The sequence below is a fragment of the Sus scrofa genome, chromosome 2 (assembly GCF_000003025.6).
Source record: "Sus scrofa isolate TJ Tabasco breed Duroc chromosome 2, Sscrofa11.1, whole genome shotgun sequence".
NCBI classification, from domain to species: Eukaryota; Metazoa; Chordata; class Mammalia; order Artiodactyla; family Suidae; genus Sus; species Sus scrofa.
This window is the reverse complement of record NC_010444.4, coordinates 41359361-41429197: the sequence shown is the minus strand read 5'-3', so window position 1 is coordinate 41429197 and position 69837 is coordinate 41359361. Positions and strand designations below refer to the sequence as shown.

Below are 69837 nucleotides of genomic sequence, written 5' to 3'. Positions count from 1 at the left end.
TGCCCAAGGGCTGGCTCTCCATTTATAGCCCCAGGCAGTCAGGCCAAGAGAAGACTGGAAAGGTTGGAGCTAGAAGGGAGCGTCCCTCCCCACCTGCTGCCAGGAACCCCTCACTGCGAAGGCTGGAGAACCAAGGCCTGGGAGGAGGTGTGCCCTTGCCAAATCACACAGCCCACCGCCCTGCTCAGCCTTGAGAGGGAGGGAGAGGTGCAGGGGAGATGCCCCCTCCATGAGTCCCTCAGCCCCTTGCACTGGCCTCTCCCAGGACAAGTCCAGCACTCGCGAGCCAAGGGGCACCCTCGACTAGACTCTCATTACAAGAGTTTAGACTCCTGCTTCCAAGCTTGATGTTCTTTCCTGCCCCCATCCTACCCCCACCCCCGATCCCCAAGCTACCACTAGGACTAAAAGGTCCCAGGTCCCAGGGTAGACACACTTCTCTCTAATCTTTCGGCAGCAGATCAGGATGGTGGTGTTGGCCAATCTCTCCCCAAAGATGTTTGGCATGACCAGGAGAGTGATCCCAGCAAGCATAGGGCCCAAGCCTGGAGAGATCTGTAAAGAATGCCAAGTCTAGTGACATCAGTAGAGAGCTTGCAGCAAATAGAATCCCACTTTGAAGTCTCATGTACAAGAGCCATTGTACCACTAGAGCCTGTATGCATTTTAAAACCCTGCTTCCTAATTGCCAAAGAAGATGAAGCTTCAAATCAAGTTGAAAACTGTCATAGCAGTTTAGATTTCTAAGCCACAAGTGGTAAAATATTAAATGGTAAGTTTGAATATATAACAATTATTTGTTAGAAATGCACCTTGATGACAATCCTGAGGTGGTTTTTATGAATGCAGAACAGAAAAAGCCAAGGTATAATCACTTAAGTCTCGGAGTCCAAGTTATTTCTGCATTTCCTTTGCTTGCTCAGTTTGAGAAGAATCCAGATCTGCATGGATAAGTGGTTTGAAGAGTTTACCTAGAAATCTTCAGAGTCCTCTGCAATTAAAGAGTTTGATTGATTGATTCATCCAAAAAATATTGATTGAATACCTGCCATGTGCCAGGCATTCTGCTGAGGTTTGAACAAGTGGGAAGAAATATTTGTTTCAAACTAAATTACTAGCGTAACAACTATTCACATTCCTCACTGTGAGAGTAAGTCAAAGGAAAAGACTCAAGTTTATAATAACCACCAAATCTTTCTATAGTATTCTATGACAATATTGCAACAGGCCATGTGTAATCACACAACATAAGAGATCATGCTCTGGGCAGATGGACCTAAGTTTTGCCCAGGAAGAGCAAAGTGTGATCCAGCAAGCATGTCTGATCATATATGTGACTGTCCATCTTAGAAGAAACATAGCCATCCTCATTAATAGCACTTTTCAAGAAGTTCAAATATATTCATCAAGATTCAAAGGCCATGAGGCCACCCATTCATTCATTTGACATTTATCAAGTTCCTACTATGTGACAGCTGCTGTGATGGTTTCCGGAAATGCCATGGTGAACAAAGCACCCCGGACTTCTTGGGGCTACGTCAATCAATGAACAAACTAATAAAGGAGATAATTAAAGAGTGGCTGTGCTAAGAAGGAAATAAGCAGGGTGATGTGACCGGGCTACCGCAGAGACGATAGTCAGACACATCCCAAGGAGGTAAGATGTGAGCTAAGACCTGATGTATGAAAAGCAGTCAATCTTGGGAAGAGCCTGGCAGACAACAGCAAGTACCAGGCACCGAGGCAGGACCATACTGTGAGGAAGTGTTGGAAGACAGGAAAGAAGGACAGGCTAGCATGGCATGATCAAAGTTCCAAATAAAATTGCAGGGATGGGCTGAGGCCAGCTCATGTTCAGCCTGATAGATCAGGGTGAAGAGAAGAGAGTTTTTTCCTAAATGCAATGAGAAGCTCTTAGGGAGTTTGAAACAGAATGGGAATATAATCCCACTTACCTGTTTAAAGGATTACTCAGTCTGCTGTGTAGAGAACGGATTCTCCTGGGGCAAGAGTGGAAGGAGGAGAGGTACTGGGAGGCTCTGGTGGGCACTCAGACCAGCATTGTGGCAGTGCAGTCCAGGATGGTGACAGTGGGGATGGAGAGACTTGCAGGGCATCTTAGAGGTCCTCATGCCCAGACCTCCCCTTTGAAACTATCGGCCTCATAAATCCCCTGCCTACTCGACCTCTCCATCTGGATGTTGAAAATGCATTTCAAATGTTGTGCCAGCCTGGACTCCATTCCCCCAGGAGTCATGCTTGATTCCTCTTTGCCTCTTGGTCACATCCAATCACAAATAAATCTTGTGCATTCCATCTTCAAAACACATCAGGAATCCAGCCATTTTTCACCCTCTCCGTTGCTGCCACCCAGGTCAAAGCCACCATCACCACTCACTTGGATTATTTCAATAGCCTCCTAATGGGTCTCCCTGTGGTGTTCTTGCTCTCCATAACCACCATGCTCCTGTTAAAATGTAGGTCAGATGGTGACACTCTTCTCTTCTACTCAAGCCCTCTGGTGGCTTTCCACCTCAGAATACAAATCCTTTGTCCTCTCTCTTATCCCATCTCTCACTACTCTTCCATTTGCTTATTCTGCTCCAGACATACCTGCCTCATTGCTGTACTTTAAAGCTGACAAGCAGTCCTGCCCCGGGACCTTTGCACATGCACTTCCCTCTATCTATCTCCAGACATCTGCATCTGCCCTTCCTTCATTCTGGTCTCTGCTCAAATGGAATCAGGCTAGAGAGGTCTTCTCTGACCACTCCTTCTAATGACATAATCTTCATCACTCTGTTCCCTTGCCTTTTCTTTATTTTTCTTATAACCTCCTAACGTCATATATTTCTTGCTTATTTATTATCTGTCGCCCTACCCTACAATGTTAAGCACCACGAGAGCAGAGTCTCAGTTTTGTTCATTGCTGCCTCCCCAACACCTAAGAATCTGGCACATAGCGGACACTCCATGGTGTGTGTTGAATGAGTAAATGAATGTGGTGTTACGGAGCGAGGAATGATGAGCGCTTCTTAAAGGGGACCTTCAGGGCTACTCCAAGTGGCAGAGAAGTGAAGAAGACAGGGCTCCAAAAGAGACAGGAAGGAATGACTCCCCCACGGCCCAGAGGGACAATTAGGACAGCTTCCAAAATGGAGTGGGAAGGGGACAAAGATCATTTTTGCCTATATCTGAGGACTCCAGAAGGAGAGACTCCGGTAAGAGCCTCTGGTCCGAGGGAGATCTCTAGCCAGAGTGCTAAGAGGAAGGTGTGGACTGCAGATTCAGGAAGAGGCCAAGCCATGCTCTGGGGACAGGGGTACCCCAGGGCTTGCGAGGGAGCCGGAGTCCAATGCGGTGGCTCCTCCTCCTTCTATTCCCAGTCTCTGGGCGGGCCTGCTGGGAAGATATGCAGCTGAGGCTTTCACAGGAGCCCAGCTCTGAGACTACATGGGCCCCTGTTAGGGTTCAGTGCCCCAGCCAACAGCTGAGAAGGCCACAGGGAGCCCACCTTCCAGCTGTCCAGCTGGTGGTGCCAAAGACAGAAGCAAGCCCTCTTGTTAGTATATAGCCTTGCACCTCGAACTGAGGGCTTCCCCAACTCTGGGCTTCCCCAGATTCTCACCACCAGCACCATCACTTCAGGACATCATTGTTATGATCCCCAAAGTTACAAAGCGGGGGAAACTGAGGTTCAGAAGGACACGTGACTTCCGCACAATCACACAGGAAACCATAGGGTCTAGATTATTGATCTGCAAATTCCATTCTCAAAGACTCCACCGAGAAGTGGAGTTCTCAAGAGTCTAGGCCATGGAGGCATTTGCACAATTGAACTTCCCCGGCACAGCACTGCACTTGAGGTGGAGGCAAGCCCCAGAGCAGACTGACTTTTCTTCCCAGCTGAAGAGACATCTCAGCCTAGACCGGCACTGGACATCCCACTGCGGAAAGGCGTGGGTCGAATTGGGTGGGAGTTCCCTTCCTTTCCTCCAGGTTGGGACAGGACCTGAGTTTGGACAGAATGACACGAAGATTTTGATCATTCACTTCTGCATAGATATGGCCAGGCGTCCAGAGAAGATGGGCTGGGCCTGCCACCCTCCGAATGACTCCCCAGGCAGGAACTGGCCTAGTGACAAGACCGCCACATTCAGTCTCAGGTTCCCCCACATAGACTCTCTGAATCTACCTCGTGTTGCTCTGCTCGGTTCTTTGCCTCTGACTCTCTAGGTTTCTGCTCTCTGAATGGCTCAGGCTCTTGGGTTATCTTTCTCTCACTGTCTCAGCTCTGAGTGTGTCTCTGCCTCGTTGCCATGTGTGTCTCTCTCACCAAATCTCTCCCGATCGGATTTCTACCTCTATCCTGCTCCTGGGTGCCCCACAAATCAGCGGGCTGAGGGGCCGCCAAATCAGCTCAGAGGTGAGCGCGAGCGGCCAGGGTTTCCCGCGGACACAAGAGGAGTCCGGTGCGGAGAGTTTGGAAAGATGTACCAGGGAGCCAAGTGCAACCGTTCGGGCTGCCAGCCTTTGCCTTCCTCCCTGCCTCGAGAGGGGCGGGAGCCGGGTGTCAACGGGTAGGGGGCTGGCCAGTCTCTGGCCCCCGCCGCCACCCTGGGGATCCCAAGCTCCTCCCCGCTCTGTTCCTATTGGCCTCGGGAGCCCCCGCCCCTAGCCGCCAGCTTGGGCTCGGGGGCCCTTAGGCTACTACGGGATAAATAGACCCGGGAGCCTGGCTCAAAGGGTAGGGGTGGGGAAGCCCCAGGACGCTGCCGCTGCTCTCCTCCCCGTCAGTCAGGAGGGACAGGATAGAGCAGGGTGGTGGACAGCTGGGTGTGCATTCAGACCCCAAGTACTTTGCTATCGCACTGCCGGGGCTCCGGAGCCGCAGAAAGTTTCTGGCAACCCTTGCCGCTGGGGTTGGGCAAAACCAGGACTGCACCGCCCCCCGCTGGGATATGGAGCTGCTGTCGCCACCGCTCCGCGACGTAGATTTGACGGGCCCCGACGGCTCTCTCTGCAACTTTGCAACAGCGGACGACTTCTATGATGACCCGTGTTTCGACTCCCCGGACCTGCGCTTCTTCGAGGACCTGGACCCGCGCCTCGTGCACGTGGGCGCGCTCCTAAAGCCCGAGGAACACTCGCACTTCCCTGCCGCAGCGCACCCGGCCCCGGGAGCTCGTGAGGACGAGCATGTGCGCGCGCCCAGCGGGCACCACCAGGCGGGCCGCTGTCTACTGTGGGCCTGCAAGGCGTGCAAACGCAAGACCACTAACGCCGACCGCCGCAAGGCCGCCACCATGCGCGAGCGGCGCCGCTTGAGCAAAGTCAACGAGGCCTTCGAGACTCTCAAGCGCTGCACGTCTAGCAACCCGAATCAGCGGCTGCCCAAGGTGGAAATCCTGCGCAACGCCATCCGCTATATCGAAGGCCTGCAGGCGCTGCTTCGCGACCAGGACGCCGCGCCCCCTGGCGCTGCAGCGGCCTTTTACGCGCCTGGCCCGCTGCCCCCGGGCCGAGGCGGAGAGCACTACAGCGGTGACTCAGACGCATCCAGCCCGCGCTCCAACTGTTCCGACGGCATGGTAAGGCCAGGACTCTGGGCCAGAGAAGTGAGGGCAGTTCTCGGTATATCGCCAGTGTGTTTCCGAGGGAGGGCAAGGAGTTGGCCCCCAGCTGGGAGGGTTGGGTGGGGAACGTTTCCGAGAGTGAACCCCCTGTGCCCCGGGCAGTTGTCACTGGGTTGGCCTAGTGCTTTGGGGACGCACGGGACGGATGCGATCCATCCGATTGAGGGCATTATCAGAACACTGCAGCGCCAACACGAAGATCTGCTTTTTCACCATTTCTCCCTATTGTCAAAATGCAGATTTGTGCTACGTGACTGTCTACCCTCTATTTGGCTCGGCAAGCTCCAGAGAGCTCCTGCCTACTCTTCCTTCCCAACCCGGACAGATCTGGGCCCGGAACTCTTGTGGCTGACACTTGGGGAGTTGGGGAAGGGGCGGCCACAGGGAGTGATGCTCCAGCCCTGCGCGGTTCCCAAGACTAACCTGGTCGCCCTTGCTGTTTGCAGATGGATTATAGCGGCCCCCCGAGCGGTGCCCGGCGGCGGAACTGCTACGACGGCACCTATTACAGCGAGGCGCCCAGCGGTGCGTATTCTCAACCCCTTCCCACATTCCCTTTTGAGCTGCCCTGGCTTCTCTTATCTAGGACCTCCTCGTCCCCATCCTGGGAGATGATACAGGGAATGAAACACTAAGCCTGTAGTTCCTTTTCTCCGTGAAATTTTGCGGCATCCTCGCGAATTCTGGCTGGCCCCCAGTTTCCCGTCTGCCCCAAAGCACTGAGACCAGAGGTGGGAGCCTAGTCCGCCACTCCACCCTTGCATACTAACCTACCCCTTCCCCGCGCAGAACCCCGGCCCGGGAAGAATGCTGCGGTGTCGAGCCTCGACTGTCTGTCCAGCATCGTGGAGCGCATCTCCACCGAGAGCCCCGCCGCGCCCGCGCTTCTGCTGGCGGACACGCCGCGGGAGTCGTCTCCGGGCCCGCAAGAGGCGGCCGCCGGGAGCGAGGTCGAGCGCGGCACCCCCACCCCTTCCCCGGACGCCGCCCCGCAGTGCCCCGCGAGCGCGAACCCCAACCCTATCTACCAGGTGCTCTGAGGGGGTGGGCGGCCACAACGGAGGGCGCGCTGCTGCTTATGGGCCGGAGGGATGGTGCCCCTAGGGTCCCTCGCGCCCAGAAGTTTGAGCTTCAATGCCAACTCCTCTCCTAAACAGCGCTTTAAAAGCGACCCTCCAGAAGTAGGAGTGGCGGGAGAAATGATTTTTGTTTCCGCCTCTCGCACCCCAGGGCAAGGACATGGTCCTTTTTGGTTGTTGTTGTTTTCCACGCAGCACCCTTCCCTGAGACCCGCTGCGATGGCCGTTTGATGTTACTCGGTGGGCCAGAGCTGACCCCTGACCGCCCAGGCGGGCCCTCTCCTCGCTCCCTCCCTCATGGTGGGGAGCGGGGCGGGGAGGGGGGGGAACACAAGCAGATCTAAGCCGCGCCCCTGGACGCCCGGAAGCTTAAAGGCGCCTGGCCTTTCCTTTCCTGAGTCCTCCGGGTGTCACCTCTTTACCGCTGTCAGCGGAATACGTTCCTGTCCCAAGTGTAACAGGTGTAACGGTAACCACTCCTACCCCCTCCCCCGGTTCAGGACCACTTTTTGTAATACTTTTGTAATCTATTCCTGTAAATAAGAGTTGCTTTGCCAGAGCAGGGGCCCCTAGGGCTGTATTTATCTCTGAGGCATGGTGTGCGGTGCGACAGGGACTTTGTATGTTTATACGGCAGGCGGGCGAGCCGCGGGCGCTCGCTCAGGTGTTCGAAATAAAGACGCTAATTTATATTGCGGTGACTCCGGCTTTCGCTGGGGTTGGGGGCAGGTTTTTGGCTTGGAGGAAAATCTGCAAACTGGGCCAGTTGTACCGCAGCGACCTCTGTAGGAGAAAGAAGGATTTCCAGGAGGAAGTTTGGGGCGGGCAGAAGGGAGGGGGTGTGTATGTTTCCGATGGCAAGATCCTCTGACTGTGAAGTACATCACCCCACACAGGTCAGTGGTTCTCGTGTCAGGATGGATATTTGAATGATCTGAGTAGTTAAAAAAAGATCTATGGCTGCCCCCCCCAGAGATTCTGATTAAATACATCTGCTCCAGATAACCCTGGCCAGGGACTGATATTTTTCAAAAAGCTCCCCAGGTGATTCTGAAGTGCCTATATGGTTGAGAATGATGCCTCTCCATACACACAGAGTGAAGCCGGTGTGGTGTCCAGAAGGATCACTGAAAAGACAGGTCCCCCAGGGCCACTCAGAACCTTCATGGGTATAGAGGATGTGATGAGGTGCTCACAGCATTATGATGGAAAATCTGAATGAAGGTGAAGCAGCATTGCAAGCTGTATAGTATTTTCAGGCTCTTGGCGAGAGGTGTAATCCCAAGGGGACAGCCTAGAAGGCCAGACGGGCACAGAGGCCTCTACTCTAAGTAACCCAGCACTTAGAGCATCCTGGCACTGTCAGATCTCATAAGACAGGTGCCCAAAGCTTGCAAGGAGAGGGGCACAGGCAAACCTGCATCATCACAGGTGGTATCAGTGCTCTTATCAAGCCGTATATACTCTGAGAGCAGAGGAGGGGCTGTTGAAATAGCCAGGGTCCTGGGAGGGCATCATGGAAGAGATGCCCTTTGAACTGTGTCTTGAGAAACAAAAGAAAACATCACATGCACAATGCCTACAGACCTCCCCCCCACACACACACAGGGGACACACAGACAGGGGACACCCCCCCCCCCACACACACACACACATCTCTGGGAGGGCACCTCTGGATAAATAGCCTGGCAGAAGTTCTGCCCAATCCCACCCCCTGATTCACATATACTTGTTACTGGGACTTTACTGCCTCCTACATCTCCCTCCTACAGACCCTTTTTTTCCTGAAAATGATACAGGCCCCCTTTCAAGGGCTCTTCTCAGCAAGGTGGGGCGAGCATGGAGAGGGCCTGGGGAAGGCAGGCAAGACATAGTGGCAGCAGGGAGAGCTGAGGATGGGCTGTCTGCTCTCAGGGCTGCCCTGTTACTAAAGATCTTCAGCTTTTGTATTGGCTGCTTCCTCAGATGTGCCTTGGGCTTCTTTACACTCCTTTGAGACCCCCTGGAGCTCATTCATGAATTAATTCATTCAACAGACACCAGGTTCCATGCTGGGTGAAAACAGAGACCAGTGGACACCCACGGTTTCTGCCCTTGGGGAGCACCCAGCCATTTGGGGACTGGATCTTTTTGCAGCTGGTTACATCACGATGGATTAAGTGCTATAATGGGGGTGTATGTGGCAGAGGGACACAGTAGGAACAGGAGATATAGGCAAGCAAGCTGCCACTGCTAAGGATCTTAAAGGAGCTGGTCAGGAAAGAGGAGACAAGGATGCTCCAAGCGGAGGAAGTGGCAAGGGCACAGACCCAGCGGTGACAGAAAGCAAACTGTGCCTTCATGAAACCAAAAGTACTCACAGGGAGGGGCCAGAGGTGAGATGGGGGAGAGGCAGAAGCAGGGCCACCAGGGACCTCATTTGGGCTTTATCCTGAAGGCAGTCGGGAGCCAGGGAGGAATCCACCAGGGGAAGGTAACAGATAAATCTGTATTTTAGAAAGGCCATTCTGGGCTGGCAGCATGGATAGGAGGGAACAAGACCTCAGACAAGAAGCTGTGTCAAGAAGTCACCAGGGTTGCTCAGAGGAGACATGACATGGCCTGAACTGGGTTTGTGACAGGGGGTGGGAGAAAAAGCACAGGAGTAGAGACAGTTGTGCTAGATAAAGTCTGGGTGTTAACAGTACAATGGAGAATCTTGTGTGTGTGTGTATGTGCATGTGTGTCTTTTCAGAGCTGCTCCAGTGACACATGGAAGTTCCCAGGTGAGGGGTCGAATGGGAGCTATAGCTGCTGACCTACACCCCAGCCACAGCAAAGCCAGATCCAAGCCATGTCTGAGATGACGCCACAGCTTGCTGCAACACTGGGTCCTTAACCCACTGAGCAAAGCTAGGGATCAAACCCAAATCCTCATGGATACTAGTTGGGTTCTGAACCCGCTGAGCCACAGCAGGAACTCCAACAATGAAGAATCTTGAGGGCAGAGTCCCTACCCTCACACAACTTAGAATCCCCTGGGGCAATATCAGTAGACAGAGAATTAAGTGAAAAATGCCATGCTATAAATGATGAGAAATGCTGTACAGAGAAGTAAAAGGACCAATGAGAGGTGATAATGGGTTCGAGAAGGTAATCAGGCACAGGGAGGAAGGAGGCAGGACTTTTGCCCTGAGAAAACCAATTGCATATATGAGGAAGGCCCCAGTAGCCTGTAGGAAGCTGATGTGCAGTTAGAAAAAAAAGTGTCTTTTTGAGAGTTCCTGTCGTGGCGCAGAGGAAATGAATCCGACTAGGAACCATGAGGTTGCGGGTTCGATCCCTGGCCTTGCTCAGTGGGTTAAGGATTTGGTGTTTTGGTGAGCTGTGGTATATAGGTCACAGTTGCAGCTCAGATCTGGCGTTGCTGTGGCTCCAGCGTAGGCCGGTGCTCCGATTAGACCCCTAGCCTGGGAACTTCCATGTGCTGCGGGTGCAGCCCTAAAAGCACAAAAAGACCAAAAAAAAAAAAAAAAAGAAAGAAAGAAAGAAAGAAAAGTGTCTTTTCTTACCAGAGGATGTGGCTCTGCACCAGGGTTCATGACTAGGCAAACAAGAAAGAGCCGGTTGGACATCAGGCCCCACTCACACCCTGGTCAGGTGTGCTTGTTCAGTGAACAACCTATAGAACTGTTCTCAGAGCCTTGTGTGCAGAAGCGCTAAGGATGGAAGGGAAAAGGAGAGGCCGAGGATGACTTCAGGCTCTGGTTTGCTTCAGCATGGACAGTAGTGCCATTAGAGATGAAGATCACAGGAGAGGAAGAAGCAGGCATGGGGACAGATTTAGTCCTGGACACTTCTGGTTGCAAGAGCCAGAAACCCAATTCAAACTAGGTGAAACCCCACAGGGGGGTGTGTTGGAAGGACTCAGTGTGGCTCACATATGGAAATAGCACTGCAAGCACCGCAGTACCCATGGGCCTTGGGAGTCAGGACTGGAGCCCCTCCTACCCATCCACACAGCCCCCTTCTTGCCTCTATGCTCTCCTAGTCCGTATTGGTTTTCTCCAGCAACTCAGGGATTACCTCAGATCTCACCATTGAACTCCGCTTAGTTAAAGATGAGATCAGCCCATGGATGATGGGACTCGAGGTCGCCTCCTGGCCTGGCCTGCACCTCAGTCCCCTGGGCAGGGTGTGCTAGAAGACACATCTAACTGAACCCAACTCCGTTTGCAGCGTAGGTGAAATGGCCTCTGCTCTTGGGGCCATTTTCACCTGGGCTGGATCTGAGGGGACACTGGGCGGTGCCCTCCCATAGAGACACATGCATGTCTCTACACATGTGTACACCACACATGTCCCCAGAGCATAGCACCAGGGGCTTATGCACCTGGAAGCCAAGGAGCTTGAAGCTTCAGGTCCTCACCATTGCATGAGCTCCTCCTAAGGCCCTGGGAGAAGTCCTAGAAACATCTTCATATGGTCTAGTTCCTTTTTAAATTTTCCAAAGGAAAATATTTTAGCTAACTGGCTATGACCATTTTCTCTATTCTGACTGCCCCCTTGAGTTGAGTGGCATTTAGGGGCATATTGGGTTCTCTTGAAAGGTATCTGTTTTGTTTGAGTTTAGTGGAATATATTTTAAATAAATGAAATATGGAGTTCCCGTTGTGGCTCAGTGGGTTATGAATCTGACTAGTATCCATGAGAATGAAGGTTTGATCTTTACCCTCGCTCTGTGGGTTAAGGATCCTGTGTTGCCATGATCTGTGGTGTCGGTCACAGATGTGGCTCAGATCCCGAGTCGCTGTGGCTGTGGCGTAGGCCAGCAGCTGCAGCTCCACTTCGACCCCTAGCCTGGTAACTTCCATATGCTGCAGGTGAGGCCCTTAAAAAGCATAAATAAAATCAATCAATCAATTAATTAATTAATAATTAAAATATGTAACAGAAGCAGGAGTTCCCACCGTGCACAGTGGGTTAAGAGTCTGACCATAGCATCTCCAGTCTCTGCAGAGGCACGGGTTCAATCCCTGGTCTGGCACAGTGGGTTAAAGGATCTGGCATTGCTGCAGCTTTGGTGCAGGTCACAACGGTGCCATAGGTTGCAGCTACGGCTTGAATTCAGTCCCTGGCCCAGGAACTTCCATATGCCATGAGTGCTGCCATTTAAGAAAAAAATAACAAACAGAATCAATAATAATGAACAATGAAATAAATTATAATGATTCTGATATTGAGAAGGCAAGAGTACCCCCCAAAATATATTTAGATCATACCCAAAAGCAGTTTATGAAAAGAGAGAGATAACTTTTGAATGGGATTATTCAAAAGACTCTTGCATTGTTTGATTATCTAATCGACAAATAAAGTGAATTATATGAACATATTAGAAAAAGATTTAAATTTTTCCCTGGTCTAACACAAAATATTGACATCAATGAAAACAGAATAAAATTCATAATATGCCACCATAATAAGACCTTAACACCATAATAAGACCTTAACACCAAGGAACTTTTCTAATGAATCCTGCCAATTTAAAAGCATTTAAAATTAAGCACAGAAAAACTCAAAATATCTTGAAATGCTATAGTCCACAGATGAAAAAAATTTGATGGCGTTTTCTCCAAAGTTGACAACAATCCTAAAATGGAACATTTTAGGTACAATTTCCAATAGATAGTTCCAATAGAGTGGTGAGCCTGGAAAAGGCTTCTCTAAATTATTCAAGACACCAAACAAGTTTTGATCAACTCTGTTGAAGGAGAGACTGGATTAGCTGCATGAGATCTCAATTATCAGTAGAGAAAATAATAGAATCATGTGAAGAGGCAGTTAAAGAACACATAGCCCGATGCGGGTAGAAAGGAGTGGGCAAGACTGAAAAAGGCAAGGAAAAGAGCCAGAGGAGAAAGACAAAAAGGACAAGGAGATGAAGAGGAGGATGAAGATGAAATGGTGATGATGCTAATGATGGGGAGAATAATTTAATTCTAGCGCCGTCTTTTTCTCATCTATAAAACACTGAATCATCTGTACACAACTCACTAGTGTTAAAGAGAAAAACTGCGAAGCTGTGTAATCCTCCTTTTTATTCCGTACAGGGTCATTTTTGTATAGTTAACTTTTTTTCAGACATTTAATAGTGGGTTTTATTTGATTTTATTTTTTATTTAGCTTGTTGTTGGTACATCTCAAAGGTAAAAATGACTCCTTTATGTTTTTCATTTTTTAAAGTTTGATTGAAGTATAGTTGATTTGCAATGTTGTGATCATTTTTGCTGTAACAGTGGGTTTTAATTCATGTAGAACTTTGCCAGCAGCAGAGGGAAGTGAGTCCTGGATGATGTCCATGGCCACGTAATTCCTGGGATTGAGGCCTGGCTGTGCCACTGACCAACTCTGAGACCTTGGAATTGTGACTTACTCTTTTGGATTTGGACTTTCTCCGTGTGTTATGAGTTGGTGAATTTAAAAGATAGGTTCCAGTTCTGGGAGTTCCTGTTGTGGCACGGTGGAAACAAATCCGACTAGGAACCATGAGGTTTCGGGTTTGATCCCTGGCTTCGCTCAGTGGGTTAAGGATTTGGCGTTACCGTGAGCTGTGGTGTAGGTCGCAGACTCAGATTTTGAGTTGCTGTGGCTGTGGTGTAGGCCAGCAGCTGCAGCTCCAATTTGACCCCTAGCCTGGGAACCTCCATATACTGCAGATATGGCCCTAAAGACAAAGAGACAAAAAAAAAAAAAAAAAAAAAAAAAAAAAGGTATATTCCAGTTCTGAAATGCTTGAGGAACTCATTCATTTAAAGCATTTCAGAGAAAGAAAACGATAACAAAATAGGTCTTTTACAGATGAGAGAGCTGGACTCAGGAGAAACAGATTTTTTTTTAGCCTAAGTAAATTATTTACAGCCTCCAGGCTTCTTGGTGCTTCTTTTACTTTTCCCAATTTTAAAAACTGAGATATAATTTACATACCATAACATTCACACGTTTAAAGTGTCCAATTAAGTGGTTTGCATTATATTCACAACCGTACCCCTGAGCGGTCACTCCCCACTCCTCCTCCTCCCCCAGCCCCGGGCAACCACTCATCCATTTTCTGTATCTATGGATTTGCCTATTCTGGACACTTCATATGAATGGAATCGCACATTATATGGCCTTTTGTGTCTGGCTTCCTTCACTTAGCATAGCTTTTTTAAGGTTCATCCATGTAATACATAGCATGTATCAGTACTTCATTCCTTTTCATAGCTGAATAATATTCCAGTGTGTGGATCCATCACCTTTTGTTTATCCATTCATCAGTTGATAGATATTTGGCTTGTCTTTTTTTTTTTTTTTTTTTAGCTCTTATGAATAACGCTGCTATGAACATCCATGTACAACATTTTGTGTAAACATGTGGTTTTAATCCTCTGGGTATATACCTAAAGTGAAATCACTGGGTGTATCATAACTTTATGTTTAAATTTTTGAAGAACTGTCAAAATCTTCCCCAAAGCAGCTGTACCATTTTACATTCCCAACAGCAATGTATTAGGGTTCCAATTTCTCTGCATCCTCCACAGCACTGCTATTGTGTATGTGTTTTTATTCTGCCGTCCTAGTAGGTGTAAAGTGTATCTCATTGCAATTTTGATTTGCATTTCACTGGACTAATGATGTTGGTATTTTCCTTGTGTTATGGGCCACTTGTAGATCTTTTTTGGAGAAATGCCTATTCAAATCCTATGTCCATTTTAAAATGAGGTTCTTTGTCTTTTGTTGAGTTATGAGAGTTCTTTATATATTCTAGCTACTAGACTCTTGTCACATATATAGTCTGCAAATATTTTCTCATTCTATGCATTGTCTTTTCATGTTCTTGGTATTGTCCCTCAAAGCACAGAAGTTTGGCCGTACTGTTGGAGATGATTTTATCTATATTATTCTTTTGCTACTGTGTTTTTGGCATCATATCTAGGAAACCATGACCTAATCCAAGTAAGACTCTTATAGTTTTAGTGCCTACATGTAAGTATTTGATCCAGTTTTAGTTGATTTTTCTATATGATGTGAAGAAGGGGTCCAACATCATTGTTTTGCATGTGGATATCCAGCTGTCCCAGCACTATTTGTTGAAAAGGCTATTCTTGCCCCTCCCCCCATTGAATTGTCTTGGTACCTTTGTCAAAAATTGACTATACATATATGGGTTGATTTCTGGTTTCTCAATTCACTTGCATTGATCTATGAGTTTACCCTTATGCCAGTACCACACGGCCTGATTACTGTAGCTTTGTAGTAAGTTTTGAAATGGGGACATGTGAGCCCTTCAATTTTGTTCTTCTCCAAGATTATTTTGGCTATTCTGGGTGCCATGCATTTCATGAATGTATCTTTAAATAGCCCCATCCTGGTGATATTTTCAAACCACAAATAGCCACAAACTTGACCTGATCCATTATGGAAGCTGTAAAGTGGCATAGAAATTTAAAGCAGGTTCTTATTGGTGCATAGAAAAAAAACAGTTTTATATGAGAGGATGATGATTTTTTTTTCATTTGCAATCATATTTGATGCAGCTTCAGTAAAACAAATGTGGTCTTATTAACTGAACATCATTCTGTAATTGCAAAAAAAGGTTGCAACTGTTTTTGTTTTGTTTTGTTTTGCTAGCATTAGGATTGCTTCCAAATAAATAGAACTTATTTTGAAGTATTATGTAGCTGTGTCGGACAGTTAATTAAACATATTTTTTCTGGATTTTTAAAAATGTTCTTAGTATTTGTCAGCCTTCTACAATTTACATTTGGTCCTGATTTCTTTTCTAAATAGAAATAAATATTTACTTTTGTACCCAGCTTTCTATTTTTTTTTTTTTAAGTGTGACACCTGCCGTCTCCTGCCACACACACATCTAAACTTCAAACCTCACAGAACCTGGACGGAGCCCTGAACCCTGCCAACCAGGCTTGCCTGCAGGCTGACTTAGGCCCGAGGGCCCGCCCAGAACACACATAGGAGAACCCACAAGGCTCCTATCAAGGAGCCCCAGAAGGAGGAAGCCCCTTGGGACAGCCGTGTGTCTCCAGCTGCTTCTGGGAGAATCAGTGGCCCCTGTTCCATCCTGCTGGGGACACTCTTGCAGGAGCACCTGCACCCATCCATCTTTCCTACACACGTCCACCCCTGACCCTCCTCCGGACCCCCTCACCACAGCCACCATCATTTTCCTGCTCCCTCCTCCCTCCCATCTTCCCCAAAGTCAAGCCCAGGGAGGGCTGACGCTCTGCCCCTGGGGCAATACTGACACTCTGAGGGACAGACATTGCTGGGAATGGCAGGAGCCCCTGAGAGAGATGTGGGGTAAGGGCTGGTTCAGGGGTTCCAAGGAGGTGGGCCGTCCTAGAGGAGGGGGAGAAGGGAAGGAGAGGAAGCTAAATGAGAGACACTATCTCACTGAGTCCTCAAGAAATAGGACTCCCTTTATGTGGATGAGGAAACAGAAGCCTAGGGAGGGAAAGGGACTAGTTGCCACAGCTAGTAAGCAGCAAAATGAGATGGGTACCCAAAGCTTGGTTCTCTCAACCAAAGGATATGTTAACCCCCCGCCCCCGGGATATTTGACAGTGTCAGACCTCTTTGACTGTCACGAATGGGGAAGGGCTTCTACTGACATCTAGTGGGTAAAGGCCAGGAATGCTGCTAAACATCCTATGATGCCCAGGCCAGTCCCTTCAACAATGGACTGACTATCTGGCCCAAAATGTCAACAGGGTAGAGATGACAAACCCTGGTCCAGGACTTCCCCAAAGCATTATTTACCTTGGTCCCAGACTTCCCCTGGCCTAAGAGATCTGGACTCCACTCGCCCAGGGGCCACAGGAAGGAACAAGGGTACACCCCACCCCATTCCCAGCTTAGGTACCAGGGTCAGTGCTCAAGCTATAGACCTAGTAGCCATGGTCACCAATTTCCTACTATGGAACCTCTCATTTCACTCTCCGCTGTCCATTGGAGGGAGTTCTGGTCTGCAGAGGAGATGCCTGTTGGTTGCATTGCTTACCATCAGTCCAAAGTCTGCCCTGTTTGAGCCCTACTTAGATTCGTTTCCAGATGTGGCCACAAGATGGCACCCCAACCCACCAGGAGTGCTAAGGCTCTGGGCCTGGGAGAGAGCATGCAGGATGGACCAACCTGGACCAAGGCCTCGGGGTTGGACTTGGGCAAGTTCCAAAGCCTAGCAGGACCAGATCTAAGGCCTGCAAATGCCAGGTGTGAGAATATAGGCCGACTTGGCTTCAGGAGGCCCTTTACCTTTTTCTAGTCTGTCCCCAGCCCCCACTCATCCTCCAGCCATTCCCACATCAACCTCCTCTAGCCTGAACAAGAGAAATGACAGAGATGAGGGGTTATGATAAAGGGCTTATTGTTATTCCTACCCAACAAAAAAGAAACTGAGGTACAGAGAAACTGAAGTTTGTCCACGATGATAGCTAGTCAAATGGTGGAGCTAGGATTTGAACCCAGGCAGTTTGATTCTACAGTTTATGCTCTGACTACTGAACTACCATCCTGCTGGTAGTTCACTGCACCCTTCATCCTCCATGTGCCAAGAGCCATTGATCCCAAAGACCCTCTGGCGTGAGACCACAGCTTTCCTCTGCAAGGAAAGGAACAGATGACTATAAATGGGGGGAGTTGCTCAAAAGAGGAAAGGGGCTAGGTTCTCAGCTGGACTGAGCATCTGGTTAGTGGCTGTGGGTAAGAAGCTAAGGCTGGTTCGCCAAGTCCTCCTCCCCACCCCCATTTCTCTGCGGCCTTTTCTCTTTTTTTCTATGTTGCCCTCTTGGTTTTTCTGGGCTCTCTGCAAATGCCAGCCTTCTCACAGTGTGAATAAGAAACGAGAGGAGGGACTTTTGTGTCTTTGCTTAGGATCGAGAAGGGGAGCATGCTTTGGGGGCTGGGGGTGTCATCCAGGAGAAAGGTGAGACTCCTCAAATGGGACAGCGTGGGGTACCCGATGGGCAGCCCCCCTCTCCCACCTGGAAGCTCTCTCTCTAAGCCTTCTCTGCTCACTCCAAAGGGGATTTTAGGTGCAATGGACACATTTTCACCCTCCCCTCCCTCCAGCCCCAGCTTCCCTCATTTTTCTCATCCTTCAGTCTCCTGTTCACATTACACAATCCTTCCCCTTCTAGGAGCCCCACGCCTCTCTCTGTCTCTTCCACTGCTTCTCCCTACCATCTGGGGCTACTTTCCTTCCCCATTATGGCTCCCCATGGGGCAGTGGTCTGAAAGGGCTCTGCCCTGATGCCCTGAGAAACCCTGGCTAAGTCTCCTCTTGCCTCAGCCTTGGTTACAGGCACCAGACTCCTAGAGCCTCTGACACGAGGATTCTAGGATCCCAGCGCCTCTCCTGGCCTTTCTCAAATCATGCAGCCCTTCGTGAGGAGCTACTGTGCTCTCGGCACTGTGGAGGAAGCAAGCGAGAAGCAGCCCTGGAGGAGCTGATGGTCCTTTGCAGGAGTAGGGGAAGGCAGTGAAATAAGCTATAGTGAAGATGAGGGAGCCATACCCTGATCCATGGGGTCCTGCAGGAGATGGAAGAGGTGGAGCCCTGGGCCCCTATGGTTGGCAGAATTGCAAAAGGCTTCCTGTGGTAAGTGGTGGGGGTGGCCAGGGGGAGAGGGACTGGACATCTGGCTGGAAGGAAGGGGAGGTTTGGAGAGGCCTCTCTCTTGTCTCTCCCCATTTTAATTTTTCCCAGCTTTGTGTGTGTGTCCATCTCTCTGTGTCCAACTTTTCCTGTTATTTCTGGGAACTCTGTTTCTCTCTTTTATCACCTCCTTGGATTGGGGCAGAACTTGCTGAGACTCTGTGTCCTGGGAATATGCATGTGGGCCAAGCTGAGCTGCACCAGGTCCAGCCTCCTCATGGGTCGGGGATGGGGCTCACACTGGTCAGGAAGAGAGGGACACTGAAAAGCAGTCCCATCCCTATATTACTCTGAGATTGAAGGGGAAAGAGCTCTGACTTATAGGAAGAACACAGATCAATCTCTGGAGGAAGGAGATGCCATCCTGGCCCCAGACTCCAGCTCTCTCTTTGCCTGTGCCCATCCCTGCTCCTGTTCCTGCCATAACTCTGCTTCTTTCCATCTCTCCCCCTGTCCTTCACCCACCCTTCAACTCTTGCTCTGCCCTTTGCCCCCTCTCCAACCCTCTCCATTCCTCCAAACCTTTTCCCCAGGGCACACAGATTTCTGCTACAGTTGGGCTGGGATTCCCCTGGCCAAGTGACGAGAAAGATGTCTGCAGCACAGCTTCGTCCCCAGGCCCACAACCAGGTCTGTGGGTCAGTGTTGAGGGACAGCTGTCTGCACAGTTAGCAAGTGCCGACAGGTAAATAAGAGCCTCGTGTCTTCTTAATTAAATCGCCCTTTGCCCAGGCAGCCTTGTGTTCGATTGGGCTGGGCTGGATCAATATGCCTCTTTCCCAGCGCAGCCACCCCTGGATCGAGGCCTGACCATCTAAGCCCTGCTCAGGCCCCCCTGCCCACTTCCCTGGCAGCCTGGAGCCCCTAGAGGGCAGGGTTACTTGTGCCCCTGTGCCTGGGACAGAGCCTGGGACAAGAAAAGAGCAAAGGAGTGATGGTTGCTTCGCTGAGTAGACTGAGGCACTGCCAGCAAACAAGGGCCAGGAAGGCTGGGAGGCCCAAACTGCAGCTCCCACGGAGGATCAACTAACTTCGAAGCCAGGAAGCACGGCAGGGGCTGCTCCTATCCAGCCCCCAGACACAGCATCAGCTTTACATTCAGGGCAGTTAAAACCCTGCGGAAAGGGGGCATCAGGGGCAGGAGGTGAGCTGGGGTGGAGTGGGGGACTGTCAATGTTCAAGACCAATAGAGGCAGTTTTCTTTTTTCTTTTTTTTCTTTTTTCTCTCTTTCTTTCTCTCTCTCTTTCTTACTTTTTTGGGTCACCCCTCAGCATGTGGAAGTTCCCAGGGCCAGGGGTCAAGTCCAAGCCACAGCAGGCACCATGCCAGATCTTTAACCCACTGCACCATGAGGGAACTCCCAGAAGGCCCTTTCCACAGGACTCCCCACCTAAGGATCCGGGGCTAGTGTGGGAGGATCAGTGAGTTGTGATCAGTATGGCAGAGTGTGTGGCACTCATGGGAGTCCAGGGTCAGCCTGGAGTTAAGAGGAGCCCATGGTCTGAAAAGGGTCGGAAGGGGTCCAGGATTACCAGGTTGTTGGTAGATGTCTTCCAAGACAACACAACCTAGCAGCGGGGTAACACACACCCACTCGGGGAGTGTTATTTTGGAATCCATGAAAGAGGTTTGCTATGGAAGGGACATGGGGGCTCCAGGTTCCCTGGAAGGGTCGATATTAAGGAGCTACTTGGAGAGGTCAATACTGGTCCAGGTCAAGGTGTCTCTGATAGTGGTCTGGAGTGTCTTGTTTCACTGGGGGATCAGACAGTCCCCAGTTTGGAAAGAGAGGGGAGGGAACCGACGCCCTTCTCACTTCAGTCTGACCCTGGGGGCGCGAGTCGAGACGTCTCTCTGAGCCTCCGCCCATCGAGGGGTGCTCCCTCGGGGCGGAGCGTCGGCGGGTCCCCCGGGAGCCGTAGGACTGGTGCCAGGCTGGCGCCCCCAGCGCCGGGGTTGAGGGAGGCCGGGCTCTGCGCGGGGCTGGGAGGGGGGCGCGGAATCAGGGCTTTTTAGGACCCAGCGCGGCGCCTCCCTCTGGGGGCGAGTGCGGCTGCGCGCGCCGTGTGCCCGTGTCCGGAGAGCGGCGGGCTGGACGCGGACCGCGCGAGCGAGCAAGCGAGCCAGCTAGCCGAGCAGCAACCCCGGTGGCAGCAGCGTCGCGGCGGCGGCGGCCGCTCCGCGCCTCGCCTCCCCGGCCTCTCCAGCCTTGCCTCGCCGCGCCCGGACCCGCCACCCCCGCCTCCCCGGCCCGACCGCCGCAGCCCCCTGGCCTCGGCCAGCAGCGCCAACCGCCTGCCCGAAGCAGGGCGCAGAGCGCGGGGCGCAGAGGCACCAGAGCCAGTGCCCGCCGGCCCCGCAGACCGAACCGAGCCCGGAGAACCCTTGCCGGGCCCCGCGCAGCTCCGCAACCGTCCGGGAGCTGTCCCTTCAGCACCGCCGCCGGAGCCGGAGCCTGAGTCCGAGCGCAGCCCAGCGGAGAGCCCCAGCTCCAGCCGGAGCGCACCGAGCTCAGCGCTCCGCGGCAGCAGCAACGAGCAGCACCCCGGGTGCCCCTGCCCAGGGGGCCCGCCATCTCCTCCGAGAGGCGGGGAGAAGGAGCGTGGAGGGCGGGCGGGCAGGCGCGCCCGCCGCCGGGGGGAGCAGGCAGCCAGGCAAGGAGAGGGAGGGGGCCGGAGTCCGCCCCGCGCCCGAGCTGCAGCCGGGCCACGCAGGGAGGAAGGCAGCGGGCGTCCATCTCCCCGGCGCCGAGAGCGCGCTGCGGCGACCACCTCACAGCCAGAGCGCGAATTTCCCGGCCCCCTCTCCTCCCCTCCCCTCCCCCTTCCGGGGCTGGTCTATGTCCGGCCCCGGGAGCGGCTGACCTTCCCCCCAAAAGCTTTGTGTCGATTTCTCCATTTTCCCGCTGAGATGGGGACGGGAGCCCGGTCCCCCCACCCTCTTTTCCCTCCTCCCGGGGTTCGCCTCTGAGCGCCGCCCCCCTCCCTCCTTTCCTCCTCCCTCTCTCCTTCCCTCCCTTCTTTCCTCCTCTGCCTCCTCCGCAGCCGGACCAGCTCCCTCCCACATCTGGCGCTTAGAGACCCTGGGGATCCCGCGCACACTCCCTTGGACCAGCACCAGACAGAAAGCGCCTTGAGGGGCTTGGGTAGTTTTTCGGGTGGCCAGAGCCGCGGTCCTCTGTCCCCCCGACGGCTGGGGGGAGGGGGGAGGAGGCCGCGCGCCCCCCTCCCCGACGCCAACTCCCCCTGGCGGCCGCTCCCATGGGTGTCGCTGGGCCGCGCCATGCCTAAGGAGGCGCCGCGATGGGCCAAGGGGACGAAAGCGAGCGCATCGTGATCAACGTGGGCGGCACGCGCCACCAGACGTACCGCTCGACGCTGCGCACGCTGCCCGGCACGCGGCTCGCCTGGCTGGCTGAGCCCGACGCCCACAGCCACTTCGACTATGACCCGCGCGCCGACGAATTCTTTTTCGACCGCCACCCGGGCGTCTTCGCGCACATCCTGAACTACTACCGCACGGGCAAGCTGCACTGCCCGGCCGACGTGTGCGGGCCACTCTATGAGGAGGAGCTGGCCTTCTGGGGCATCGACGAGACCGACGTGGAGCCCTGCTGCTGGATGACGTACCGCCAGCACCGTGACGCCGAGGAGGCGCTGGACAGCTTCGGCGGCGCGCCCCTGGACAACAGCGCCGACGACGCTGACGCCGACGGCCCTGGCGACTCAGGCGACGGCGAGGACGAGTTGGAGATGACCAAGCGCCTGGCGCTCAGCGACTCCCCGGACGGCCGGCCCGGCGGCTTCTGGCGCCGATGGCAGCCGCGCATCTGGGCGCTCTTCGAGGACCCCTACTCATCCCGCTACGCGCGGGTAAGTGACAGCTTCCCCATCAGAAGAGCGGGGCGGGAAGGCAGCGTTCTCTGCCTCCCGCGGGTAGGGGTAGATTCGAGAACTGGCTCCTAGGAAATCAGAACTGAAAGATGTGTGTGTGCACGCGTATGTGTATATACACACATACCTGTGTAAGAGTCGGAGTGGCTTCTCAAGGGTCACTAGCTCTGCACGTATGTAAGTTCTGTGCATTTCCAAATTTAATATGTATGAGTATGAATGGGTGTGTTTGTGTGTGAGTAGACTGTGTGTGCATATTTATGTAAGTGTGGTGGTGTATATTTGGGTGGATAAAGTATGTAGTAGGAATGAGTGAGCATGTGTGTATGAGTGTGCAGGAGTGCCCATGCACACGTATTTGCATCTTTGCAGGTGTACAGGGTGAAGGTGTGAACTGTCCTATGGATTCTGGTGTGGGGAGGGAAGCTGGGGCCCTCCTTCTCTCCCCAGGGAAGGGGTATCTGGAGCCAGCTGGGGCCCACAGAAGAGAGCTTGAGAGCTGGTCTCCTGCTTGTGACAGACCTCCCCCTCCACCAGCGCAGCCTCAGGCCATCCTGGGGGTAGGGTCAAGAGGGATTCTTTATGGCTATCAATCGATAGTTGGTGTAAGGCTGGGCTGTGGGGAGAAGAATGTGACCCCTCTGAGACCTGCTCCTGGAGACACAGGCTGCCCTTCGTCCTTGTCAAAGGGGGCAGGGGGGGCTGGAGGGGGGCCCTGGGCTTCTGCCTGTGCTTCCTCTGGGACCCATCAGAATGGAGAGGGGTCCTACAGGGGGAACCTGGGAGGACAGGACAAGGTGTGTGAGAGGTGGGTGTGTCTTCCTCAGCCACTCCCCTTTAATGACAGCATCTTGTTGCTAGGGAGAAAGGGCTACTGACCTTGGCCCTCAGATAGCCCCTCTGGATCAGTTTCCTCATCTGTGAAATGGGAGAGGGGCCGTCTGGTGAATTCTAAGGGGATCCTGCTTAACCTTGTCTGAAAGGGAGATACCAGCGGTGACCTACCCTGCAAGAGTCACCTCTTGCCTTCACTGGGCTCTGTCCTCGGGGGCCTGAATGGAGCCTAAGGCGTTGGGGGGAAGGTCTGAGGTGCGAATGTAAAGCGGAGCCCCTCCCCCATGTGTGAGCCAGCCCCCAACTCCCTAGCAGACGAAACACTGCCTTTGCTGCTCTGTGCTCCTTTGTGGCTCCACACCCCTTCCCTCCTGCCCCTGCGTAGCAGACTCCAGTGGGGACAGGGGATGGGGGACACTGAAGTGTCCATGGCAGAAAAAGGCTGTGTTTAGGCACAGGCCCAATAGGTGTGTTACTGAAATAAACACTCAGTGTTTTAGCATCTGAGGCAGGGGGCAGCAGGTCTTATGTATTAAATCTGAGATCAAATATGTGCGTATTGCAGAGGAGGGGCAGTAACAGGGAGGGAGTTAAACCCCCTGTTTTAAGGACCCTGCCCAAGGTCACTAGGGAGCGAAAGGCCAAACAGAAGCTGGAACCCCAGTCTCCTGGGACCCCATCCTCCCCTGAGCTGGCCGCCAGCTCCCTGCTATCCTCAGAGTGGACTGGGACCCTCAGAGGTCTCCCTCCCCTCCGTTTTCCTGACCGAGGCCACCCTCGCCAGAGGATTATGTAACTGGAGGCAGTGGCTAAGCTGCGGGGAGGGGCAGGCAGAAGGGGACTGAGGTTGAACCAGCACGTGTGTGTGTGTGTGTGTGTGTGTGTGGTAGGGGAGAGGGCCGGGGTTCAAGCAGTTGCCTCCCCAGCCTGTCTTTGACCTTCGGCAGCATCTTACCAGCACCCCAAACCCTCTGGCCTCAAAAGCAAAGAGCAGGCCCACCTCCCTCATTGTCCTCTCCACCTCTTGGCTCCCTAGAAGAGGCTGGGTCCACCCGCCATCCCCACTCTTCGAGCGCAGCTTTAGGGCTCTGGCCCATGCCCCTGAGTTTCAGGATAGGCAGGGTTCACGTGAGGCATGTTCCAGCTCCCTCCCCATCCACCTCCTTCCACTGGTCATTCCTAGGCAGTGGGGTGCCCCCCCCCTGTGTAAATAAATGAGTTGGATAAATGGGGCCTCGGAGTACAACACCTCACAGAAAAGTCCCAGCTCTCTCAAGTATCCATTGAAGAGCAGACTGAGGGAAGATCTGGGCAGTGGCGGGGGGTGGAGGAGGTTAGAAAGTGTCCCCCCTTCCCGCAGCCTCTCTCTGCCCCCTTCTTTCCTCAGTAGCCACACAGAGTTGTTCCAACTCCCTTGGGTGACAGATGAGGACACTGAGGCCTGCCCAAGGGTCTGCAGAAGCCGAGGGCAGAGCCTGGATTAGAACCCAGGCTTCCTGCTGCACACCCGGCTGGCCTAGCTGCATTGCGCTGCCTCTCTGCAGCTGAGCTGCGCAGAGCCGGCTGCCCGCCCTCCCCCTCCATCTCTGCTCTGCCGCTGCTTCTGTCACCTTTGTTTACCCCTCCTCCACAGGGGGCCCCCCACCCCAAGCCGCCTCAGCGTGGTGGGTCGAGATTTCAGTGCCTGTTCTGGATCCGAGACCAGAGTCCCGGGAGTGATATTTTAGATATGCGTGAAGGCAAGGCTGCATGTGTGAGAATCTGTGGAAGAGAGATTCTGTGTGGGTGTGAGAGATTCTTCATGTGTGTGAGAAAGACCTATGAGAATAAAAATATATGTTAGTGAAACTCTGGGTGTGTGTGTGTGTATTGAGACTATGTGAGAGAGAGTCTGGGTGTGTGTGTGTGTGTGTGTGTTGAGACTATGTGAGAGAGAGTCTGTGAGTATCTGTATCAGAAAAATTCATGTGAAAGTGGGAGAGACAGATTCTGTGTTTTGAGAGATGGACTTGGTGTGTGGATGCAGCTGCATGGGAGAGAGTACGTATATAAGAGAGAGACTCCATGTGTAAGAGAAATGCTGTGTGTGTGTGTGCATGTGTGTGTGAGTGTGTGTGAGAGAGAGCTTCTTGGGAGTTCGAGAGACTTAGGTGAGTGTATTTCTGTGTGGGGCAGGAGTGGAACTGTGAAGCTCCATGTGTGAGGCTGTGTGGGGGTCCTGTGTGTGATAGAGCCCGTGCGTGTGAGGCATGTGTAAGACAGAAGCTGTGTGTGAGAACCTAGTGTCAGTGTGGCTGTGTGGGCTTGTATGTGAGCGAGGCCCTGCGTGGCCTGGGTGTGAGCGCTTTGAGGAAGATGCGACTTCAGACCAGCTTCTACTGCTGCCTCCGTCTCCTGGGACTTTTGAGCTGCCTTCGTAAGCAGTTCTGCCCCCCTTTCCCATCCTTAGTAGAAATCCTGTGCTCGCTCAGGCCCGTCTTTGGTGCATGGGCCAGGCTGGGAGGCCACTGCGCCTCAGGTTAAGTGGCGGCTCTGGGAGATAGGGGCTGGTCGGCCGGGGTGGGAGGAAGTCCCATCTGAGCTCTTCGGGGGTGACAGTGCTAACTGGGGCGGCTGGTTCCCTGGCCTCTCTTGCCTGTGGTTTCCCGGGCCCCCAGGCTGGGGGCGCGGGGAGAGGTGGGGGGGTGAGCTGCGACAGGATGAGCCCAGCTTGTGTTGTGGGGTAAAGAGTGGTGCCCCAGACACACACAGGCCAAGGATGATGATGACATTTTGCAGTAAGGGCTGTGAAGTGGCTTCCTGGGGCTGCGAGGGTGAGAACTGTCCAGAGGAGGCGATGCTGGGCGAGCTTTGAGGGGCAGGGAGGTAGCAGGGGTCGGGAGTCCCAGCATGCAAAGCTGCGGAAGGATGGGGCAGTTGGGGCTGTATGGGCCAACCTGGGGCAGCCCTGGCTGGAAACCTACCCTCCTCTCTTCCTTGGGGGCCAGTGCAGGTCTGAAGCCCTTGGCTTTTATCTCTGATTATCCTGTTATCATCAGAAGCTTTGTTCTGGGTCAGGTCACATACCACCAGTGGCAGTCCCTGTGCTGCAGGCCAGTGAGCATCCCATCTGTGTGTGTGAGTGTGTGTGTGTGTGTGATGACATCTGCCCCCCCCAAAGTCACTTGACTTTCCAATGACAAAGAAGTGCCCATGGCCCCAAGCTTGGGGAGCCCCGCCTCCATCCACCCCACTATCTAGCTCTGCTTTGAGGCCAAGTCTCTGTCTCTCTGCCTTGTCCCCACCTCTCTGGGACCCGATGCAGTCCTCCTCCCTCTCAGCTCCCTGGGAAGGAACCTCACCTAGAAGCTGGGATGAGGAGCCCAGCCAGGGACTTCTGGTCCTCCCTTGGGTCCCAGCTGACACTCAGCTCTTAGAGTCTTAGCTTGTCATGTGGGGGGATGAGGGACAGAGATACTATCACGGACTTCCTAGACGGCTCGCCCCCCTCTCCCCCAGAGACCACTCGCCCAGGTCAGGGCCCCACTTTAAGTCATAATAACACATGAAGGAGACCCGTGAGCAGTGGCAAAGGGCCGGGTGTGTTCCCCTCCCCAAGTGTGCCCGGCCAGTGTGTCCCTAGTCTGGTGTTCTCCTCCTTCCCATGATGCTTTTATGGTATCCTCACGTCTTTGAGTGGTACTTCAGCCCCCTCACCAGTTCCCCTCCCTGTAATGAAAGTCCCAACCTAAACGTCTCCTGGCCAGAATCGCTCAGCCTCTTTGCTTCTAAAAAGGGCATCATGATAGAACTTCCCCCAGAGGCTTGATGGAGAGATTAGCTGAGATAATATGTGGAAAGCTCCAAGTCACAGGGCCTGGCATGCAGTAAGTGCTCAATAAATGTTGGCTGCTGTTATTACTCCTATGGGTCATATTATCATTTTACTTCATGACTCTCTCTCGACTCCATCCTTTGCCCCCTGTCTCCATGTCCCCATCCTAGTTCCAGCCACCACTGGTTCCCAAAGGCCCAGCTCCAGTTCATCCTCCACTTGGCAACCACAGAGGTTTCTAACTAGATCCATCAGCTCACCTCCTTGCCTGCTGAAAACCCTTTCGTGCTTCCCCAGCCCCGAACGGTGGCCCCTCAGGCCCTGCCCGCCTCTCCAGTCTCCCCGGGCCTGACTCTGCGTTATTCACTGAGCTCCAGTCATCCTGGCCTCGTTTCCTTTTCCTGCACCTGTCAGGTCCCCCTGCTTCAGGGCCTTTGCATATACTGTTCCTTCTGGTGCACTCTTTCCTCCTGGTTCGCCCCTTTTGATCCTTGACACCCCGCCGCAAACATCAGTGCCTGGGATAGTGCCTTCCTGGACCCCAGGGTGCAGAATCAGAGTCCTTCCTATCAGATAAACTGGTTTGTAATAAAATGTTCATTAGCAGCCTTACTGGATTCTGGTTTGTCTCCCGCTCCAGAATCTAAGCTTCTCACATACTCAGTATAAGAGGAGCTCTTATTATGGCAGATGAGGAAGCTGAGACCCAGAAAGGAGGGCTTTACCCAGGGTCACATGTGAACAAGTTAGTTGAGAGACTGGTTCAGAAACCCAGGTCCCTAACTCCCGGCTTAATGGCTGGGAGCCCCATCTGCCTTATGACACCTCAGGGAGTATCTGGAACCAGGCGCTCTGGGGACAGGAGACTGTGCTCCATAACCCTGGGAAGTCTGGCATCTGCCAGAGCTTTGGAGGAGATTGGCTTGAGCCTCCCAGAGAGGGAGGCCTGTTGTCTCAGAGGGGGGGGGGGGGCTGTGGGGGGGGGCGCTGTTCCAGGGCCCGCCGCCTGGGCCAGGGATCTCTGGGCCTCCCAAGACAGCTGAATATAGTGCACGGCTATTCTGAGCAGTCCCATGACCAGTGTCTTCGCTCTGGACCAAAAGGTCAGGGCCTTAAGCCACTGCCTCCCAGCGGCCCCTGGGCCAGCCTGGCCATGCCCCTGGCCTGAGCTTCCCTTCCTGGGGTGCGGGCTCCAGGAAGAGGGGGGCCTAAGAGACTCCAGGGACAGTTAGATGCCCAGTCCTAGTTCAGGGGAACCGCTTGGGTAGGAGGGACCGCCTTCTACACGCACGGGACTGTGGGGGCGCTCCCAGGCCATCTCTAGCCACTGCCCTCATCCGGTGGAGAAACGGGCCCACATAGCCAATTAGTGCAGCTCAGACTCACATCCCCAGCCTCCCAGCCATTTGCATGGCTCTTGGCTCTCAGCTTTAAAAGAACATCAGGGAGTTCCCATTGTGGCTCAGCAGTTAACGAATCCGACTAGGAACCATGAGGTTGCAGGTTCGATCCCTGGCCTTGCTCAGTGGGTTAAGGATCCAGCATTGCTGTGAGCTGTGGTGTAGGTTGCAGACGTGGCTCGTATCCTGCGTTGCTGTGGCTCTGGCTTAAGCTGGCAGCTGCAGCTCCGATGAGACCCCCTAGCCTGGGAACCTCCATATGCCGAGGGAGCGGCCCAAGAAATGGCAAAAAGACAAAAAAATAAAAATAAAAATTTAAAAATAAAAAATAAAATAAAATGAAAGAACATCAAATCCCACCTGGGCAGCTGTTCTCCTTCCTCAGTCCTCCCCTGAGGGAGGGAAAGTCAGCAGTTACCCGCCTACCTGCCTTCCCGGCTCCCCTCCCAGGTCCCAGTTCAGCCAGCTGAGACCTCCATTAGCCTGTCAACCCAGACCTTAGCCCAAATCCTTTCTTATCATCCCCCTAGCAGGATTTTCCAGCAGCCCCTTCCTTTTTTTTTTTTTTTTTTCCTGCTTTTTAGGGCTGCACCATGGCACATGGAGGTTCCCAGGCTAGGGGTCTATCAGAGCCACAGCTGCTGGCCTACACTACAGCCACAGCCATACCGGATCTGAGCCGCATCTGCAACCTACACCACAGCTCATGGCAACGCCAGATCCTTCACCCACTGAGTGAGGCCAGGGATTGAACCTGCAGCCTCACGGTTCCTAGTCGGATTCCTTTCCGCGTTGCCATGACAGGAACTCCCCCTTCCTTTCTTGAGTCACAATGCTAATAGTTGCTGTTTACAAAAGCACTTAACTACATGTCTGACAGCCTGGGTCTGGGTTACGTATTCTCATTTAATTCTCAGGCCATTCCCATGGAACTGTATCATTACTATCACACCCATGTCACAGATGAGGCTGCTGAGGCTCAAAGTGACATTTCCAAGGTCATTTAGCTTGCGCATGGTGGGCCAGCATTCAGCTGTGGATCTGCCTGACCCCGGAGCTCTGTCCATCACCAGTACTCAGGACTGCCCCCGGTCACTGTTCAGGGAGGCTGGCGTCTGAGGCTGGCTGTGGCCCAGACTTGGGCTTCCTTCTGGTTCCCTCCCTCTTCCCCCCAAACCTGCCCGGGAATCCTGCTCAGTTAAGTTGTGGCCCCTGAACAAGGACAGGCGAGGGTCTGACCTGGCGGGGTAAGAGGATGCTCTGGCAGCTCCCAAGAAGAGGATTTTCAGAAGGTATCTCAGCTGCCCCATCAGCCATGAAAGTCTGGGGGCTCCCCTTGGCCTGCGGGGAAGGGGTAGGGGGCTGGGGAGTCAGGTGATGCTTGGGGAGCATGCGGGCTCCTCCTCAGCTCGGCATTCCAGGCCTTCTGCTCTGGAACCCGGCCATGGCTCCCACTGCTCCCTTCTGCCAGGCTCCTCCCGGGCCTCCTCATCTTCAGCCCTCCTTGCAGCCTCCCAGTGTTTGCTCAACTATTCCCTCTCCCAGTATCCTTTCTAGTTTTTGCTGAACGTGAAAACCCACCCCTCAAGGTCCCTAAGGCTCCCGTCTTTGCTGTCATCCTTTGGGAGGGAGGGGTCTGGGTGGGGCCTGCAGTCAACATACATGATTTGAACTGGAGGTCAGTGGGGGCCTGTGGCTGGGGACGGGCTTTGGGGCCACCCAGGTGTGTGGAGAGATGAGGCGCGTGAAGACAGGACCCCAGTTGTGGGCATCAGGCAGCTGCTTTGGAGCAGGAACCCCAGCCAGGCTCCCTTAGGCAAATGCCATCATCCCTTCAGTCTGCAGTTTCTCTCCCTGTGAAAGACAGCAGTCATTCTAAATGACCACCATGTCCCTTCCCGGCTCTGACTCTCCAGGCATCTAAAAATTCTGCACTTCAGCTTCTCAAAAGCACTGTGGGAGCAAAATTAGTTCTTGCCTATTTCTCCTTCTGCATCTTTGGCCCAGCATCTCTCCAGGGCCTGTGCAAGCACTCCTGGCAAGGGTCCTGGTACCAAGCGGGCAGGAGCCTAGGGGAGGGGTCCGAGGAGCTTCCTCTTACATTCATCCAGATTCCCTCAACCTTCCCTCATTCTTTCCTTGACGGCAAAGTGATCCCGTCCTGCCTGGGGTACCACGGTGCTGGGCCCCTGTGAGCCATCGGACATGGTAGGCTCAGCCAGCCTCTTACGGCACAGACCTGGAGATACTTCCTCTATTCAGGCCCAGCGGGTGGCACCCGCTACCCTCTTCTCCAGGTCCTTCTCTTGGCTACCTGCCCCTCCAGGAGTTGAAGAAAGGGGCACTCAGAGAGGAGATGCTATGGCAGGCTCTAGGGGCTAGAGCAGGGCCAGGGGCCAACTCATGGTATCGGGTCGCTGCAGAGAGGGGTGCCGTCAGCGACTACTGTCCTCCATGGGACCAGGGCTGGTGTGTTTGTAATAGTTGCTCTGGGGGCTGCAGGTGTGTTTGCTGGGGGACTCCCACCCACGGCTGACTCTGATTAACCTGGGATGCTTCAAAAACGTCAGGTTCCTGGGTTCTGTCCCTAGAGAATTTGATTCCTAGATCAGAGAGGAGGTGGTCAGGATATTTCCCCCACATTCCAGGGATGCCGATACTGAGAGAGGGAGGACTTGCCATGGGGACTGGGACACGGGGGCTCTTGCCACTCACTGGGGTCCTCTGACCAATGGCATCCACAGCGTTTGTGCACCTGTTAGAAATGAAGAGTTTCAGGCCCCAGTGCCTCCCCTCCAGACCTACTGATGCAGAATCTGCTTTTTTTTTTTTTTTTTTTTTTTTCTTTTTGCCATTTCTCGGGCCGTCCTGCAGCATATGGAGGTTCCCAGGCTAGGGGTCTAATCAGAGCTGCAGCCACCGGCCTACACCAGAGCCACAGCAACATGGGATCCAAGCCTCATCTGCGACCTACACCACAGCTCACGGCAACGCCGGATCCTTAACCCACTAAGCAAGGCCAGGGATCGAACCCGCAACCTCATGGTTCCTAGTCGGATTCATTAACCACTGCACCATGATGGGAACTCCAGAATCTACATTTTAACATGATCCTCAGATTCTGAGAAGTGCTGATGCAGGAGCAGTTCCCAGTGGAGAGGAACTATCGGGACACAGAGGCCTGAGTGGGTGCACGCGGGTTGGCGGAGCATCATGGGTGATTCTGAGCTTTCCCTATGCCCAAGACGTTGACACTGGGGTGATGGGCCAGGGGGTGGTGGTGGTGAGGCCCCAGCTTGGTCAGTGACAGCCTCATCCACCCAGGGACTCTGACCAAAAACCTTGACACCATCTTTGATTCCTGTCTTTCTCTGACGCATCAGCAAATCCTATCATCTCCGTGTTGCAAACATAGCCAGAGCCCGGCCTTGGCATATCACCTCTGTTGCCACCTGCCTGGCTGAAGCCACCATCTTCTCGCCCCTGGATGACTGTGAACTGTCCTCCTGCTCTTGCCCTTGCCCTTGCCTTCCACACACGGCCACCAAGACCCTCTTGGAAAAACACTCGCCAGGCTGAGCCACCCCTGTGCTCTGCTCGCTCTGGCTTCTGGTCTCACTCGGGGAGAAGCCCAGGTCCCCATGAGGGTTATAAGGCTCCACACAAGCTGCTTGCACCCAGCCTGCCCCTTCTGCTCTCTCTCCTCCCTCCTTCTTGCTCATCCTGGCCTCCCTGGTCTTCCGACAGCGCAGTGCTTGTGCTTCTGCCGCAGGACCTCTGCCTTCCACCGGAGCACTTGCCCCCACTCTTCCCTCCCTCAGCTCCGTCACCTGGACTCAGATCTCATGTCAGATCACACCCTTGCATCCTTTCCCCTGTTGTGGGCTTTTGGGTTTTCTCCTTGGCATTTAGCGCCATCAACTGTATTTTACTCATTTGTCTTATTTATTGTCTTTCTCCTGCTGGAACGTAAACTCCAGGAGGGCAGGGATCTTGGTCCCTTTTACCCATTGTTCTGTGCTTGGAGCCTGGAACAGGGCCTGACATAGAGTGGGTGTTGAATACATATCCTTGAGAGAATGGATAAGGAGGCTGGGAGTTCAAGACCTAGGTCAGACATGGGCACCACGCCTTTGAGCCTGTGACTGGCTGACCCCGTCCTTCTCGGCCTCATTGGGAACGCAGTGCTCCACCCCCAGGCCTGGAGCGGTGATGGGTGGCAGAGGCAGAGGCATTGCTACAGGGCTGGTGCTCTTGTTGGGGGTTGGGGGGCAAACTGCAGTCAGGGCAGGGTGCCACCTGCTGCTGTCACCACCCAGGGCCAAAGGAGGCTCTTCCCATCCCAGACCCTCCATCTCTCCAAACGCATCCTTCACTCCACATTAGCCCAACTACTACCCACAGCTAGAGCTCAGAGGCTGAGAAACTATTTTCAAAAACCAGGCGGCACCAGCTCTGAGGAAGGTTATGTCGCAGGACACCAAGTTCTAGGTCCACCCGGTCCAGCCTAAAGTCCATGACCGCCTTCTTTGGGACGCTGTTCCTCCTGCTGGCCAGCTGGGTTCTTTTTTCTCCTTCTCCCCATCCCTCCCTCCCCATCTCCTTCCCCATCCATGCCCTCCCCCGACCATTGTGCCCTTTCCTCTGTAAGCTATGCTTGTGGGAAGTTCTAGGCATTCGTTATTGGCTTTCAACACAGACTCTTCTCCTTGAAGGCCTAGGATGCTTTTTTGTCCCAAATCCCCCTGCTTAACACACCCCAGGAACCTGCTGGGTAGAAAGTGTGCGGGCCTCAAAGAGCGTGGCCTCTTGAGCCAGGAGACCTGCATTCGAATCCCAGCCTCGCTTCCACTTCCCAGCTGTGCGACCTTGGACAAGTTCCCTAACCTGTCTGTGCCTCAAGAGAGGGATATTTATAGCACCTGACTCACAGGGAAGTCGGGAGGATTGAATGTGTTAAGCACTTAACCCAGAACCCGAAACATAAGAAGTGCTTAATTATCGTGGGTTCCATTATTGTCTTTTTAACAGCCCTTGGCTCTAGAAGATCCAAACCCTTACCCGTTCACCACCTGCTTCCTTTTTCCAGCAACGGACTCTCCCTTCAAATACCTTTCTAGGGGTCACCTCACCTATGTGGTTCTGGGAGCCCCTCCTTCCAGCATCTGTCTCCCAGGGACCAGATTTCAGGGATGTCACCCTGGATTCTCTTTTGATTTTGCCATGAAGCTGCCCTGTGTCACGGGCAGGCCATGGCCCTTTCTGAACCTCAGTCACTCCATCTGTTGTAATGGGCCGGTGGTCCCCGCTCTGCCTCCTTCCTCAGGTGTAGTGAGGAAAGAGCGAGATGGATGATGGAACTTCTGCCTGCGGGGGAAGAGGGAGGGTGGGCCGTTGACATCAGGCTCTGGCCGGGAGCCAAGCACAGGGACCTGAGATGCTGACAGTTGTACAGTGTGGTGGGGCTGGTGGGCCAGGGCCATGTATCACAGCTCCACTCAGGGCACTGAAACATCTCCTCTTTCCAGGGACTCCCAGGCACAGAGAGCAGTGGCCACAGGGGCCAGGCCAACCCCAGGAGCCACTGGAGCCTGGGGGCTAAGGCTTGGGGCTCCTGTGGTGCCAGTGGGTGGTACCGGTTCTGAGGCTGGGCTGTCCCGCCAGACTGACGCCAGGCTGGATGGGGATGAGCTAATATTAGCTGGGGCAGCCCCAGACAGCTGAGCTCAGGGGGCCTCAGGAGCCAGCCTCGTTGGGTCCAGGCTCTGATGCTGCTTTGGCCTGGGCCTCAGCAGCCAGAGGAAGCTTACTCCAGCCTGTGCAGGGCCTTAGATGCCCCTTCCACCCTGGCTCAACCCTGACCCTTCCCCTGCAAGCCGGGCAACCCTATTCCTGCTTCACTTTGGCTCTGGCTCCTGCCCGCAGGTCCCCTGCCCATGATGTGTCCCCACCCCACCCCCTTCCCTCCCCACCCATGGAGCGTCTCCCAACACGTCCACTTTATACATAAGGACAGTCTCTATAGTTCCTCTGCCAGGGGCTGCTGTTAGCACTCATTCATTCCTTCATTCAGCAAATATTTATTGAGCACCTATTTACTAGGCGACAGGCACTGCTCTAGAAGCTGGGAGTAGAGCAAAGAACAAAATAGTCAAAAATCTCTGCCCTCGAGAAGTTTCATTCCCCAGCAGGGAGAATAAAAAGAAACAAATGGGGAGTTTCCATCGTGGCTCAGTAGTTAACGAACTAGTGTCCATGAGGACACAGGTTTGATTCCTGGCCTTGCTCAGTGGGTTAAGGATCCAGCGTTGCCGTGAGCTGTGGTATAGGTGGCTAATGTGGCTCAGATCCTGAATTGCTGTGGCTGTGATCTAGGCTGGCAGCTGTAGCTTGGTTTCACCCCCTAGCCTGGGAACCTCCATAGGCCGAGGGTACGTACCGTCCCCCCGCCCCCCAAAAAAGGAACAAACCAATGCATGACTATAATGTGTGTCGGAGGGTGAGAAGCGCTACAGAGACAGACAATCGGGGGGAGACCCAGGAAGTGCTGGAGGTGACGACTTAACTCCTGTGGTAGGTAGGGCAGGTAACATTGCAGCAAAGACTTGCAGGAGGAGAGGGAGGGAGACCTGTGCCATCTGGGGAACAGAGGGAATGGGACATGCAAAAGCCCTGAGCAGACGTGCCTTTGGGGTTCAAGGCCCAGAGAGAGGTCAGTGTCCGGGGCAGGGCTCCAAGAGCCAGGGACAGTGGCAGTCTGGAAAGAGCAGAGAAGAGCTCCCTGCAGCCCCACTGCAGGGAGCAGTGGGGTCTCGTCCTGGGCTCCCTGGGTGTGCCAGCCCAGCTCCGGGCCATGCTCACGTCTGCACGGCTGTCCCCTCCCCTCTCGGTGGCCACAGGGGCTGCACAGTCTGGATCTACCTGGATCTCCAGAAAATCGGGCCTCAGGGAGGGGCTTCTGCATCAGCGAGATGGGGGACCTCTGCTCTCTCCCTAAAAGCCAGCTGTGCCCAGGAGGAAATGTTGGGGTCCCACGGGGCTGCCACCAGGCTGGGGGAGGGAGTGAGCTGTTCTTTGAGGGGTTGAGGGGCTGGAGGGAAGTTGGTGAGGGAGCCAGAGGGGAGGGGCCCTTCCAGGCAAAGGTCCTGCCAGCAGTTTCTGGTGGCAGAGCCCTCGCTGGTGGCTCACCCGGCACTCACTCCAGGTGTGCTGAGAGGGGTGGTGAGTGTGATGATGATGGGCTAGACCGGAGCCAGACTGCCCGGGTCCAAACCTGCTGTGCTGGTTGTGAGCTGTGTGACCTCTGTAAGTCTCAGCTGTGAGGGTGCCTTGCAGATACTGGCCTCATCCCCTCCTGCCCCCTGCCCCCGCCAGGGGTTTCTGAGAACATGAACCTGATGTCTAAGAAGGGGGTTGCCGTCCCCAGGGAGGCTTCAGTGGTTCCCAGGACCAGCGCTACCCGCACAGGTGGTAGAGCAAGGACATGGGACTCCCCTGGGCCTTGTCACCAGGGCAGAGCTGAACATACTTCAGACCACAGCCTCCCACCAGGGCCAGCGACTCAGCTCTCAGGGATGAATGTTTTATGCTCAACCTCAGGGGTTCTCTGAGCAGTGCGAGACACGCAGTCTCCCACTGGGTCGCCTGGAGGCAGCCTGAGCCCTGGGCCGTGGGCTGGGCTCTTGGGAGCCCAGTGACTGTCATCTCCCAAGGGCCAGCCCTGGGCAGTGTGCTTCTCCTCGCGTGGCCACGGGCACTCCTGATGCAGCCCTGACCAGCCCTCGCCCCTGAAGCATGGCCCCTGTCTTTCTGGGCCTTAAGTGCTCTCATCTGTAAAGTATACGTAATGGCACTGCCTGCTTCTCAAGGATACTGGGAGAAACCACTCAGACCAGGGGCAGAAAGGTAGTTTGTGAGGGAGAAAATACAGTTCAGAACAAGGCTGCATGTGGGAAGAGACCAGATCCCCAGGACAGGGACCCGTGAAGCGGGAACAGGGTGGAGAGAGCACAGGCCTTGGGGCTGGCCGGGGCTGGGTTTTGGTGTCCCCTGCCTCAGTGTGGGCTCGGCTGGTGGCATCTGGCAGAGCCACTGCCTCCTGTGTGAAATGGGGTAAGTCTCAGAGAAGCAGAGCCCCCAGCATGGAGCCTGGCACTTGGGAGGTGCTAACCCGCTGGCTGCCTGAGGCCTGTTGAACCTGATCCTGGGTTCCCCAGGGAAGCGGTATAAGGAGGCTCTGGCTGAGCCACAGAGACAGAGAGATGGGCCATGGAAGCCTCGTCGAGTGGCCCCACAGCCTCAGGGCCACAAACCACTGTCACCAATGATATATTTAGTGGCACAAAGGTCAGAAATGCCAGGCTCTGGCTTCCCTTCTAGGCAGCAGGAGTCGTGTCTCCTGAGGCCTGGCTGTCACCAAGAAGATATTTTTTTCCAGACTGGCAGTCCAGGGATCTGAGTAAAAGGCTCGGAGTAAGAAATCACCGTGATTTGTACTGACCTGCTGTCTTTCCACGTCCATGGCTCCTCCCAGGCCCTGTTGTGCTGCCTTTGGAAGCCCTCCCAGCCAGCGTGTCTTTGCAGATGGCCCACCCTTGGCCTCCAGACACACCAGCCATTCCCCCGTGGTGCCCGGGCTCCCCTGCCTCCTGCCTTTGCTTGTTCTGTTCCTTCCACAGAGAATACCCTCTCTTCCACCTCTGCGTATCTGAGAAGGATCCATCCTTCTAGGCCAGTTCTTTTTTTTTTTTTTTCTGCTTCTTAGGCTGCACTTGTGGCATATGGAGGCTCCTAGGCTAGGGTCCAATCAGAGCTGCAGCTGCCGGCCTACACCACAGCCACAACACAGGATCCCAGCCGCATCTGCGACCTACACCAAAGCTCGTGGCAACACCAGATCCTCAATCCACTGAGTGAGGCCAGGGATCAAACCTGAATCCTCATGGATACTAGTTCGGATTGTACTGCTGAGCCACGATGGGAACTCCCAAGGCCAATTCTGATGGCCCTTCCTGTCTGGAGCCTTTCCTGATCCCTCTCGTGAAGAGCCTGCTCTCCCAGAGAACTTTGCCTGCCCTGATCCAACTGCCCAATTAGGGTGATATGTCTCCTCAGCTCAACTGCTGCCTCTTGGAGGACAAGGACCAGCTTAAGAGACCAGAGTGCCTGTTACGTAACATGGAATCAATAAATCTCTGCTAAAGCAATGTGCCTCACCAGAGCCCTGTGACGGAGAAGGATTAGATATTGTCGCTATCTTACTGATAAGGGAAAACATTGGAATTCCCGTCGTGGCTCAGCGGTGATAAACCTGACTAGTATCCATGAGGTTGCAGGTTCGATCCCTGGCCTCACTTAGTGGGTTAAGGATCTGGCATTGCCATGAGCTGTGGTATAGGTCGCAGACGCAGCTCAGATCTGGCATGGCTGTGGCTGTGTTTGGCAGTGGCTCAACTTTGACTCAACTCCTAGCCTGGGAACCTCCATATGCTACAGATGCAGCCCTAAAATGGAAAAAAAAAAAAAAAAAAAAAAAAAGGAAAACAAGGTCAGATCTTCTTGGGGAAATTAAGAAGGCCAACTAGGGCAGTGCCAGTGTCCCTTCCTGTGCTGTTATGTTTTGGTTCCAAAGTCAAGAATGAGATGGTTGGATGGACAGATGGGTGATGGGCAAATGGATGAAAGAATGGACAAAATTTGGGTTCGTGGATGGATACAGATGGGAGGAAGGCTGTATGGAGGGGATACTGGCTGGGTGGGTAGTAGTGGATGGATGAACAAACGGATGGATGTGAGAGCAGGGGGATAAATTTCTGGTCTCTTGGCTTGAAGGCTGGAGAGGAAGTCCTGCCTCTCACTAAATGGAAACCTCCTAGAGGATGGGACTTGGAAGCTGAGGACTTCAGAGTGGAAGGCAGGGCAGAGCCACCCAGCCCATAATGGACAAGCCGGGTTTGCCACATGCAAAGGGTGGATGGTTTGTGGAGTGAGGGAGCTGGGAGCTGGGGGCACGACTGGCCCGGGGGACTGGTCTGCTCTCAAAGGTGAGAGGCTCTGATGGAGCAGACCCAGAACAGCCTTGAGAGAAACTGCAGGCAGAGCCATATGTCAGGGGAGGCCTCAGGGCCCAGGATTTTCCAGACTCCCTGTGGCCACTGGAGGGCAGACAGCGAGTGGGGGATTGGCCTCTGAACCCCAGGCCACACTGAGCATACCCGTGGCTGCAGTTTGTTCTGGGATGGGGAGGCCACTCTTCCTCCTTGGGTCCCCAGCCTTGGCTAGCCCCCCTGATCACTCTGGTAGCACATACTCCAGGGGACAGCACAGCTCTTCTGGCTGGGAGGGGGCCCTCCTGAGGACTCAAATGACCCTGTCTCAGGTATATCAAGATCCACCATCACTCAACAGCTTTTCCCCATCAATCCCCAGGCTCTAGACAAGTGTTCTAAGGCTTTCATTCCAATTGACTAGCAAGGGCCAGTAAAGGGACCGCAGACATGGGGCAGAGGGCCCCAGCTCAACTGCTTGGCAGGGCCTGGAGGCTTAGATGTAGCTAGCCCAGAGCAGGGTCTTCCAGATGGGGCTAGAAGAATCTGCACAAGCCACTGTGCTGCAGTGCTCCAGTCCCCCTCCCGAAGCCCGGGTCTAGCGTTCCCCAGCACCAGGCTGCACCCCCACCACACACACACTGGCCCCGGCTATCTCCCAGGGAAACCAGGTCCCAATGAGAGTGCCTGGTGCGCTGCTAACTGCTCATTACAGTCACGGCTGCAGCTAAGTATAGCTCCAGTACACACAAGACCAAGACAGCAAGGGAGTCTTTCCATAAAACGGCTCCACATGCAAACACACAAACATCTGCACACATAAGCTCCCCACACTCACGGACCCCAGACACTCATGGACCCACACTTGCACTAGCACAAAGTTTCCTTCATTCACTCCGCATTCCCTCAATCAGTGTTTGTTGAGCTGGGAGAGTGCTTAAGAGCATGTGTTCTAGAGGAAAAAGCTGGATTTCTGCTTCTAATGCCCTCACCTCTCAAGTGTATGCTCATGGGCAACTTCCATAATCTGTCCGAGCCTCAGTTCCTTTTTGTAAAATTGGGATGGTAACTGCAGCATGGACCTCAGAGTTGGTGCAGGGGTAGATGCCATGGGGCGTGTGGGAGTGCTTAGGATAAGCCTGGCTCAGGATGCCGCACACAGTAGGTGTCTTTACCTTCACTATTCCCTACTATGTGCCTAGCTCTGTGCTGGGAGGTTTCTTTAAAGCTGTGATTTTTAGAGGTGGCTGTGAAAAGTGATGCCTGGTGTACAATAGGCATGCAGTAAATGTTTGATGATTGAATGAATGAATGAATGAGTGGAAGCTGCATCCGCAGATGGCCCAGTGGCCTTGGAGCTCTCTTCTCACACGAAGAAGCCACCCTCACTTGTCTCTCATCCAGGCTGGGCCTCTGGTAGGATCTAGATGTTGTCATGGGTACCACAGGAATCTTAGAGGAGGAGCTGGAGGGTGTCTGACCACTCTCTTAGTACAGATGGGGAAATGGCAGCACAGTGGGAGCAGGGAACAGGCATTGCCCAGACCAGATGCTTAGCAGCCAGTGGCCAGCGCCCAGAGGTACCACTCGAGCCAGCCTAGCACAATGGCCTAGCACAGCGGGTGGTACCTGGTCCAGCCATAGTCCCTGAGCCTCTGAGCCTGCTCAGGCCACAGGCCCGATGCTGACTGGGGCTGACACAGGCGTCACACAGCCCCAGTCAGACCCCCGGCTGGGCTGGCAGGCAGGCTAGGGCCTCTGGACTGGCACTGGGCAGGGCTCTGTCTCTCTGAGAAGGGGCTGGAACTCTGTCTAGCCTGGATAGGACATGAGCTTCAGGATTTGAAGGCCCTGTCACCAATCCCTACCTTTGAATTGAATAGGCCAGCGGCTAGACTGCCTGGGCCCTCCCATCGCACCTCCTCAAAAAGAAAGTGACATTTCCTGGTGCTTTTTTAAGCCCAGGCTGGTTGGGCCAGGCCCCCGTGTGAGGTGTCGAGGGGGCAGGCGGCGCTGGGAGTCACACAGCCACGTCTCTGCTCACCTTGAGTGATCTCAGGGCTCTGGGAATAGACATGGTCTCATCTCCTCACCATGTGGCCCAGATTCCACACTCCAGGGCCCATGTGTGTGTGGGATTTGACTTCCACGTTCCCACGCCAGTTCTCGCCCCTGGGCGGGACCCGGGTGGTTGAATTCCACACCTTCAGCTGGCCAGCCTGTGAGGAGGGAGGCTGTGTCCGGCTTCTCTGAAAAGGACCATTCTTGCCCACTCCTCAGTCAGTCATGTTCATGGCCACTGGGTCTTAGTGCCCAGTGACAAAAGATGGATGTGATTGTGCCTGCTGCCTCTGTAGACTTGAGCCTGCTGTCAAGAGCATCCCTATCGCCAGTGTAGACCTGGATCTGCTCTCAGTCACTGTGCCCCTTGCCAGTGTAATACACAATCGCTGTGGAGACTAAGCTGACGAGAACATGGGTGAATGATGAGTGACTGCAGCCTTTTGCCAGCATGATTGTAGATCCACTGTAAGTGTGGCCCGTGCTGGTGTAAACACAAGTCTGAAATCGATTGTGCCCATTGTGGGGTAGGGGCGGATGCTGTGTCAGTGAGTCAGTGAGTGTGTGCATGAGGAAAAGTGGGCAGCAGAGGAGGGGTCTCTTCCTAAGGAGGTGGAGGGCAAGAATGGTAAACTTTGCTGTGTCTCTTGTGTAGACAGAAGGGTTGAGACAAGCGACGAAGGATGGGACGCTGTGCTCTTGCTTAGCTGGGCCCCTGGTTCCCCAGGAAGCGCCCCCCTTCCTCTCCCAGTGTGGGGTGTGTGGCCGAGCCTGATGGCAGGGGCAGCTCTGATCCTCAGGTGAGCCACCTCCTGGACCATCCATGCTAAGGGGGGAAAGAGACAAACAGACCATATAGAAATAAGCCAGCTCTATGGTGTGATGTGCTGACATTCGTCCAGCTGGATACTTAGAATGGGTGAAGGTTTTTGTATGTACATTGCACCTCAGTAAAGCTGGGAAAAGGTCATGTTCAAAGGTGGCCCATCCGACACGGGGAACGTAGGGGCAGAGCAGCTGGATGAGTGCAGGCGCTGGCTGAGATTTCAGGACGGTGGGAGTGGGCCTCCTGAAGTGGTGAGAGCCTGAGCCTTGAGGATCCTGGGAAGAGTGTTCTGGGCAGGGGGAGTAGCCGGTGTGAGGGCCCTTACATGTGTGCAACACATGTAAGAAACGTTTGAGGAGGCGGGGTGGCTGGAACAAGTGAAGGTGAACAGGGGTGGGAGAGGCGTTTGGATGGCGATGGAGGCCCTGATGGCCTGGGGACCTGCAGGGCGTTGCAAAGACCTTGGCTTTTCCTCCGAGAGACATGGGGAGCCAGCGTGGGGTTTTGAGCAGAGAAATGACACCATCCGATATGCCGTTTTAAAGGATCATCTGGCTGCTATGTTGAAAATAGTCCTAGAGCACCAGGCATATTGGAAGCTGAGAGACCAGCTAAGATGCTCTTACCGTAATCCAGAGGGAGCTGATGATGGCTGGGACAGGGCGGTAACAGTGGTGGTGGGAAGTGGTTAGATTCCGGATTTATTTCGAGCTGAGCCAACAGGATTTCCTTACAATTAAAAGTGCCGCGTGACAGCAAGAGAGGCGTCAAGGATGACTCCAAGGTTTTTGGCAAGAATGTCTTGGGAGGAGAGCGTGGCCATCTCATGCGATGGAGAAGGCTCCCGGTGGTGGGGGTGGGACCAGAGCTCAGCGGATGCGCTGAGTTGGAGAGACAGCTCTCAGACCACCGCAGAGATGCTGGGGAGCTAGATGCTGGTCCTGAGTTCAGGAGACGGGCTGGGGTGCAGGTGAACATTTGGGAGTGTGCTGTTAACGGTATTTGAATAGGTGGGGGTACGTAAGCCTTCAGACTCGCTAAGGGCATGAATATAGATGGAGAAGGGGATTGAGAGCTGCACTCTGGGGCACCCCGAGAGGTGGAGCCTGGAAATGAGGTGGCAAAGGGTGTCGAGAAGAAGCAGCCAGTGAGGTGAGAGGAAAGTCAAGAGACTGTGGGGCCCTGGAAAGTGTGACAAGGAGGGAGGGCTCAGCTATTGCAGATGCTGCTGATGAACAAGGAACGTAAGGTCTGGGAATTGCTCCTGTTCTTTCTGCCCAGAATGCTCTTCCTTGCACCCTGCTTTTCCCTAGGGATTTTTTTTTGCTTTTTAGGGCCGTACCCACGGCATATGGAGGTTCCCAGGCTAAGAGTCGAATCGGAGCTGTAGCTGCCAGCCTACACCACAGCCACAGCAACACCCTGGTGGTTTTTTACCCGGCTGTCTAACCTCTGCACCCTTGTCACTTCCTCCAGGGAGCCACTCCAACCCCTGTTGTTAAAGGTCCATGGTCTGCCATGTGCATTCTCCTTATATAAATATGTATTTGCTTGTCTGGTTGTTTGATAAATGTCACTCTTTCCCTCCAGGAGCTGTGGCTGTTTTTGCCTCCTCTGTACCCAGTACCTGGCATAGGCCAGAGATAAAGCATAAATATTTGTTGGGAGAACACAGTGGGCAGATAACTGTGGTCCCACCTGAGCTCTGTCGACTGCCCCCCCTCCTGAGTTATCCCCCTTGGGGCCATCTTTTTATTCCTCTCCCCGCAACACACACACACACACACACACACACACACACACACACACACACAGTCTACTGCGAGTCAGGACACTTGACTGGAGGCAAAAATACAAGTGGGCATGAACGGGAAATTTCCTGGTAGATTCATAGTGGACACATCATGGAGCTCGGAGCCTCAGTTTTCTCATCTGCCAAATGGGGGGATCAAAGCTGTCCTGCTAATGGCCTATTTGGTGGTGGTGTGTGTGTGTGTCTGTGTGTGTTATGTTCATGTGGGATTCACATGTGAAGACACTGTAAACTGTAGCCAGCTGTGCCCATGTCATCATAACAGGAAGAGGAATGTCTTCCTCCCGAGGCCACCTAGACGGATGTGAAAGAGATTTATAAACAGAAGCCCTGGAGTATGGTGGTTTCAGGGTCAGAGAGATCTGGTTTCAAACGCCACCTATCACTTTCGAGCTGTGTGGCTTTTCATTTTTTGCACCTGTCTTAACCCGTCTGGCCCTCAATTTTCTCATCTGCAAAATGGAGTTAATGACACCTCCTTTGGGAAGGTTTTTGAAGCTAAAGGAGATTGTGTTGGCAACAGTGCCTATTACTTACAGCGGAGGGTGGCGAGGCTCAAGAGAGCTAAGGACTCCCGCCGCCCAGCTGGTTGTGAGGATTGAAAAGGACAAAGCGGAGTTCCCGTCGTGGCTCAGAGGTTAACGAATCCGACTAGGAACCATGAGGTTGCAGGTTTGATCCCTGGCCTTGCTCAGTGGCTTAAGGATCGGTGTTGCCGTGAGCTGTGGCGTAGGTCACAGATGAAGCTCAGATCCCGAGTTGCTGTGGCTCTGGTGTAGGCCGGCGGCTACAGCTCTGATTTGACCCCTAGCCTGGGAACCTCCATATGCCGTGGGAGCAGCCCTAGCAAAGGCAAAAAGACAAAAAAAAAAAAAAAAAAAAAGAAAGAAAAAGAAAAGGACAAAGCATGCAATCCATGTGGCCGTGCAGAGTGAGTGCTTCACAAAAACCAGGCTCTGAAAGGGCAGGGGAGCTGGCCCAAGGGTGGGAGTATGAACAGCAGCCATAGGGATGGTTCAGGTGAGTCCAAGGCCCATCTTGCAGGTGTGGACAGACCTGTCACAGGCAGGAAGAGGAGCAAGTGTGTTCTGGTGACCCCAGAGGGCAGAACTAGCATCACTGGGAGGAAGAGCAGGGAGGTTGACTTCCATAAGAAAGAAATGCCTGTCTCAGAGTCCCCACTGTGGCACAGCAGAAACAAATCTGACTCATATCCATGAAGATGCAGGTTCGATCCCGGGCCTCACTCAGTGGGTTAAGGATCCAGTGTTGCTGTGAGGTGTGGTTGTAGGTGGTGTGGTGTAGGTTGCAAACACAGCTCGGATCTGGCATTGCTGTGGCTGTGGTGTAGGCCAGCAGTTGTAGCTCTGATTGGACCCCTAGCCTGGGAACCTCCATGTGCTGCGGGTGCGGCCCTGAAAAGCAAACAAACAAAGACAAAACAAACAAGAAATGCCTGTCTTGAGAGCTGTGCGATGATAGAATGTAGTCTTGGGAGCTCCCCCACACTGCCGGTCACCAGCAGAGATGTCTACTCAGGGTCACTGCAGGGGGGATTGTAGAACTGCCCCTACGGGGAGTTCCTCCCAATTCACTTCCTCATCGGGGAGTCTCAGTCACGTATTTCTTCTTCCAACCTGTGGCACAAAAAGATTTGAGGTCCACAAGACACACATACTCTTTGAAATGAAGAAATGAAAAGAAAAAAAACACATCATCTCATGAAGAGAAGAAATAGCAATACCTCAAACCGAGGTAAAAAGATCGGTCCAAAATTGAGCACCAAATTTAGCTGAGCTCCCTGGCAGCCAGAGCAAAAGGGGAAATATGAAGGGTGCCATAAGTCATCATTTACTAACAGAAAAATAGCCCAGTGCCACAGGAGACAGTTAGACACCATTCTAGAAGAGGAATTTCCCCTGTGGAATACTGGCATTTCTCTGAGTTTAAGATGCCAACGGGGAAAGGTGTTTATGGTCTGTTTTCCAGAATGGACTCTCGGGTCACAGGAGTGGGTGGGAAGTTGGTTCCTGGTGTCACCTTCCAGGGCCCTGATGCCCAACCTTCCTGGCCTGTGGGACTGCAGGGGGCTCTGGCACAGCACAGCCCCCCTCCCCAAAGGCACTCGGGCTTGTGGCTGGCTAAGGTCGAAATGAAGCTGGAGCAGCCTTATCATGTGGCACAGTGACCTGTCTAAGGGGTCCTGGGGGAGGCCTGATGTGCAGGGCTTTGAAGCAGGATGGATCCTGCCCCTCAGAACCTCTGAGACCTTGGGCAAGAGTCTTCTTTAAACCTCAGACTCGTCGTCTGAAAAGCAGTGATAACAGCAGGACTGACTCCCTGGGCTGGGGCGAGGTTTAAAGGAGACCATGCAAGGAGAGCCCAGGAAGCAGGGGCTGCTGGACACCAGGGGCTGCCAGCAGCCTCCCTCTAGTTCCCAGCATCAGGCCTGGAAGCCAGGCGCTCATCGCGCGACCTTGGGCGTCCTTTCTCGTCAAACCTCATTTCCTCCCAGCCCCGAGGCCGGGGCTCACGTGGAAGACCCCGTGGAAGTGGGCATGTTATGTCACCCCCACCCCAAGCAGCACAGCCCTCACCAGCTGGAGGCCGCTGTGCTGGGTCTTGGATGTGGCCCCGCTTTGGGCTGCGGCCGCCCAGAAACAGGCTCTGCGGGCCAGGCCGCTGGCTCTCATGAGGCTGTCATTTGCTCTTGGTTGTCGTTTGCAGGCAAGTGGTAGCAACGGGAGCAGAAAAAATTAGGCGGAAAAAAACCCTAAATACATTTCTCCCTTTAGCTGTTGCTGCCGCTTCTTGCAATCACTCCCCCACCCAAAATAATTTGGGTGGAAAAAAACCAAAAATGCCATGTTTGGATTTTTGTGGAGGGAAGCCTTGGCCCAGCTCCTGGAATACGAGTGTGCAAGGGAACTGGCAGACTTAGGATTTCTCCCTGCCCTAGAATTCCACCCTGGATTGGGGAAGCCCTAGACACTCGGCCTTTCCCTCACCCCAGGCCTCTCAATAGTGCCTTACTTCCTGGAGTGTCTTATTATTTTTATTACGGTCCCCATTTTAAGAATTTTGGCATTGAGGAATTCCCGTTGTGGCTTTGAGGTAATGAATCTGACTAGTATCCATGAGGACGAGGGTTCGATCCCTGGCCTCGCTCAGTGGGTTAGGGATCTGGTGTTGCCATGAGCTGTGGTGTAGGTCGCAGATGCAGCTCAGATCTGGCATTGCTGTGGCTGTGGTGTAGGCTGGCAGCTGTAGCTCCCAGACCCCTACCCTGGGAACCTCCATATGCCACATCTGTGGCCCTAAACAAACAAACAAACAAACAAACAAACAAACAAACAAAGGATGATGGCATTAAGCCTCCGAAAAGCCATTTGCCTGCAGTCATAGAGCCAGTGGCAGAGCTGGGATTTGAACTCTGTTCTCTGCAACCAAGCCCAGGACTCTTCTCCTTCAGCTGTGCTGCCTGCTTCCCAGTCCCAGATGTGCTCTCAGGCTGAGGAGGTCTTGACACAACATGACCCCTGGGCACTGGGGTCTCATCTGGCTTCCTGGATCCACAACCAGGACGGGGCTGGCAGTGGCAGAGCCTCTGAGGACACAGATCAAAGGTACATTTCCGGTCCTACTCACAACTACGCGTGGGGCCAAGGGCTCTGCATTTGTATCTCCGCCCGGTGGGGCTCTCCCGGTGCACTGGCTGCTGCCCGCTCCTGCCTCTTTCATGCCCATCACCCCCCAGGGAGGGCCTCTGACTCCCTGCTTTCCCTCCCACCCTTCCTAACCCAGAGCCACCACCACATCCTCCTTGGTGTTCAATCCAGAGATGTCCCTCTGAGCCTACCCACTGGGTCTCTCAGGGAAACACCCCCTCCCCTTCCCCCGAGGGCCCGGGGCTGGCCCTGGCTGGGCAGACTGATCACCGTGCCACTCGGCCAGCCTGCGCAGGAGCGTGGACATGGCCTCACTGGTGCCACGTAGCCGAGCCTTGGTCCGGGGTGGCTCTCTGAAGGACAGTGGGGCTGTTTTTTTTGGGGGGGGGGGCAGGTCCTCCTCAGGCTCCCAGGTGCCTCCAGCTCCGTGGTTCTGTGACTGTAAGATTCTCGCTTTTTTTTTTTTTTTTTTTTTTTTTTTACATCTGAGATGCTCTGATCCTGAGGGTGCTGCTGTGACGGGAGATGGCCGGGGGGGAGGACCCACCCGGCTCAGAGGGGGGCGGTGTGTGGGGCCTGAAGCAACACACTTGAACTCCTCCTTTCTCCTTTTTCTGTGTTATTTCATCTCATCACCACCACCGGCCCCCCGGGGGCGGCCGGGCTTGTTACCCACCTCGTCCCGGTCCAGGAACAAAGGCTCAGAAAGAGGTGACATCCAAGGTCGCCCGCTGAGCCAGGCCCCAAACTCTGGCCCGTCTGACCTCAAGGTCTGGCCATTTCTGCTCCAGCTGCTGCCTCTTTTGACAAGACGGACTTGTGCTGCTTGGACCTGGAATCTAAAGGCAGGTGGAACCTGGAGACCAGAGGGGCCTGGGAGGGCAGTTTTAAATAAGCAAAGGCTCAGAGGCCACAATGTTGATGATGAAAGCCCAGAACTGACCCTGCTCTGCCTTGGGAGCTTGGGCAGGGCCCTTCCCTCTGCCTCCATTTCCCCCTTCCTGCCACAAGGGGCAGCTTTTGGACCACAAACCTCTGAGGACCCCCTGTTTCCTGCTGTTCGAGTTTCTAATGATGTTTTTCCTAAGTCCAAGGTACCATGGATTCAACATGGGGATATAGGAAGAAATACCACTTTAAGGATGTGTATATCAGATGAAATATTTTCATTTCCAAAATGTGCATCTTAGAATGAAAGCAGCATGGGAACCTCCACCACATCAAAACTTGCCAGTCTGGGAGGTCCCGCTGTGGCTTGGTGGGTTAAGAATCCAACTGTGGTGGCTTGGGTCGCTACAGAGGCAAGGGTTCAAAATCCCGCTTGGTGCAGCAGGTTAAAGGATCCAGGGTTGCCGCACAGGTCACAGCTGCAGCTTGGATTCAGTCCCTGGCCTAGGAACTTCTATATGCCTGGGTGTGGCCATAAAAAAAAAGAAAGAAAGAAAGAAAAAAGGTGCCAGCCTAGCTGTTGAGGCAGCCCCTTCCAGATAGGACCTGGGTCTGGAGTCATGAGAATGAATTCCGTGAAGTGGGTTGTTGTCCTGCTGGAGGCCGGGCTCCCTGAGGCCTGGGCATGGCCTTTTGTGGCCTCGGTTCCCCCGCTACCCAGGCTGCATCTCAGGACTGGGGCAGGCAGTGGAGCGGGATGAGGGGGTGCTGATCTGGACACAGCCCTGCCTCCCTGTGGCTGGTGCAGGGGCCCCCCCCACCCCCACCCTGGCTGTTCTCTTTCTCTCAAGTCGGAGTCGGCCCCACAGAAAGGGGCACCCACCCACTAGGGTGTGAGGGACCATCTCTGGCATTAAAAAGGGTCGTGGTCTCAACTCAGAGGACACATGCCCAGATGCCCAGCCAGACCAGAGATATATACACACACACACATGCCCAGATGCCCAGCCAGACCAGAGATACACACGCACACATATCACACCTCATACGTGTCCCGGTACACATGTACCCATATCACACCCCATAGGGATGCTGGATGGAGGCCTCAAGACCCAGCCAGACCTCTGGTAGTTCATGGTGGAGGCATGGATCAAAAAAGGGACTGGACCCCAAAGACCCCCGTCTCCCCTCACAGCCCGCAGCCAGCCCAGCAAGCTGTGGGCAGGCCCAGCCCAAGGAGGTCCAGATGAGTCTAATTCAGTTTCCAAACTCAACTCGACTGACAATTTATTTAGGCCAATTGGCCGCCCCGCCTGCTCTGCATCACTGACTCCGCATGGATTAACTCAAACTTGGCACACCCCCGCTGGGCAGATTTAATTAGGCAGAAAAACTGACCTGAAGCCTCTAGGGGCTTGGGGCCTGGACACTAGCCAGGGCTCCCCTGATTAGCCCCACTGCCTGCAACCTTGCCCAGTCTCAGAATCCTTGGAAGGGACAGAGTCCATCCCTCACTGTACCAATGATGAAACTGAGGCCCTGAGAGGGGAGGTGACCTGCCAAGGTCACACAGCGAGTGAGTGGCCAGGCCACAGTGCTGGTCCCTGCATCACGTTACAACCATCGCCTTGCTCCTGGAGCACCAAACTGCGAGAACACAGAGCCCCACGGTGAACCCCTGGACAGTTCTGAAAGGCAAGCACAATTTTCTAAAGATGACTGTGGCCTTAATAATTTATAATGAAAGTCATAGCACATATTGGTCATTTTAATAGATAGTAAATTGCCTTTCTGATTTATGGTTTCAGGGGTGGGGTTACGGTAAAAAATAACTTGGTGATTTATAAAACATCTTCTTAAGTCAACAGATCGTTAGTAGGTTTGTCTGACTTTACAGCCAACAGTCTCACCACCCTGGTTACCATAGAAATGGGATGCCCTCGCTCTGTTGCCATGGCTACTGCTTTCTAGAACACAATTGGTGGGTCTCTCACAGTTTGTGATTCTGGGAAAAAAAAAAAAAAGAAAGAAAGAAAGAAAGAAGGCAAAGCCAGAACTACCAGTTTGGGTTCATGCTGTATTATAAGGTCATTTCTCCTGCGTTGTCTTAAAATTTCACAGGGTGGGTAGCCTCTGAGGTGTGGCCAGGCTGGGTGACAGTTGGCCCTGGGCTTCCAAGCAAAGCTCCCTTTGTGCCCACCGCCCCCCATCAGACTAGAAGCCCAAGAAGGTTGGTCTCCCAGATGGCCTGGGTCCTCGGTGTGGGGGTACCGGTGTCTCTGGGGTGGGCTGAGGAAGGGAGACAGGGCCTGGCAGGAGGCTGGTGGGTGACAGGCAGGTGTAGGGGTGGGAAATCCGTCTGGGCAGGGAGGCAGGCCGAGGGCATCAGGGAAGGCTGAGGAGGCGGGCTGGGGCTGCCGTCCTGTGGGAGAGACAGACACTGAGTCAGTCAACCCGGCGGGGACTGGGTGGGCCAGCTGCACAGCAGTGCCTGGGGCTTGGGGTATTTGCGTGGGTGCTGTGTGGTGACCACTGCTGAGTGTAGACACTGAGTGTGGGAGCGGGGAAGCATGTGCCTCTGGATATATCACCTGGGTGTTAATGCTTGATGGGCCGTGATATGTTTCAGTAAGATCATGTGCCCCTGTGTTTTCTGTGCACATGTGGTAAGGACACTGGCTGTGGTTTGTGTGGCCATGCACTGCAGTGTATGTGCTTGAGTAACGGGCGAGGTGCCCACTTTGGGTAGCTGAGTGTGTCTGTGGGTGACTGTCCTGTGGAGGACTGGGGCTCGGAAGGCAGACAGGTCATGTGGGGTGCAGCCCCCTGCAGTCCTGGGAGTGACAGCCCAGCGTCACTGCAGAGACTGCTCCCAAGGTTTGCTGCCCCGGGCCTGCCGGGCAGGGGTTCCCTCCCTGCCAGGGGTCAGCTGATCCCAGGAGCTCCCCATCCCCACGCACCTACCCCTTCCTCTGGCTGAGCTTGCGGAACAAGTCCGGTCATCTCTCAGCCTACCCTCTCTAGATCTATCAGGACGAGGGCCCGGTGGGGATGCAGGCCAGGCCATCCCAGGCTGCTGTCAGCAATGAGTCCTGCCCCAGGCACTAGCAACAACGCTTCAGGCGTGGCTGGGCTCCAGCCTGTGGATCCAGGTAGGCTGGCTCTCTCCCTCATAACCTGCCCTCAGGGAGTCCCAGCTGTGGGTGCCAAGCTCCAAGATAAAGACATCCAGACACAATCAGGGCCGGCTCCCCAGAGCGCAGAGCTGTGTTTTTTAGCCCCAAGAGCTTTGGCATCTCTGGTGGTGGACAGAGCTTAAATTTTGGAGCCAGATAAACCAGGGCCCAAGCCTCAGTTTTATCACTAGCCTTTAAACTTTGGTTTAGTTCCTGAACCTCTCTGTCCTTGGGTTTCCCTTCTGGTATAATCAGGTACAGTCAGCTGTCTCACCAGGTCTGTGGGAGGACTAAAGGCATGTAGTAGGTCGCTAGCTGGGAAGACTAAAGGTACATAGTAGGCCCTTAGCTGAGAGGACTAAAGGCACATAGGAAGTCCTTAGCTTTGACAGCATCTCCTCTCTCCTTCCTGGTTCAGCTTCTCTGAGGATGGACAAGAGAGCACTGGGGACTTACCTGAAAGCTCTGGCTTTGACTGTGGTGCGCTGGGGCTTAGGAGAATGTGGCGGTCTGAGCAAGCCAGGGGTGCCTTCAACCCTCCTAAGGGTTCACTTGGCCACGGATGTTGCTAGGGCTCTCCCTGTCGCAAAGGATTCAGTGCCAAAGGCAGAGTCCAGGAAGGTAGGTGCTGGGAGCACAGGTGGGACAGCAGGCCTGGCTTCCTTCTCTCCAGCTCCCCTGGGGAAGAAGTCCTAGTGGCTCTAGGCCTGGCTGCCGCTGTCCACATCTCACCCCCATCCTTGGTCACCAGAGTTCAGAGGGGAAAGAATCTGGGCAGAATGGCCGTTGGTCACTGAGAACCAAGGATTTAGGTCATTTTCTAAAACCTGATTCAGTTTCTAAGATCTGACCTCTTTCCAGGCCTCAGTTTTTCCATCAGGCCCTGTCCTGTGAGAGAAGCAAATGGGACGAGGGCTCTGAGGTCATTTGGGGGGACCTGGGAGGGACTGAGAGGCTTATGGGACATCAGTGCTCTCTCCAGGCTCCTCCTGTGAGCCTCCCTAAGCACTAATGAGCCAGAGCCAGAGATGGGCTCGCTGCCTCCCTGGGGGTGAATTTAGCGACCCTGGGGTGGGGGGTGCTTCATTGGCTGCCTCCTAAGGGCCTCAGCTGCCAAGAGGAAGCCTCACTGGGAAAGATGTCTCAGGAGACGGGCTACTTAGCCGGGCGCTGATGGATGGGTTTTCCACATGGAGAGGGACAGGAACCCTCTGGAGGAAGGAACAGCAGGTGCAAAGACACGGAGATGGGGTGAGAAACGGCAAGAATCTGGGTACATGTGAGGAGAGGACCCTGGGGAGCCAGTGAAGCCAGGGTGCCTCATGTGCCAGGCTGAGGAGTCAGGGCTTTGCTCTGCGGGCAGCATAGCCAGGCGACCGGGCAAAGAACTGGGATTCCAACAGTCGTCTCCTCTGGGAGCTGGGTGAAGCCTGTCGCGGTGGCTGAGATTGCAGTCTACAACCTGCTGGCTTTGATGGCAGGGGCCCTGTTGAGAGAGCATCCTATGTGAGTAGAGGGGACAGAGGAGGGTAGCTGTGGGACAGCTCAGGAGAGGGGGTGCCACGGCTGATGGGGCAAGGGAAGGGGCCTGCCTCTTGGCCTCCCTTAGACACTCACAGCGTATGTCTCCTCTCCCATCACCACCACCACCAAAAAAAAAAAAAAAAAAAAAAAAAAAGACCAGGGGAGGAGTGAGACCTGCCCTGTGGGAGTCTGGGCTGTGAGATTTAAGCTCTAAAATGGGGCTCTTCATAAGGAATCTGGGGCAAATACCAGCATAGGGGGAAGTGTTCTTCACTCCAAGAGCTTTGGCAGCTCTGGTGATACAAAGAGCACTGGAACTTGGAGTTCCTATTGTGGCGCAGTGGTTAACGAATCCGACTAGGAACCATGAGGTTGCGGGTTTGATCCCTGCCCTTGCTCAGTGGGTTAAGGATCCGGCGTTGCCGTGAGCTGTGGTGTAGGTCGCAGACGCAGCTTGGATCCCGCATTGCTGTGGCTCTGGTGTAGGCTGGCAGTTACAGCTCCGATTGGACCCCTAGCCTGGGAACCTTCATATGCCGCGGGAGTGGCCCAAGAAATGGCAAAAAAGACAACAACAACAACAACAAAAAAGAGTGCTGGAACTAAATAAACCTGGGTCGGACCTGGTGACCTCTTCCAGTTGCTTCCACATTGCTTTCCTTGTTTGCCTCTGTGGCGTCCCAGGTCAGTACTATCTGACCCTTAAAGAGCTGTTTCTGGAGTCAGAAGACCTGGCTCGTCTAAGTCCCTCCTCTGCCCTCACCTTGTCCAGACCTGACCTACTTCACAGGGCTGCAGGGGGGCTCACCTTTCAGCCCACTACACTGTACTTGTGTGTGTCTTTTACCCTCAGTTGGGCAGGGGGCTCCCTGGATGTAAACTGGCACCTGGTGAGGAGCAGAAGGAAGAAAGGATGGATGGATGGGCAAGTAGAAGAAGGGGAGGAAGGGAGGAAGGGAGGGAGGGAGGAAGGGAAAAGAGGGAGAGAGGAAAGAAAGAATGAATAAATGAATGATGGACGCAAGGGAGGAAGGAACAGAGAAAGGAAGGAATGGAGGGAAGGAGGAAAGAAGAGTGAATGGACGTGTGGATAAAAAAGAGGCTAGAAGAAAGGAAGGATGCGTTGTTGGAAGGGAGGGAGAAGGAAGGATGACGAATGGGTGACAGAAAGGATGGAAGGAAGGATGCACAGAGAATCGCACTTGATAGTCTAGGGTAAAGTTTTTGAAAATTGCATGATGCTCTAAAACCAGCAGGAGGGGGTTCCCTGGTGGCTCAGTGGGTTAAACATCTGGTGGTGTCACCACCGTGGCTCAGGCTACAGCTGTGGCGCAGGTTCGATCCCCGGCCCAGGAATTTCTGCATGCTGCAGGCACAGCCAAAAAAAAAAAAAAATAAAACCAGCAGGAGCATTAGCATCCTCCAGCACGTGGCTTAGGCAGATCTCTTGGTGTTTCTGGGCCAGACTTGCCTTCTGTATGTAGCATATAGTGTCTTGGACCAGATCATCTCTAAAGGCTGCTCTTACTTGGAACTTCTGAGATGCTGGCTCTGTCCCTTCCCCTTTTCTCTCCCCTTCCCCCAACCCAGAATATGTCTTAGAAGGTCCACAAAGTTCTGGGTTTCTGGATCTGTGCCAGGTTGGGTGCCAGGTCCCATGGCCATGGTCAGCCCAGACAGGGCCATCACCAGGTGGGGAGGTGCATCAGTACAAACTAAAGAAATCGCTGAAGCAGTGTGGTGCTCCTTGTGACAGATACAGGGTGGGGCCTTGGCAGTCCTTGACATTTTCTATAAAGGCAGCTCTGGAGAATGAATTTGCCACCCATTCCAGACTATAGCCCAAGCGCTGCCTCCAGGAGAGGGCCTTGCCCGGGTCTTGGTCTGTCTTGACAGGCTGGGAGAAGGGAACCCAGAAGGGAGGGGAGCAGTGGGAACAGGACAAGCTGGGCCCCTGGAGGACCCCTGGCCAGAGTGCCCCCGCCCAGGGCAGTGTTAGATCCGGGTGTGTGTGGAGGGGGTGGGGACCTGGCTGGATGCAAAGCCTTTACCTGGAATTCAGTCTGAGTAGGAGGGTTTGAAACTCTTGACAGCTGCTTGAGTCTCTTTGCTCGGGATCCCATGTCTGCTGGGGGCTAGAGAAGCCCAGAGGGTCATCGGATGGGGCCACCAAACCAAAGCCTCCTGAGCTTTTCTCCAGGTAGACAGGCTGGGTTTTCCTGGTCATTTCCTTCTCACTAAGGAGGGGGGCTGAAAGGAGCAGGCACCCCCACATGTTTGGAAAGCTCCAGACCCATCACTTTCTTCCTTCCTCCCACCCACAGCCCTGCCGTCGGGCCGGCGGGCAGCAGCCGAAGAGAAGCAGAGCCTGTGGATGATGGTGCCTTTGAGGACCCCTGTCCACTTCTCCCCCTGATGCCCGAACCTGCAACATATTGTCTCTGACAGATGACCATTTAGATCTGATTTCAGTATCTCCAAAGTGGGGGAACTCACGTCTAAGTTGGTGGTATGAGTTCCTATTAACAATAGAGAGAAGGAGAGAAAAGAGTTGTCTAAGGCCCTGGGCAGATCTAGCTTATGTCATTCCACATAGGCTAGAACAGGAAGAGACTGCACAAATGAGGTACAGATCCGTGAAAAAGAGAATGAATGGACGGGTGTAGGAACAAAAGAAAGATGGGAGGTGAGGCCTTTGAGAGGCCTGGATCCCCCTCTACTTTCTTTGCCAGCCTCAGCTTCAGCTGGATAGGTCTCTTTCATTAGTCACAGGGGGCTAAATGCTTTAAGAAGTCACTACCAAATCACGTGTCTTACCACAGTAGAAGTTTATTTCCCATCCAGGCATTTAGTGGGTGTCTTTCTTTCCAAGGATCCAGGCTGCTTCCTTCTGGTGGCCCTGCTGGTCCCACTAGGACTTCAGCATTTGACCTGCAGTCAGGGGAAGAAAGAAGCCAGGGAAGGTTAGCAGGAAGGTTGTGTGAGCCAGGCCCAGCCTTAGGGCACAAACACCCCCGCCCCCCCACCAGGGTCCACTAGCCTGAGCCAAGGCACGTGACACCCTCCGGCCCCAGAGGAAACTGGGAGTTGTGGTCCAGCTTAACTCCCAGGATGAAAGGAAAGGCATTTGTGAAAACAAAGTCTTCTCTACCTTGACCTCTCAGCCACCTGAGCCTCCTAACCCCATGCCCCAGGCTCTGAGCCCATGTCAGCAGGGGCATCACACAGGCATCTTGCCCTGGCCTGGCCCCTGACTGGATCCCGCCCAGAGGCACCCCAGATCTCCCTGCTCTGGGTGGGCGGGCCTCCCCTCTGACACTGTGTGTTTCTCCTCCACAGTATGTGGCCTTCGCCTCCCTCTTCTTTATCCTGGTCTCCATCACCACCTTCTGCCTGGAGACCCATGAGCGCTTCAACCCCATCGTGAACAAGACGGAGATCGAGAATGTTCGGAACGGCACGCAGGTGCGCTACTACCGGGAAGCTGAGACGGAGGCCTTCCTCACCTACATCGAGGGCGTCTGCGTGGTCTGGTTCACCTTCGAGTTCCTCATGCGTGTGGTCTTCTGCCCCAACAAGGTGGAGTTCATCAAGAACTCGCTCAACATCATCGACTTTGTGGCCATCCTCCCCTTCTACCTGGAGGTGGGCCTGAGCGGCCTGTCCTCCAAGGCCGCCAAGGACGTGCTGGGCTTCCTGCGCGTCGTCCGCTTCGTGCGGATCCTGCGCATCTTCAAGCTGACCCGCCACTTCGTGGGCCTGCGGGTCCTGGGCCACACCCTCCGCGCCAGCACCAACGAGTTCCTGCTGCTCATCATCTTCCTGGCTCTGGGCGTCCTGATCTTCGCCACCATGATCTACTACGCCGAGAGGATAGGGGCGCAGCCCAATGACCCCAGCGCCAGCGAGCACACCCACTTTAAGAACATCCCCATCGGCTTCTGGTGGGCGGTGGTCACCATGACGACGCTGGGCTACGGAGACATGTACCCGCAGACGTGGTCCGGCATGTTGGTGGGAGCGCTGTGCGCGCTGGCGGGCGTGCTGACCATCGCCATGCCCGTGCCCGTCATTGTGAACAATTTCGGGATGTATTACTCCTTAGCCATGGCTAAGCAGAAACTACCAAAGAAAAAAAAGAAGCATATTCCGCGGCCACCGCAGCTGGGATCTCCCAATTATTGTAAATCTGTCGTAAACTCTCCACACCACAGTACTCAGAGTGACACATGCCCGCTGGCCCAGGAAGAAATTTTAGAAATTAACAGAGCAGGTAGGAAACCTCTTAGAGGCATGTCGATCTGACCTTTCACCTCCGCCCCCTGTAGCGATGATTCCAGATTCAGTCAGACTGCTTCCTTAGTTCCACGGGTGACCCTGGATCCTGCCCTCTCAGTCTTGAGGTGTGGCATCTGGGGGCCCAGGGAGATGCTGGGCGGCCACATTCATGAGGCGAGAGCCTGCTAGAAGAACCTCACTGGTGGCCCCGGGGAAGGAGGTTGACGCTCGGGTCGCCTGGGGGTCTGAAGAGATGACACTCCCGCGAGGTCGCTGAGGACTCTCTTGGCAGGAGCCCGGGGGCGCTGCTGCTTGGTGGACAGGAGTTGAGCATGAGTCGATGACTCAGGCCCATGACCTAGTGTCGGGGCAGGGCGGGGGCAGGTGTGATTTGGAAATGCCAGACAGCTTTCTGATGTGGTCTTGCCACGGCTCCCTGCAGGCTGTGCGCATGGCACAGCGGGGGGCATGGGATCTGGCAGGAGGGTCCCTGCAAAAGGCAGTAGCCAGGATTCTCACCTCCCCCGCCCCAACGGAGCCTGGCTCCATAGCTGAGTAGCGTTCCTGCTCTGACGCCAGCTGCCTAGCTCCAGGCGCGTCCTAGGAGACGCCTCTTGCCCTCCGTAACGAGCTTACTTACCCCATAGCATGCGGAACCAACTCATCTTCTACCACCACTCTAGAGTTTAGCGTTTATCTTTAGGAACCTGTTGGAGTGACTCGAGCTTTCACGTTGTCTGTTGGGGTTGATGGTCAAGTGGGAGTTTCCGGTGGCCTTCTGATGGACGCGGCCGGTGAGAGAAGGACTAGAGGGGGCCACCCCCCCGGGCAGCTTAGATGAAAGCGCTACAGACCAGCAACCACCTCCCACCCAGAGTTCTCCCCGTTTCCGGCGGTAGGGACGGCAGCAGCAATACATGACATCCCAACCGGTGTATGACCACTTTCCCGTGACTTCAGTGGGGGCGGGGGGGGGGGTTGGGGAGGGGGGAGGGGGGCCATGAAACAATACTAGTCACCGTGGGATATATTCTAATATTCCATGGCTAGTGGTTCGTTATGGGATTATCTCAGTTTTATGAGAACCTGCACATAGCACATAAAGTTGATCACGGGGCTCTGGTCCGAAGATAAAGCCCATAGTCTACCTCTACCCATGGAATACCATCGACTTATTCTGTGGACACAGGGATTTGAAGAGAATGAATGACCCAGAGAAGAGTGACAGCGCTGAGCTAAGAAGGAGTGCCAGGCTGAGCAGGCTGAGTGAGTGATGGGTAGTCTTTTAGTCTACAGATGACCCCACCCCCACCCCGGGCCCAGGTCAGGCAGTGGGGGCTGCAGGCCAGCTCGGCCCTAGATGAGCAGGGGTCCCCGGGTTTGGGTGGCCTCCCCCAGTGGATGACTGAGTCTTTCTTCCCCGCTGACGTGCTCTCTGACCCCTCCCCCATCCTCCTCCTGGTCTGGCTTCATCCCACAGCTGTGCTGCCCAGAGCAGTACCCCCCCACGCCCCAGGCCCCCTTCTCCATCCCTGGGTGCTTTCTCCCCCCTTCACCTGGCTCCGTACCCCTCCCCACTCCCCGGGATTCCTGCAGGTACCTGAGAGGAATATGGTTAGTGTGGAACAGGGTGGGGTCTGAGGTGGGGCTGGACCCCCTGGCCAAGACACTGGCTCCTGCTGGGTGAGCCGGGCATGGGCCATAGAGAGCTCCTGCCCCACCTGTCTGCTTTGCATTAGCTAGCCCTTCTGTTTGACCTCAGGAGCCACCTTTATGGCAAGGAACGTTTCTGGGGTTCTGGGGGAGGGGAGGGTGGGCCTAGGCCCCAGCTTCACTCCAGGCCTCAGCAGGAAGAGCTCAGCCCGGAGTGGCATCACCAGGGCACTCCTCAGCCATCTGTCACATCCTTCCCAATACTGAATCTTTCAGGCTTGGTGCCCCAAACATGGATGCCTCAGGCCAGCCTATCAAGGAGCCCTCATTCACTCCAGCCAGGCACAGATTCCTCAGCACTCCTAGACATGGGCTGAGGGCATATGTGCGCGTGCACACACACACACACACACACACACAACAAATGTGTGTGTTCTGACATGTACACCAGCTAGTCCCAGGGACACAAACCTCTTCCCATGAAATCCCAGTGCACTCCTGTTGGACTCCCTGGGCCCCTGGGCCCCCCAACCAAGGGCAGCCCTGCTCCTGGGAACCTCCTTGTCCCGACCCCAGGTCTCAGAGATCCAGAGTGTTCTGGCTTGAACGGTGTCTACGGCTGAGGAGGTACCTGAGGCCCTTCCAGGCTTGAGGCTCTGGACTCCAGATGCCCAGATCCTGCTCCCTGTCTCCCTCCCATCCCCCACACCCCATCCCCACCCCCTGCCCAAGTTCTCACTTCCTCGGGGGGGCTGCTGTCTGGATATCCGAGGCCCCCTCTGAGCCTCATCCCTCACTGGAACACTCCTCCCTCCAAAAGATCATCACCAAGAGGGTGTGTGGTCCTTAGGGACTCCCTGAACCCCTTCCCATTTGCCTCCTTTTCTGCTTGCAGCTCAGCACCTGGACGGGCGCAGGGTTGGGGGTGAGTTGGTGAGTGAGTGCGGGGGAGGCCAGAGGTGAGGCGGGCAAGTGTGGGTGGAGACCCGGCCCTGCGGGACCCGAGAGGTGAGATGCAGCCCCCGGGACCTGTTCAGCCTCTCCCCACCCCAAAGGTAGTCAAGGTGTCTCAGTGAAACCTGGGAATCTCCGATCCCACTTTTCAAACCTGCACTTGGGGCCAAGTGCAGTATGCTGGGTTCTGAGGGCACCCCACTCCCAGGGCTCTGGCCCTGGGACTCAGGCAAGACCTCCCAGTCCTTCCCTGCCTGCCCGTCTTGGTCCTTCCTGAAGCCTCAGGTCTGTGTGTCTGTGAGGGATGATCTGGTCTCCTCTGTAGCATGGCTGGCACGGTCTCAGTGTTTGGGGGATTCATCCCGATGGGGGTTGTAAGGAGGGGCACCAGGAGGACATCTCCAGAGTCAGGGACTGCCTGGGGCTGATAGCCCAGGAGAAGCTCCTCCTTTCCCAGAGGGGGGCCAGACCACCTGCTCTGGACAGTTCGGAGAGCTCCTTCTGTCCTGCCATGTCCATTCACGTGTGTCTTGTCCATCTCTGCTCCTGTGATGTGGGCTGGTCCTCTGTGGTGCTGCGTCTGGGGCTTCGGGGTGCTACCATAGGCGAGCAGGGGGCTGGTGCGGGGGACGGGTGGTGGCTGGACCCCCTTCCTGCCTGTGGGCACGTCAGGCAGCGGTGAGGTCCCGAAAAGCTCCTGCCTGGGTCCCCAGGAGCTACCATTGCAGCCTCCGGGGCATCGTTACGTGGAAGGGCTCTCCCCTGAGCAGCCGCCTCCAGAGCACCCCTGGCCCCGGCCCTGCACGTCTCCCCTGCTGTGCTGCAGTGGGTGCCTGGAGTGGTGCCGCTCCCAGGACTGGGGAGGTGGCGGATCTGGATGGCGGTGACCAGGTGGGGTGTGGGCAGGACCCTCCACATGGGCTCGGATGCAGGGCCGCGGTGGGCAGCGGGGGGCCCTGAGGGGGGTCAGCGTGGTCCCCAGGTGGGCTTAGGGGGAGGAGTGGAAAAACGAGGGACTCTGAGGGCCACGCATGGGTGTTCTTTTTCTGTGTTGTTCACATGCTCTCTCTTTCTCTCTCTCCACTAATCATGTTTCTCTCTCTCTCTCCTCGTTTTGTTGCATGACTTGTGCTGGTTCTTGTGATTGTACCCTGCCTGTGTCTCTCACAGACGGTCCCCAGTTAGCCTGGGACTCCCCCCCCCCCCGCCCTGAGTCTCCAGCCGGGCAGATCCCTGGGGCTAAACCCAAGGAGATGCCCAGCCACCCCTACCTGCCCCGCCCCCAGCCCTGCGTGTGCCCTGGGCGCCCAGGGCGCCCGCTGCTGGTGTGAACAGTAAGTACATTGGCCGTGCCTGGAGACCAGGGCACTAAAGCCAGCCTGCTAACTAAAGCCCGGGTTCTCCTTGCTCCAAAGTTTTAAAAAAAATGACCCTCTTGCGGACGCTCATCTCTCTCAGCCCATTTCAAAGCCTGGAAACCATCTCCGTGAGACGCTGCCCATGCTGCCATTTCACCATCACAGGCCCGCGGGTCTAGTGGGGACCGAAGGGCCCTGGACCAGGGGAGGCAGAGCTCCCAGCTCTCTGGGGAGCATGTGGGAACCAAGGGACCTGGTGGCCATCTCATCTGAAGGGTGGGGAGTCCTGGGAGAGCTGGTGCCTCTGGCCTTTTTCACAGATTCCCCAAGTTTGGAGAGCTGACCCCTCCTTGGCTGGTCCCTCTTCCAGCCACCCCTCTGGAGTTGGAGAGAGAGGATGATGCTCCCAGTTGCTGAGACCACCCCAAACCACAGAAAAGCCCACAACCCAGGGAGGCTGGCTCCTTCCCAAGCGGGACCTAAACTCTCCCACCCAGGCACAGCCTCCTTCTCAAAGGTCATGGTTGGAGAGGAAGCAGGCTCCAGGGAGGAAAGGGGGTCCAGCTCACATCCACCCAGTGATGCCCGATGCCTGCCCCCTGGCCCAAACTCTGCAGGGAAACCAGCCTCAACTTTGGGTCCTCTTAAAGGCCGTGAGCGCTGGATGCTCCAGGGGCAAGCTTGGTGGGGCTGGGGGTGTGGGGGGCAGAGCCAGACGTGGGGCCTCGGGCTCCACCCCCTACCTCTGACCCACCCCTGGGCAAGGAAGACCTGCAGGCTGTAGCTACCTCCACTGACAGACGAGGGCCAGCACAGAACATCGAGTCCTGGCCCCGCTCCCAGATGGAGAGGCTGCCTCGTAGAGGACCTGCTGTTTTCCCCTGGAGGAAAATGTGTGCAGTGACTGTGGTCCCCGACTTCCACACCCTCATCTACCTTCTCCTCCCTTCCACGTCCCTCCCTCCTCCCCAGAGACCCTCGGAAGGGAAGATGGAGCCGGCCAGATGGGGAGACAGGACTGGGCTTGTCTGTGTGCACACGTGTGTGCCCTCAGACACGCCGCAAGTGCGAGGCAGCCCCCAGACCCGGGGGAGGCTCCAGCCCCAGTCACGTGGTGTCAGCGTTACCTTGGTAACTGGCCTTTCTGGTTCAGAGTAAATCGGGGAGCAAAGCCCCTGGGATTTGTCAAGAAACGCACTGTACGTGAAATGCTTTTGCCATCCTGTACGACAGATTTTTTTTTTAAGTTCCAAAATTATGATGGGTTTTTTTTTTTTTTTTTTTTTTTGGATTTGCTTTACGAATAAACCTGATTGGTCCATTTCTCTTTTGACTGACTGCCTCTTTGTAGTGACATGATGTGTACACGGGCCGTGATCCTGCCCGCGGGCATGCTCAGTGCGTGCACTCGGAGAAGGACCACTTCTGTGTGTAGTGACACGAGGTGAACAGGGTCACAGAAGAGGGTCAAATCTGGTGGAGGCCGTCTCCAGCTTTTTGCCCCTCTCGAATCTTTCAGAGAGCCTCCGCTCGCGGGGTCGTGCCCACATCGGGTCTGTCTTCCCTGGAGGCTCTCAGCCTAGAGGAAGTCTTTGAGGAAGCCACGGTGCCCACCCTGGGGACTGAGTCGGCACCACCCTGTCCGGGAAGAGCCTGCTTTGAGGGGCAGAGAGTGAGGGGTAGGCTCAGTCCCCAAGAGTGACGGGCAGGGGCAGGGGCTACCCCTGCCAGCTCCAGAGGTGCGCGGCGCAGCTGCTGGACTTGGGAGAGGGAGAGCGCCCTGCTCTGGCCACGCTTTGCCCTCACCAATTGTGCCCCCACACTTCTCCCCAGGTTCCTTCTCAGGCTACCACAGAGGCCAAGACTCGTCTTTCCCACTCGAGTCCATCAGCCGCTGTTGTCTTTACGCCTCCATTTGCTCTGCTTTGCGGGGGATGCTGCCGAGAGGAGACAGAGGAATGGGAGGGAGCCCCCCTCCCGAATCATGGCCTGCTGTCACCGCCTCATGCTACATCCCTGTTGCACCTGTGCAAGCTGACCAGGCCTGCTTGGGGGCAGAGCGGGGCGGAGGACACTGGCTTGGTCTGTGTGGGGATCCGAGTGGACCGAGTGACCAGCTTAAGTCTGTGTGGGGATAGAACAGATTGGCCCATTTGGGTCTGCATGGGGGGACCAGGAGACTGTGGGACCAGGCCTAGTCTTGTACGGGGGACGGAGCATGGAGAGCAGCCAGACTGGGTCCATGTGGGAGGGACTGAGTGATCGGATAGGGTGTGTGGGGGGGACAGCATGAAATGAGTGACCATAGGGGATCCCGTGGGGTCTGGAGCAGGGCTGATGGGTGGGATCTGGATGAGGCCGGGGTGGCCTGAGCAGCCAGTTGGCTGTGGACAGGGGCAGCCAGGCTCTGGTCAGCAGCGGAGGGGTCAGAGAAGGCTGCCTCTCTGGACAAGAGTGTCTCTGCGTGTCTGTCTGTCTTCTCCCTGAGCTCTGTGTCTGGCCCTCTACCCATGACCACGTGCACACCATCCTGTCTCATCGGCCCACCGTGGGCCCTGGGCCCACCCCCAGCACCGCGCTTGCTGGGCCCATCACCAACTCATCTTTTTGCAAACTTTGAGCAAACCCAGGAACCCTCCTCCTGGCACCGTGGGCAGCTGGAAGGCTGCCTGAGTGAGCCGGGGACCCCCAGCCTCGTCCCTCCCTCCATGGCCCACTCGCTTTTTCCTTCCAGTTACAGGCTGCCCTTTGCCGATGCCCCACTTCTGGCCTGTCCCCCCCCACAACTAAACAGTTTTCAGTGTCTCAATAGCTTCTGCTTATATGTTTGAAGATTCCAAACTGAATGGGGAGGTGGCGAAGGCCGCGCTGGCGAACGAAGACTGCCCCCACATAGACCAGGCCCTCACTCCCGATGAGGGCCTGCCCTTTACGCGCTCGGGCACCCGCGAGAGATACGGACCCTGCTTCCTCTTATCAACCGGGGAGTACGCGTGCCCACCTGGTGGAGGAGTGAGAAAGGGTACGTAGAGGAGGCCGGGGTGCTCTGCATCAGCCGGGCCGCCTCGCGCTCCTGCAGATGGGCGGGCGGGGCGGTGGGCGAGGGGCGCTGAGGGGCAGGCAGGCACATTGGGGTGGGGGGTTGAGGAGCAGGAGCCCCAGGGATGTCGGGCTGGCAGAGAGCGCGTGAGGTCCAGGCGGCTGTGGGTTGGAAATGAGCTGAGGACGTGGGAAGGGATTGGAGAACAGGCTGGCTGCCTCTCATCCCCAAGGCAGAGGGGTACCCAGGGACGTGGGAGGAGCCCCGACTCCCCCAGGTGGCTCTGGCAGATGGCAGGTCAGACCCCAAAGGCAAAATGATCTCCCCGGTCCCTTGTTGGAGGAGGACAACGGGGTGGGTCAGGATCCTGTGGGCTTGGCCATCAGAGATCCCTGCTTTGGAAGAGGCAGCCTCTAAAGAGAAGCCACAGACCAGTGGGAGGCAAAGCATGAAGAGAGAGGTGGCTTCAGGGCTTGGAGGGGAGGCCAGTGTCCTTGCAGAGGTGAAGTATGTGCCAGTCAGAATATTGCTAGTGGCAGATAGAGAGCTTGCCCAGAGAAGGTGGTTACGCAGGACTCTGCAACCCCTTCCACCCCAGCGCCCTTGAGCCAGGGCCCCGGGTGTGGTCAGCGCCCCCTTGTGGTTGGTAAAGATGAGCCCTGTGGCAGTCTCTGCTCAGGGTCTCCTTGGATCAGACCTTTATCTTAGGCTGACCCCTCAGGGGGAAAAGGCTTGTACTAGAGCTTGAGCATGGGCTGGGGAGGGGCTTGGGCACACCTCCCCCACCCAGCTTTAGGCTCCAGGCATTGGCCAGGGCTTGGAAGGTGGAGGAAGCCACCTTCAGCACAGCAGACTGGCTGGGCGGCTCATGCATGCTGGGGAGCGCCTCACAGGCTCACAGGGGATGCATGCTGACTGGGGTGAGCAGATTGGGTCAGACAGTTGGTTTTTCAGGGCAACCGTTGGTGTAGCCTGTGGTCATTCACAACTGCTCCAAGATTTGAAACGGTTCAACGATACGCAATGAGAAAACATAGAATTCAAAATAAAGGGCAAGCCCAGGAGAGGAGAGGCAGCCAACACTGAGATGGGGGAAGTCCTTCTGGTCACTGGGGTAGCGTGCTCACCTGATCCAGGCTGGGTAGCCCTGCTTCCTTGCCCTGCCTGAAGGTCCCTCGGACCCCAGCGTGGCATACCACCCCCCGCATGGTGCTGCATGGCGGAGGGTTGCCGGCCTGGGGCAGGGCCCATCCTTGGCGCTTTCCATGGATAGGCCTGGTGCTGCCCATCCCACCTGGCTTTTTTCCAAGTGGAGGCTCTAGAAAACCAGGAGCAGGGCCAACCCAGGAGAGCGGGGGAGCAGGGACAGCAGTGGCTGTGCTCTGTTTGGTAAGGTCTCATGGGCCGCCAGTCTCCTTCATCTTGGAATGTTGGCTCAGATCCGTGGGGCCTAAGGAGCAGACAGGAGAGTCTCTTTACTGGGCTTCCAGAAGCCCAGAGTCTGTGGGGCAGGAGCAGCCCTGTCTCCCTCTAGTGGCGGGGGTCTAGTGGCAGCCACTGTCCACTGGCCACATGCACGCCCCAGTCCTGCAGCACCGAGGGGAAGCGCCCCCACCCGCACCCACCAGGCCCCACTCTCATGGAGTCTTGACAGCCGCCGAGGACTTGCTTTTCTCAGGATAACTCCAGGCCCCGAGCCATGTGCAGGGTAGAGGAGAGTTAGGGACTCAACCCGTTCCCCCAGGAGGGAGAGAAAGAGGCGCGCTAGGCTGGCTGACTGCATGGGAGAACCAGGCCAGCTGGAGAAGGATCTGCCTGCCTCTGCATGCGGCTGTTCTGTCTTTCCTCCTCCTTCCTTAAAACTAAGTACCAAGCGGGATGGGAAAGCCAAGAAGAGAAGCTCAAGTGTTAATTGTATTCTTTACATACAGATCTTTGCAAAGAAAGCCCTGTCATTGCTAAGTATATGCCGACAGAGGCTGTGAGAGTGACTTGACCAGGCGGCTTGGCCCAGGACACTGGTGGCTATTAAGCATCTGGGTGGACCTGCAGCCCCTCCTCACCCTCGGACAGAGTAAATTCACGCCATGCAGGTTTGCCGGACGAGTCCGAGTGGCCCAGGCCTTGTACTAGGACGGACGTAGCTTTTCTACGGCCAAATGGTAACTGACCGTAGAGGATTTCTTTTCCTTCTTTTCCTTTTTTAAAAATTTTATTTTATTCGGGGAGGGGGGCGGGGCGGAGGGTTTCCTTAGCATGACTTGCATGAAGTTAAACAGAAAACCCAGCCATCCACACCCCCCACCCCCCCGCACCTGTATGATGACCCTTAACCACGACAACGACGAAGAGAAGCGAGAGTCCTCTATTTCTTTCAAAGCGCTTTCTTTCTTTGATACACCTTGTTGGAGCCAAACTGTAACAGGGCCGCGTTGGGTAGAAACCTGTACGTTTGGGGGGATGGAGTGGGGGAGGGGGAGGGACGGGACCGGAGGACTTCCGTCTTTTGTACACACGATCGAGAGTACGGTTCCCCAAAGGGCAGTCGGTCAGCCATCGGTCATATTGACCTCACCTTCATAGTGCATCTCTCACGCGGAACCTGAGAACTTTGCTCCCCGTAGAATTGTGGAAACTCGCCCTGCTGCCTTCTTTCCTCTGTCTGGCATGCTTGTGACCCAGCGGACGTCTCCCCAAGACCCCTGACAGCGGCTAGTCTAGGTTGAGTCGATCATCTTAGCGGTGTGTAGATCCAGTGCGACCAACTTTCATAACAAATCATAGTAGATAAATCCGCACCGTCTGGATTTTCCAAGCGTTACTTCAGAGCACCAACAGATCAGGACCGCAGGAGGGCCGGTCCTCCTCCACTCTGATTAAGGCACAACCTGGCATTGTATGCGATTTAGTACTTCAGAGTCAAAAAGAAAAACACCAACCACCACCACCACAACAAAAACCCCTGCATGCCCAATGTTATGCAAAGCGATTCTAGCATGAAATAAATTTTGTATCATGGTTTCTGTATAGTCTAAAGCAGATTTGTTTTCCTGAAGCAATCGGAGGTTTGCAGAGACACACTTCTGCATCTTGAAGAAATAGAGTATTTTCCCAACAGAAACAGAGGACAGTAGCTTGGCTTTGGTCTGATTCTAAAATTAGTGGTGGGGTGGGGGGTGGGGAAGGATGATATTTTTGAAAAACACATGCTCGAGTTGAAAAAAAAAAAAATGCAACATCTCAAGCTCTCACTGCAGCTCGCAACATTTCCTGGAAAGAGCAATGCTGCTTTAGTTCAACGCCCTCCCCTCCTGGGGCCCTGGCCTCGATAATAAAAAGCTGACGTTGGAGATGAAGCATGGATTTGGGTTTTTATTGCCTCTGGCAGGGTTGCAGTTCGGTTCTGGGTCCCCCAGCCCCGAGTCAGGCCCTCTGTGGCTGGGCTGCCCTGGCTCCTCTGGTCTCAGGGACCCGCCCAAGGTGCTGGCAGTCCTTCGCTGGGGGAAAGCCAGGGCTGTCCCCCCACCTACCCACAGATCCCGTTGGGTTGGGGGAGGGGGACAGCTCTGAGAAGGAATCAGGCCAAAAGGGCCCTGACTTTAGACCAGCCCATCCTCTAGGGGGTTCATCCCCCCAGGCAATTTCTTCCTGAATCACGGGGCATGGCTGTGATTCCTCGAATCTGGCTTTGCCGGCGCTCCCAGCCCCCTACGTCCTCCCCTTGTGCAGACCTTGGTCACCTCTGTCCTAGGGCCATCCTTGAATCTGATGGCGCCAGAGGCAGGGGTCTGACAGGTCTGGTGCCCTACCAGCTCTGCCCTTGCTGGGCCCGGTCCAGGGGACCACTCATTACAGACCCCTCACTCAGCCTGGAGGCATCTTGGAAGGAGTGCAGCCCTCTCCCAGGGATCTGGATTGGCTCAGGTTGCTCACTTGGTTTTGGCTGGGGTAGAGTCGGGGATTGGGCTTCCAAGCCTTTCTATCCACTAGAGAATCTTGGGTGGTGGAAAATCCCAATGAGCACAGCGGTCAGCCTCTGAGCATTTTCCAGATGAAGAACAGAGGCCCAGAGAGGAGGGATCTGACCAGGGCTGCAAACAAGTGGGTGTCACTTTCCCCTGGATTTCTGGTCCCTTGATGTCTCCCGGCACGGCTAAATCAAACAATCATATGGGTGGGCAGGAGGCTGAAAGTGGGTGCTGAATTCTCACCCAAAGGTTTCTCATCCCCTCCAAGCTTTTTTTTTTTTTTTTTTTTTTTTTAATGATCACACCCACGGCATATGGAAGGTTCCAGGCCAGGGATTGAGGGATTGAATCCAAGCCACAGCTGTTATCTGTGCCACAGCTGCGGCTTTGCTGGATCCCTTATAACCCACTGCGCCAGCCACAGATTGAACTCACACCTCCACAGAGACTGGAGCTGCTGTAGTTGGCTTCTTAACCCACTGCGCCACAGTGGGAGCTCCCCTCTCAAAGCATTTACTTCAACTTCTCAGTAGGAAGCGGGGGTGGGTGGGGGGGGGAATCAGTGGCACAGTGAGTATGGTAAGGCCTCTGCCCAGAGGTCATGCAGCCAAAGAGCTGCCACGTCCACACATATATGTAACAGCCAGTCCTAAGCATCAGGATGTAGAAGCCAAGCAGCCTCAGCTGTGGCAGGGAGGGCAGCGTTCCCTCCCCAGGGGGGCCACCCTGGAAGTGCCTCTTGTGGCCTTGAGTGGCCTCGACACAAGGCTGTTTGGAACAGGGGTTTTCAGGGACATAGCTAATGGGAATGGGGATTAGCATACACTGAGCCTCTGCCCTGTACAGGGCATCTGAGAAAAGTTCTCTCATCATGGGTCACAGGAATTCAACATGCACATTCGGGGAGTTCCCGTAGTGGCTCTGTGGAAACGAATCCAATTAGAAACCATGAGGTTGCGGGTTCGATCCCTGGCCTTGCCTAGTGGGTTAAGGATGCAGCATTGCCGTGAGCTGTGGTGAAGTTTGCAGACATGGCTTGGATACCAAGTTGCTGTGGCTGTGGGGTAGGTGGCAGCTACAGCTCTGATTCGACCCCTAGCCTGGGAGCTTCATATGCCTTGAGTGTGGCCCTAAAAGCCAAACAACAACAACAACAACAACAAAAAAACGCCCATTTGAGAGGCAAGAGAACAGGTACAGAGAGAGAGAAAGTCACTCGCTCAAAGCCACACAGCCAGGAAATGACGAAGCCAAGATTTTCAACCCAGGTGGTCTGACTCCAGGGCTCAGGTTAAGATGTCTCAAGCAAAATGAGGCCTTCCCGGGGCTGGAGGTAGAATTGACTGGAATGTTAGAGCTGCTGGTCCTGAATCCCGGGCCCTCAGGCCATAGCTAAGATGGAGGGCCATTTACACCCTGCTCTGAGCCTCCCATGCCCACGTCTGACCACTGGATTTCCTCCTTAAACAACTGTTGCCCTGGAGTTCCCGTCGTGGCGCAGTGGTTAATGAATCCGACTAGGAACCATGAGGTTGTGGGTTTGATCCCTGCCCTTGCTCAGTGGGTTAATGATCTGGTGTTGCCGTGAGCTGTGGTGTAGGTTGCAGATGTGGCTTGGATCTTGCGTTGCTGTGGCTCCGGCGTAGGCCGGCGGCTACAGCTCTGATTCGAACCCTAGCCTGGGAACCTCCATATGCCGCTGGAGTGGCCCGAGAAACGGCAAAAAGACAAAAAAAAAAAAAAACCAAAAAAACCAAAAAACTGTTGCCCCAAGAGTGACATTGAAGCCCCTTAAATTGGCCAACAAGGCCCATTGGCCTCTCATCTCCCTACTCTTACCTTGCTGTGCTCTGGTCGCTGGGAAATTCTTACCCTTCTGCAGTTACACGTGTGCCCTGAGGACCTGGAACCCCCATCCTGTTTCCCAACTCGCTCCCCGACTCCCAGTTTGATTTGTCACTAAGTCACTTCCCTCAGACATGGTGGGTGCCAGTGGAGGCTTCACTCTGAGCCCCAGGTCTGGATTCACCATTCTTTTTTTTTTTTTTTTTTTTTTTTTAAGGGCTGCTCCCATGACATATGGAGGTTCCTAGGCTAGGGGTCGAATCAGAGCTGTAGCTGCAGGCCTACATCACAGCCTCAGCAATGTGGGATCTGAGCCGTGTCTGCGACCCACACCATGGCTCATGGCACAATGGATCCTTAACCCACTGAAGGAGGCCAGGGATCAAGCTC

At 54.7% G+C, this 69837-nt stretch overlaps 2 protein-coding genes across 3 annotated transcripts; both read left to right on the top strand.

Annotated features, from left to right (window-relative positions):
• On the top strand, positions 4962 to 6676 carry MYOD1 (myogenic differentiation 1). The gene is given in 3 exon segments (NM_001002824.1): positions 4962 to 5591; positions 6083 to 6161; positions 6426 to 6676. Coding segments are annotated over 3 exon segments (960 nt in total).
• KCNC1 (potassium voltage-gated channel subfamily C member 1) lies at positions 21263 to 66990 on the top strand. 2 transcript variants are annotated; one of them, XM_021083271.1, is made up of 4 exons: positions 21263 to 22280; positions 55691 to 56624; positions 63428 to 63616; positions 65566 to 66990. In XM_021083271.1, exons 1-4 carry the CDS (start codon positions 21711 to 21713, stop codon positions 65628 to 65630), a joined length of 1758 nt encoding a protein of 585 aa, XP_020938930.1. In that variant the 5' UTR covers positions 21263 to 21710; the 3' UTR covers positions 65631 to 66990. The 2 variants fall into 2 exon arrangements, with proteins under 2 accessions (XP_020938930.1, XP_020938931.1); XM_021083272.1 differs by lacking the exons at positions 63428 to 63616; positions 65566 to 66990 and adding an exon at positions 57333 to 57561.

Bases quoted from the DNA above. Each gene is read 5' to 3' on its own strand.
- KCNC1 (XM_021083271.1), top strand. From the start codon at position 21,711: ATGGGCCAAGGGGACGAAAGCGAGCGCATCGTGATCAACGTGGGCGGC. The intron at 22,281-55,690 runs GTAAGTGACAGC...TCTCCTCCACAG, and splicing joins ACTCATCCCGCTACGCGCGG to TATGTGGCCTTCGCCTCCCT. The intron at 56,625-63,427 runs GTAGGAAACCTC...ATATGTTTGAAG, and splicing joins TTTAGAAATTAACAGAGCAG to ATTCCAAACTGAATGGGGAG.